This window comes from Pinus tabuliformis, chromosome 4_2, assembly GCF_031772625.1.
Source record: "Pinus tabuliformis cultivar Carrire ecotype Pingquan chromosome 4_2, CPIR1, whole genome shotgun sequence".
Lineage (NCBI taxonomy): Eukaryota > Viridiplantae > Streptophyta > Pinopsida > Pinales > Pinaceae > Pinus > Pinus tabuliformis.
This window is the reverse complement of record NC_142304.1, coordinates 732,880,571-732,952,659: the sequence shown is the minus strand read 5'-3', so window position 1 is coordinate 732,952,659 and position 72,089 is coordinate 732,880,571. Positions and strand designations below refer to the sequence as shown.

At 36.9% G+C, this 72,089-nt stretch overlaps 1 pseudogene; it reads left to right on the top strand.

Moving 5' to 3' along the window:
- Window positions 1-18,801: 18,801 nt before the first annotated feature.
- Window positions 18,802-56,738, top strand: LOC149171698 (uncharacterized; annotated as a pseudogene).
- Window positions 56,739-72,089: the final 15,351 nt, after the last annotated feature.

Below are 72,089 nucleotides of genomic sequence, written 5' to 3'. Positions count from 1 at the left end.
GTTAAAAGAACAAGTTTATTTGGTTCAGCCTGAAGAGTTTGTAAAACAGGGATAGGTGTAGCTGGTTTGTAAGTTAAAGAAAGCTTTATATGGTTTAAAACAAGCACCAAGATCTTGGTATGTGAAAATTGATTCTTTCTTTTATGAGAAAGGTTTTATGAGAAGCAAAAATGATCCTAACTTGTACATCAAGGAAGATGAAGGTGGGAATGTTGCTTTAATCTGTATATGTTGATGATCTTATCATAACAGGAAATGCAAGCAAGTTAATTGAAGAAATTGAAATTCAGTTGTCACATGTATTTGAGATGAAGGATCTTGGTGAATTGCATTATTGTTTAGGTCTTGAAGTTTGGAGGGAATCTGGTAAGACACTAATCACACAAAGCAAATATACAAGAGAAATTCTTGAAGGGATCAATATGATTGAGCACAAGGCAATAGCTACTCCTTTAGAACGGAATGTCAAATTGTACAGTGATGATGGAAACAAAGAGGTGAATGGAACCTTGTATCGTCAACTGGTGGGAAGTCTAAACTATCTCACCACTACGAGATATAGCATATTCTATCACATGCTTAATTAGTTCATGGCTAAGGCTTGTGAAAGCCACTGGAAAGCAGCGAAGAAATTCCTTCGACATCTGAAAGGAGCACTTAATTTTGGTATTATGTATATTGATGAATTTGATGTTGAGTTGGTAGGTTATTCTGATTATGACTGGGCTGGAAATCTAGATGATAGGAAATCTACTACTAGATACATGTTCAATACTGGTTCAGGACCATTTTCATGGAGCAATAAGAAACAACCAAATGTTTCCTTAGCATCCACTGAAGCTGAGTATAAAGCATTATACAGTGCTATCTGTGAAGCAATATGGCTTAGAAGGATAGTTGAAGATGTTGGACAAACACAACAAGCACCTACAGTAATCAGATGTGACAATCAAAGCACTATCAAATTGGCAAACAATCCTATATATCATGCAAGGACAAAACATTGACACACAACATGATTTTGTAAGAGAAAAAGTGAAATCAAAAGAAATTGACTTATCATATTGTAATACAAATGAAAATGTGGCTGAGATATTCACCAAGCCTCTTGGAAAGGCTAAATTTGAAATGTGTAGAACTAAGTTGTGTGTTGTAGAAAATCAAAATTATGTTGTAAGCCTAGCTGAGACTTGGACCAGCAGGCAAGTTAACATGTAGATTGTGATTAAGGGGAGGTGTCAAGTATTAATCACGAACGGCACTGCTCATTGTTGAGACGGCGCTGATCATTGTTCAACACTCAGCATAGTCAGCTAGTGTCAGTGTCATCCGGCGCAGTTATTGTTCATCTGTAGTTGGAAATGTGTATAAATTGCGATATTTAGTAATGAACGAAACAAGCTTCCAGTGTGAATCATGTTCTCTGATAAATTGGTTTTTTTGTTTTTTTTTTTTACATTGTAGAACATTCTCATTCTCAGTACATTTAAAAAAATAAATCTAACAGTTTCACTTCATTTATAGCCATCAGATTTCCAATTCCAAAATCTCCAATTAAATTATACTCTAATTTACAAAATACACAAAACGTTTTGTAGAAGTAACCTTACGCATCATATAATACAAATCGAAATGGATCTGAAAATTAAATTTAAGATCATGATAATGCAAAGATTTGATCTCAGGATAATGGAAAGATTTCTCTTTTATCGTATGTATTAGGAGCATTCACATGGGTGCAGAAAACGATCATATAGATATAATGCCAAAGATGTCCGGATTGTGAGGCTTAGTCCATTTTATGTGAGACACATGGGAGCATATGTTACAGACTACCGGAAGGAATCGGATCCGATTGAGTATCGTGGTCAGTTGGAATGAAACAAAATGAAGTGGGTATTTTTCGTTTTCTTAGATCGCTCAGCAATTGTGCAATGTGATTTCGACAGCAACATAAACTTTGGATTTGGGTTGGTTGGTAAGCTCTCAGCGCGTGCTGCAGGATCTCTTAAGATCGATCCACTGACAAGTTTTGTGGATGACGACGACCGGGTTACGTGGATTTTGAAAATACAAGAACCCAACTCTTTGAATTTAAGTATCTAACCCAGGTTCTCTGTGGTATGTATCGGGCTTTAATCACAGCACTGTTTTTTAGCATTTTGCAAGGGAGAGATGGACGCCTCCTCACAAGCTTTCCAGAATAAGCGACAGAGAGATGAGAATTGGAACGCCTGTTTTGGTTTACCAGAGGCGAAGCGAACGAATAGCGGATTCATGGCGTTCCTCGACAAGATCGACTATATGCATAATAACAACAGAAATGCAGAAGATGCCGATTCTGTAAATGGGGGCGAGGGCGAGATGGAGGTCAACAAGGTCATAAATACCCTGGAAGATGAAATTGGGTTGAAGGCCCTAACAGATCATAATATTGAGTCCACTGATGAGAAGGGCGGTGCTGATCATGATATGGGCTCACTTAAGCAAGGCGATCTAATTGCAGAGGGATCAAATTCTGAAGAGACCTCAGTGTGTGTTATAGGAGATCACTTGGCATATTATGAAGATGTTAGCGCGGAGCTTGGTTTCTTCGTAGACCATATTTCTCCCGACGAACTTGGAATCATCTTCCACTATATCTATGGAGATTCAATGGCCAATGTTATGTATTCCGAACCGGTGCATGCCAATGCTGAGTTTACAGAGGTTTTCTGTGGGTCTCTGTGGGACGGTGATATTTGACCTTTGCATGAGCAACCAATCTTTCAAAATGACTTTGAATAGCCTCAGCAAAAAGAAAGTGGATTGGTTGTCGGTGGATCCGAGCTGAGGACATTTGAAACCATAGTGGATCAATCCGCCGTATGAGCGACAATGAGGAACTGTAAAATGACATATTGAAAATGAGAAAAAATATTCCGTGGTTTTTAATATAAAAAACATACTCAGAGCCGAGCACTGGCTTTATTCTTATTTTAATGTTTTATTATTTAATTGATTTGGTGGAATGATCATTATTTTTCTTAATTTTGGGTTATTTTAAATGATTAGATAGAATGATTGTTATTTTTCTAAGTGAAATCCAAATCTTATAACCACTTGTGCCTAATACAAAGAGCTTCGCTCTAATCCCTAAACTGAAAAGAAGCTTAATTTTTTTCCTCAGAATACAAACACAATCCTTCGTTTTTTTCAACTAAAATCTTAATTTGGTTTTTTTAATGATTTCTATATTTTCAAAATTCTTTCTGGCAATTGGTACTGATTTGTCAAACTGTTATAGTTGAAAACAAGCTTATAGAGTCTGGTATATCATAGCGAAGTTATGGTTTGTTACCACTATTAGCATATCACAGTGGATCTATTTTAGCTACATAATTATCTGATGATGCATCGAATCAATTTCTGCGAATCAATTTTCAAATGGATAATATCGTCATACCATGAGTTTGGCACAAGACTTTGCGGTTATGATCAATCGAATCATTGGTATTTTCTGTCGTGGGACTTTGAAGATTAGCTGAGACAAAGACTCTGCATCATTCTGACGCGTTTTAATTTCAGTACAATCGATGAATTTTTCGAGTTGGAATAGCGAGTCTATAGCAATTTTTACCATTAGATGTGACATGGTTCTCACATATGGTCTTATCACCGGTATCTCCTATATATGGAATTATTTTTTATTTTGATGGGCAATTTTGGGAATATTCAAGAATTGGATAAAATAGTTAAAGTTAAAATTTGTTTATGCATAATGTAAAATTATCCCAATCTAAGGATCTAATTAGAGAATGATTGAATAAACTTGTAAGAATTGAAAAAAGAAAATTTGAGATAAAGATTCTGATATTTCAATATTGATGAGAGAATCAATACATAAAGCAATTAAGTTAAGCTTAATTGTATGCAAACATTAAGGTTAACTAAAGCGAAGTGTGGTGTATGCTATTCTAATGTGCATGTAGACCACATGCAAGTACTAAAGCTAACTAAAGCTAACTAATGTGCATGTACACCATCACCCCCGCTTTAAACATAAGTTAGATGAGTATGATGGAAGATCGATGAGTCCCGATAACAAGGACATTTTAGTTACCCATGTACACTACATGAAAGAGGAAAGAGGGTAAACCTTGAGACAATCCCCTAGAAAGTGAAACTTTTGCTCAGTGAAAGACTTGGTGAAGATATCAGCAGTGTGCTCAGAACTGGGACAATATTGTAGATTGGTGATCCCATCATGAATCAATTCCCTGATGTAGTGCATGATCAATATATTTTTGGTCCACTACTGCTGCACTAGATCATTGCAAAACTTTAGTGTACTCTTGTTGTCGCACCATATGATAGTTAGACGATGGATAATGATACCAAGCTTGGAAAGGAGATGTTGTAGCCAAATGGCTTGAATGGTGGCATTGACTACTCCTTTGTACTCGACCTCTGTAGATGATAAAGAAATGGTAGCCTTGTTCTTGCTTGACCAACAAATGGGGTTGGACCCCGAACTAATTACATAGTCGTAGGTGGACATATATCAAGGTTGTCTCAAGCCCAATCTAAATCTGCAAACCCAATGAAATCCAAAGAAAAATTCAGTACATAGTGAATCTAATAGGTGATTTCCCTTTCGATATATCGATTGACGCACTTTGTAGTTTTCCAGTGTATGTTATGTGGCTCCTACATGTATCTTGGAACTGCTCCTATGACATATCAGAGATCAGGATAGTAGTGAGTGACATAAAGAAGATTCCCTGAAAGTTGACAGTACAATATGCAATCAACCAATGGTGTGTCTTTTCCATCCTCAAGCTTTAGCCATGAAAAGGAAGGTGTGGTTGTTGGTTTGCAGTCATTCATGTAAAATCGTGCCAAAATATCTCTAACATTCTTTAGCTGAGAAATGGTAATCGTAGAACCATTCTGATTGATCTCTAGTCCAAGGAAGAAATTAAGAAGGGCCATGTTTGTCATAAAAAATTGGTTATGTAATACAATTATAATCTCAACAATGGCAGAAATTGACCAAGTTGTTATCGAAAGATCATCTACATAGCTTACTATGATCAACACAGAGTCAATTTTCTTCAACAAGTAAACATTGGATTCATACTTGTAGTGTACAAAATTTTGAGACAACAAGTAGGAATCCATCTTTGTATACTAGGCTCTAGGTTGTTGCTTGAGGCCATAGAGAGATTTCTTTAGCTTTCATACTAGAGATAAATTTTGCATGTAACCGTGTAGCTACTCCATGTAGATGTCCTCCTTGAGATCACCATGAATAAAGACATTTTTGACATCCATATGATGCACCTCCCATCGTCTTGTTTCCATAATGGAGAAGGATAGTCAAGTAGAATCCAATTTTTTCTATTAGAGTAAAAGTGGCATCATAGCCAACGCCATGTACCTACTCAAAACCTTTGGCCACCAACCATGCTTCATATCGACTAAATTTTCCATTTGCTGCTTTCTTCCTCAAGTAAACTCACTTGCACCTGATAAGTTTACGATTGGAAGGTCATGGAACCAGGTCCCAAGTCTGGTTCTCAATGAGAGAGTTGTATTCCTCTTCCATATATGCTTCCCATGTAGGATGCCTAACTTCTTCTGCATAAGTATGTGGCTCATATGCATTCATTATATAAGCATGCATGGGCTTGAATGTATCCATAGCTATGAGTACTCATGGAACTTCCTTGAATTGAGATCTAGTGGCGGGATCATCTAAGAGATCACTCATGTTGCACCATTTTTGTGCTAAGGGTGGTCGAGAATATTTTGAACTATATGAGGAAGTATCATCTTGATGTTCAATAATTAGTGGCCCAACAAGTGTTGCAAGAAAATATTCATCTACATTATAAATCTAATCCAAATTATCATTTGCATACTCATCATCTCATCATGAGGGTACCTTTGTAATAGGTTCGTCTGGCAGTGCATGCAAAGGGTCTTCTTCAAACTTTACACTCCTTTCGGTAAATATATTTTTAGTGTTATATCAAGAAATATGTACCCTTTGACATCATCTGAATAACCAACAAACATGCATTCCTTGCTATGAGGCTCCAAATCCTTTCCCTTCTCTATACGAATGCATGCCATGCTTGAGATCCAAAAATGTAGAAATGATTGAATTCAGGTTACGTGCCAGTGTAAGCCTCAAAAGATATTTTTCCAATAACATATTTATGAGGAGATCTATTCTATATGTATGAAGCCCAATTCATATCTTCAACACACAATTTTGATGGAAGAGATGCTGCACACAACTTGTAACTGGCCACCTTTCTCAAATATTTGTTCTTCCTCTTTGCGACCCTATTTTGTTGCGAAGTGTTTCTAACTGTGTTCTGAAACTATATGTCTACTTCATTAAAAATTCTCTAGATATATTTGATGGCACATTATTTACAATTATCCGTGTGAAGGATCTTGATATGTTTTCTAGAGTAACTTTCTACATAAGCTTTGAAAATGTTTAGTTGCTGAAAAACTTTAGACTTAAGTTTTAGCAAGTAAACCCAAGTGAATCTTGTGCAATCATCTATAAATGAAAACATATATATTTATTTGTTCATTGAAGGTTGTGGAACGGTCCCATGAGATTAGTGTATGTATGCTACAAAGGTGAAAAGGCTTTCAATGCATGCCCCTTCTCAAACTTATCTTGTGGATGCTTTCCAAGAGCACATCCATTTCAAACACCCTTTGAAAATTCAATGACTAATGATCCTTTACAGATCCCTTGCTTACTAGTTTGTTGAATATATAAAAAATTCAAGTGTCCAAATCTCTTGTGCCAAATCCTACTTTCTTCATTTCCATGCATCAGTAAAAAAATGGAATCTCAGTGTGGAACAAAATAAGAAGCGTTATACATATGAGACATATCATTTACCTTGCCAAATGCAATCTTTGAGTTGGCTTTCACGTAATAAATGCTTGAATCTAGGGTAGATTCCACTTTCCTTATGATGTTGATATTTTTCATTCGATACACTAAAATAATATTCATAGAAATTCTTGGAATATGCAAGACATATTCAAAAATTCCATTTTTGAACTACACTCTTCCTTGTCTAGTTGCTTCAATTATAGAACTATCTCCTGTGAGAATAAGAGGTCTCGAGTGTGCTTATAGAGAAGAAAGATATTCCTTTGAAGAATCCATATGATTTGAAGCTCCTAAATCAATGATTCATTCTTCCAATGTAGAATGAAGTAAAATCAAAGCATTTCCATTTCCCATTGTTTCTTCTCATTTTTCTTCCGTCTTGTTCTTGGCATTTTCTAGAATTTGATGAGCAAGATTATTTTGTTGAAGAGCCTTTCTTATCAGATCAATAGTCTTCTACATGCAAGAGATTCAAGATGATGTACATTGTTACAATAAGGACACCTCGAGTTTCCTTTCTTTCCTTTCTTACCCTTGGAGCTCGAAAAGTCATCTAGATGTTTTGGATTTCCTCCCTTTCTTGGATCTGCAGGAAATCCAAAAACTCTAGATGACTCTTTCAGCTCCAATCGTAAGAAGGGAAAAAAGAAGCTCGTGGTGTCCTTATTGTAACAATGAACAGATATACTACCTTTTAAGCTAGGTTTATTAAGCTAGGTTCTTTTTTCTCTTTCTGAGTCTGAACTCGCCCACGAGACAGCAAGAGGGAGGTTCAAGGTCCCGGAGGGGCTTGCGCTTCCTAGTGCAAGGAATGGAACAATGAATTAGTAGGGTAAAAGTGGCTTATCACCGAGGTTCTTGACTAGGGGAAAAGTACCTGATCCTTTGGGCATCGCCGAGTTGATTTATGAGTAAGTAATGGTTCTGCAGCTCCATTGATTAGGGAAGAACCCAAGTTGATGATCTTATCTTTCTCATGAATGAAAGACTCAAAAAATGCATCAAGTTCGGGAATTTTCCATTTATCTCTAGTTGCAAGTCTAACTGAATGAAATGTAGAAACAAAAATGGAAAGCATAAATTGGCTTTCCTGTTTGGAGTTATCAATTCAACAATCTTATAATTCACGAAGAAATAATTTGAATTTCGTAAAGAAATCCTAAATTCTCCCAAAGCTACCAAGATCTAAGGAATTTAGCTCATTCTTTAAATGATGTAACCACGTCTCCTCCTAATTTCCAAATAAATTCTCCAAGATTGTCCAAACTTTATTCAAATTGGTGCATGTGTCCACATGGAAACAAGATGTTGGAGATATTGTCAACAATATAAGGCCAAATGCCTCATCCATCTTGTTGAAGAATTTAGATTTTTCAACGGCAGAATTAGGTTCAGTTTTTGTATCAATAAGTAAATGATACAAATCTTTGCCTTTAAGTTGAAAAAAAATATTTGGTTTCCATTGGAGGTAGTTATATATGGATTGAGAATATTAATAGATGGAAACTCCATTCTTTCACCTTTCAGATGTTATGACAATTCTCTAATATTCTCATCTACAAATCAATCTCCCAACAATTTCCAATGCTTTGATCTTCAAACATGCAAAAGATATTTCATGTTCCTTCTCAAGTCCCATCGTACGATTGATACCATGTAAAATTAGAGCATAGGTAAGGACCTAGCTAGAGAATAATTGCATGAACTTCCAATAATTGAAAAACAAAATTAGACAAGAGAAATAATTTGATATCTCAATATTGACGAGAGAATCAAGCTTCAGTGCAAGCACTAATGCTAACTAAAAATAAATGTGCTTTATGTTATGTTAATGTACAAGTACACCACAAGCAAGCATTAAAGCCTAATGTGTATGTACACCAACAAATTTGATTTTCTCCTATTCCTCTCATACCAAAATAGTTCAAAAATCAATAGAGAGATTTGACTTTGCTTCTATCCATCAAATATCAAAATATTTCAAAAATGAATGGAGAAATTTAAAATTGCTCCTATCTATCCAATACCAAAATATTACGAAAATCGAAAATCAGACTATCGCATCTAACAAAAAATCACCATAAATGTTCACATTATATCTTTCAATACCCTCGAGCAAATTGATGGGCACACTATTTTTTTTAATACACTCAAGCAAATTCGTCAAACCTTGTGGCAGTATTTATTTTTAGAATCAAAAGCAATTCAACTTTACTATATCACAAATGACGAATGAGTAGAATAGTTGGTTGAAGCCTTAGCCAAGTCATTTAGCCTATATCATGAAACGCAGGTTCAATGTTCCTCGAATCCATCAGGTTAAAGTTAGCTTAATAGAGTAGATTAATGGCACTATGCTGGAGTTAAAAAAACAAAACAATCCAACTTTACTGGGAACGAATTAGTTTCTAGTTTCTATCTTTGTTCATCTCATCATAAAACTGAGTACCGGACAGGGGAAATCTAGAGGTTCTGGAGGGAACGGAGGCGGTGAGAATATCAGTGCTTATACGCAATTCAATAATAGTATATTTGGATTGCTTCGAGAATACGATATCCGTTTCCTCACTCTACATTTCAGCAACATGCAGTTAGGGGTCGACCAGATGTGGATTGAAAACAATGCTTGGTATCGCTCTTATGAAATTGAAGGTTATGCATAGACGTGTGTTTTTTAAGGATACGATAGCAGATTTGTGTGGATGGAATAACACATGGATGGATAGTTATGAATAGACGTGAGGTTTTTTAAGGATTCGGTAGCAGATTTGTATGGATGAAATAGCGCATGGATGGATGGATAAGATAAGATAGACACTACTGGTCCCTGTTACACGCCTACGACCCCACCCCAGACCCTTGAGCTTAAGTGGATTGTAGATTTTCTGAATATCAGACGGACGGATATGGGTGCGGTCAAAAAAATCGATCGCGCGAAATCAGTCTGATTCCCGAGAAATCTACAATACGACGATGACAGAATCGCAAGTGTTACTACAACAAACAACCTGGACGTTTCTGTCATCATGCCACTAAACTCTCACCTTGGGTTAACGTCCTAATCACCCCAAGTTAAGACGCTTTCCGAATCCAATCCATGTCAACTTATATATATATATACGGTGACACTTCCAAACTTGTCCAAGATCCTACGCTGAGTTGTTACGGATCATCCACTCCTTTCTTACCGCAATATAATTCACATTAATTGTAAAATCTGCTTATTTTGCACGATGAATAATTGGCTTATTGTTTTTCTATATTATTTTTATTTAATACATAGAACGGAAATGGAAATAGGTGTACTCTAATTCATAGAAGTTGTTTGCCGGTGTTTTATATATATATTTTTAATTTGATAAATAATTTTAAAAAGATAAGATTGAATGGTGTAATTTATAAAGGTAAAATGTTAATAAAAATTTCAAAATTTTGAATTCATTTGTGTATTTAAAAGTTTATTTTAAACAATAAAGAATCATGATCTCATATAAAATTGTATCATCTAATGCAAGACAAAATCCCAAAATATCTATCAGTTAGACTGCTCCGTAAAAACACAATAAACTAACCATTAATTTATTATTACATAATTACTTCTTACTTCACTTTAAAATCTTCTTTAATGTTCTTACTTTAAAATCTTCTTTAATGTTCTAATATTTCAATTTATTTAGTATATGAAAATAATTGAATTTTTGTATTATATTATATTACAGTAAAATTTGTTTTTCCCTGTAAATCAAACTTCTATTCATTCTTAAAAATGAGAGTACATAGATAGCGAAATGTAGGTAGTCTCACTCTCATCGGATTTGTTGACTAACACTAGCAGCGTATGACAAACAAACAGTAGCAAAACTAAAGGAACAATGCACAACTTGAAGGTCCAAAAGCACCAAAAGATAAACAAAACTAGAAGAACACCTGTGGCCATGCTCAATCGTGAGAAATAATAGATGCAAGGTTGTCAGGCCCAGTCCCTAGAGGGGTTAGGGGGCGATAAGTACATTGAACATGTTGCTCGAAGTGAGCCATCCACGTTTCCATCTTTTCCACCTTTTCAGATAATAGATTTTGGCTGTGCCGCACCACCACAATCCTCTCTCTCACATGACATTCAAAGTAATGGAGTTGGTGGAGCGTGGCAATAACAACCTCATGCTCTTCCTTCTGGACATTATTGTAAGCTTCCAGGCGATCCAGGACAAATTGAAGCAAGTCATGACAAGCCTCAGAGCATCACTACCACCCAATAGCCTCGGGACGCCCCCGACCTCTGATTCTAACCTCGTACACCTGCTCCAACGCCACACGTTGTGCCACCCTTCTTTCCATTCCCAGTTGCACGACCACCCTGAATGGCTCTCACACCACCCCTGCCACCACGGGCCTCCAACACCTCCAAAAACAAGTCTCCAACAGATCGACCACACTGCGATGACGGTCATAAACCTGGTCCGCCCACAACACCTTCGACTCGTTGTTGTCCCCACCCTAGCTGGAAGAAGCTCCCCTCCACTAGGGCAGGGAATGAGAATACTACGACATAGGTTGCATTATGAGGGCATAAGGATACACCTCTAAAATAGAGTCAAAAGTGAACAACGACCCCTCTCGATGCACCGTGAACTGCAGCAGAGCAACTACCAATCCTAAATTATCCAGCAAATTCCTACTTCCCAAAACCAGAAACCTTCTCTACCCAACTTGGGTAGTTGCAATTGGAACCATAGAAACGTAAGAAACAAACCAAACTAAGAACTTATCGCCGTGTCTACTACAGGAAGTGCCAACCAACAAAGTCACAGATAGAAATAATTTTCCCCTAGTGATGGGGCCAGCCCACGTGGTCCCACTGTCAATGTGTTGATGATGATATGTACCAACAATGAATATAATAACCAAAAGGATTTCGGATATATGTTAGTTGATTTTTAATCTGTGCTGAATTGATTAGAGTTACGTTGATTGTACCTTGGTTGCTTGCCTAATGGACATCTGTCCCTCCTCGGGATTCTACGAACCCACCTTGGTTTGTGGTTTTACACCTTCGCGCTCATTTGGTTTTCGTTGTTTCTCTCGGTCATTTGCTCTGTGAGCTCTCGGTGATCCCTTGCAGCTTCTGTGGTTTTCTTTGTATTTTCCTGAGGCTTGTCCGCCTGATTCACTGAGTTATGTGCTCCTGGTTGCCTTCTCGGTCTCCGTCGTTTGGAACTCGGCCTGGAATTCTTCTGTTCGCCCGGCGATTCGTTGAAACCCTGGTAAGGTTTGCGTTATTATATTTTTCTGTGTGTATGTTCTCTGTCACTGTGCGTTTTGGAATCTGCCCTAGTGGGTCTCTGCCTCTGTGCGTCTTTTATCGGTTGTTGTCTGTGTTTCACGAGGGTTTACAGTTAATTGATGGCTGCATGGTTCTTGGTGACATCCTCTTCAGCACTGGTTCGTTCCCTCACAAATTCGACAGGGTTATGGTGGCGTTCTCTGTTGGTTCCTCCGCCAACTCGCTTGGTAAGTCACTGTTCCATGCTAGACTTTTACGCCCCTCTTCTTCCTGAGTCTAATATCTTGGCTCCTTTGTGAGCAGGAGGGTCTTTCGAGGTGAAGATGCGACTATGGCTTGCCTGTCAGGTAACAATACACTATTTTTTTATTCAGTCATTCCACTTCAGTTCTCTGGATTTATCTCTTGGAACCTAATCTCGTTCTGTTTGTCTTCTTACAGGTGGAGCCGCTCGATGGTCTCGGTGCTTGGACTTTCAGCTGCCCCGAACAAAATACGGGTAGCATCGCTCTGTTGTTGTGGTTTGCTTGTCTTGGTTTTTTTACGACTTGTAGGGTTGGTCTGTTCTTGTTGGCCTTGAGCCGCTATCTGTTCTCAGTTCTCTGGTTATTAGGCTTTGTCGTTGATTATGGAAATGAGTTAGGGTCTTATGGGGTTGGTTTCTGTTTGTAGTTGGTTTATTTCCCACGTCTATGAATTGGGTTCGGTCTTTTATTTTTGAACAAAAATGTGAACATATAATGGACTTTGGATGACTCTATTTTGTAACCCTATGAATTCTGTGCTGGAATAAATTTGGATTGATTTCGTAAATTCACATACCTGTTATGGTTATGTAATGCCTGATTATTTTTTGTTGTGCTGCTTGTAACTGGACGCTGTTACTTTTCGTCCGACTTGACTATCTTCTTCTTCTGGTTCAGAACCTGTAGCAGTATATTGACAATATTCACATGATAAAATATTGACAAATGTTACACAGCATTGAGGACGTTGTAGGATTCTGTGTGCACAGAACAATGATTATATTTCTCTCTCTGTTTCTTTTCTTACACAGTCGAACCCTGTAATGTGCCTCTTTCCCCCCTTTAATAGCACTGTTTTCAAATGGTTTTAACTGTTGTTGGTTTGTTTGGTTGGTTACATTAGTTGTTCCTTATGTGGAACTTTTCATAGTTGGCTAGTACATTTTCTTTTCATGCTTTTACAATAGTAATGTAACTGTCTGGAAACAACGACTCTAACTAATTACTACTGCTCCTAATTAAAATTCATTACATTAATCTTAGGCAACTTTAATAAAAAAAAGTAAAATAAAAAAAACAAATATACTATCCATCCAGCAAACTTTTTTCTCCATCCTCTTCAGAAACCATGTCAACCTTGCTTCTGTCTTTGCCCTATTAGCCAAATTCTCCTGCATCAGGTTCCCGGGGTAAAAGAAATCATGGCTCCGTTCCATGAGTTCCTCCAACGAATAGCTAGTCTTCTGTATCTACGTCGTGTCGAGCCACGAGCTGTCCTCCATTGGATGGTCTCTACACTTGATGAGATATCGTAGATATTCTTTCCTACGTGTCTTCTTGGCTACCTGGGTACTGAGGATCCCTTCAATCTCATGGGACTGAGTTGAAGGCAAATGTTTCTTCCAAGAACTGTCTCCAATTTGGGTGTCCCGTTCTGGCCGTACCACACTGTCGTCCTCTGCTTGGGCATTATATGGGAACAGATCCGCCACATTGAAAATAGGTGATATGCCTATATCAGGTGGCAGCTGAATTTCGTAAGCATTGGCTAAAAATTTACGTAAGATCTTGCATGGACCAATTTTCTTATATTTTAGTTTATTATACGTGCCCTTAGGAAATCGTTCCTTGCGCAGGTGCGCGAGAACCTCATCTCCAACATTAAATTGCACTTCTCTTCGCTTTGAATCTGCTTGTTGCTTATACTTCTGTACGTTGTCCTGCAATTTTAATTTGACCTTTTCATGAAGTTCGCTCATTGCTTCGGCAAAATCTTCCCCATCCGCGCTTCTCCGTTCCAACTTTCCCAAATCTCGCAGTTCATGTATTCCCCGAGGATGCATGCCGTACAAAATCTGGAATGGGCTGTGTCCGGTGCTACGATTGGGCGAATCGTTATAAGCGAATTCTGCCTGAGCGAGAGCACGATCCCATAACCGTGAATTTTCTCCAGTTAGGCTTCGTAATAAATTCCTCAAGCTCCTGTTTACCACTTCCATTTGTCCATCAGTCTGCGGATGATAAGCAGAGATGAAATTCAATTGCGTGCCAAACTTTTTCCACAGGGTGCGCCAAAAGTGTCTTGTGAATTTTACATCCCTATCTGAAATGATAAATCTGGGTAGGCCATGTAGTCTAACAACCTCTGTGAAAAACAGGTGAGCCACGTATGTGGCATCATTAGTTTTCCGGCAAGGAATAAAATGAGCCATTTTCAAAAATCTATCTACCACCACCATTACTGAATCATATCCCTGCTGCGTTCTAGGCAGTCCTAAGACAAAGTCAATGCTGACTGAGTCCCATGGCCTGCTTGGAACAGATAGTGGTGTGTAAAGTCCGGTATTATGACTGTGTCCTTTCGCTAGTTGGTAGACTTTACACCTGTTCACATATCTTTGTACATCCCTACTCATTTTGGGCCAATAATAAAAATGTCCGAGTTGCTCCAAAGTTTTGTTAATGCCAAAATGTCCCACTAGTCCACCACTATGCTTCTCCCGTACAATATTTTCCCTCATCGAACAGTTCGGGACACATAACTGCCCACCTCTGAACAATAATCCTTCCTGCAAATTGTAGTCTAACCATGGACTTGCATTCCTCAACACGAGATTTTGGCAGGCTTCAGAAGCTTCTTTGAAATCTGTGTCGGTTTGGTACAAATCCTTCAGATGTTCGAATCCCATCACCTGTATGCTACTTTCCTGTAAGAGCAAACCTCTTCTGCTCAAGGTATCTGCCACTTTATTGGCTTGCCCACTTATGTGTTTTAACACAAAAGTGAAACTCTACAAGTATTCTACCCATTTGGCGTGCTTATGGTTTAACGTGTGCTGCTGCATTACATATTGTAACATCGAATTATCAGAAAATAATATGAACTCATTGCCCAGCAGGTAGTGCCTCCAATGTTTTAAAGCTTGGACCACGGCATAAAATTCCTTGTCATACGAGGAGTATTTCTACCGGCTCTCATTTAATTTTTCACTAAAGAATGCCACTGGTCTGTCTTCCTGACTGAGCACAGTGCCAATAGCTGTTCCACTTGCATCACACCGAACCTGAAAGAGTTTATTAAAATCGGGCAGCCTCAAGATTGGCCTCTCCGTAATCTTCCGCTTCAAAAGCTGAAAACTGTCTTCTGCCACCCTGGTCCAACAAAAAGGTTGACTGGCCTTTTTGATGGTCTCTAGCATCGGCGCACAGATTTCACTAAAATTCCTAATAAATTTCCGATAAAAACTTGCCAGTCCGTGAAAACTATGTACCTCAAATAAGCTCTTCGGTGATGGCCAATTCATGATTACTGCAATCTTTTCTGGGTCCATTTTCAATTCATTTTCTGGAACTACAAATCCCAGATAGACCAGCTCCTTCTGTAGGAAAGTGCATTTCTTTAAGTTTATCAGCAGTTTGTTCTGCTGTAACTTCTTTAACACCCTTCGAACATGTTGAAGATGTTCTCCTTTCGTTCTGCTGAAAATCAAGATATCATCAAGGTAAACTATCACAAAATTGTCAATAAATTCCTTTAACATCTCATTCATCAATCTCATAAAAGTACTAGGAGCGTTGCTTAATCCAAATGGCATGACCAGCCATTCGTACAGCCCTTCATTGGTCTTGAAAGCTATCTTCCACTCATCTCCTTCTCTAATCCTGATCTGATGATATCCACTCTTCAGATCAATCTTCGTGAAATAAGCTGCTCCGCTAAGACAATCCATCATGTCATCCATTCTGGGTAAGGGAAATCTATACCGAATAGTGATTATATTAATAGCTTGCGAATCTATACACATTCGCCATTCTCCACCCTTCTTGGGTGCGAGTACTATTGGTACCTCACAAGGGCTCAAACTTTCTCTGTTTAGTCCCTTATCCAGCAACTCCTGCACTTGTTTATGAATCTGTTCGTTGTCTTTCGAGCTCATTCTATATGCTGCCTTGTTCGGTAAGCTTGCTCCAGGTATAAAATCGATATGATGGCTGATGATCCTCTTGGGAGGCAATTTATCTAGTAGATCGTCAACTACAATGTCTTTAAATTCTTTCAACAGCTCCTAAATCTCTTTAGGCAATTCCAAGTTTTCTGTGTTCAGCAACATCGTTTTTGTCCTCCTGACAATCGCATAATTGACCTCATTTTCCTCAATCTGCTTCACAAACTGTTTTCCTCCTATTAACAATGCTTTTGTTCCACTTGGTTCTACTGCATCCTCCTCTTTGATGGGTACAAGCGTATGTTTGATCCCATCTTTCACAAATTTGTGACAATTCGTCTTCCCATCATGCGTCACCTTCCAATCATATTGCCACGGTCTCCCTAGCAGTATATGGCATACGTCCATTGGCATGATATTGTAGACCACCGTGTCTTGGTATTTGCCAATGTGAAATTCAACCTCGCATTGTTCATCAACTAATAGTTGGTGGCCTTTCTGTAGCCACGACACCTTGTAAGGTGTGGGATGCTTAAGCCGTTTCAATCCCAGCTTTTCCACCATCTCGGTGGCAACTAAATTTTTCGTACTTTCGCTGTCTATGATCAATTTACAGCACTTCCCGTGTGATTTGCAAACTGTTCGAAACAACGCCTTCCGCTGGGTCTGTTCAGCCATCTCCTTGGCTGGCTTCAACAATACTTTGTTCAAAACTAAAGCCCCTCCTATTTCTGCCACATTTTCTATCTCTCGGGGCTGTGCTTGAGCTTCCTCAGGCTGTGCAACAAATGCTCCCCTCTGCCCAGCGTGCTCAGCTTCCGGGCATTCAAAGGATCTGTGCCCCCACTTATGGCACCTATAGCACTGGACATTAGTCCCCCTTCTGCGACCATTTTATCTTCCCCGCTGCTATGGCCAACCTCCTCTGGTGCTATCTCCCTTCTCTGCTGTCCCTGAAGCTCTGGAATTGCTGCCTTCTTCGCTGTTAGTGGTAGTTCTCCCTCTGCCATAGGACTGTCCTCGTCCTCTGCCATTTCCTCGTCCTCTCCTGTTATTCTATTTCCTGTTAATTTTTTCTTCAGCCTTTACAGCACTCTGAAAGGCCTCTTCTATATTTCGTGGAGAGAGAATACTGATCTCATCTAGTATTTCCAGTCTCAAGCCATTCACGTACCTCGCTATTTTTTCTGGAGTATCATCCGTATAACCAGCCCGCAAATTTACACGATAAAACTCCTCTGTGTACTCCTTCACAGTCATACCTTTCTGCCTTAAATTCTGCACTCGTCGATAAAGTTCGACCTGATAGTCTTTAGGCAAAAATCTGCCCTTCAGTTTTGCCACCATCCTTGGCCACTTTCTTATTGGTAGCTTGTTCATTCATCTCCTGTCCGCTTGGACACTATCCCACCATAAGGCGGCGTGTCCTTTTAACTTAGTCGCAACAAATCTAACTCTTTTGTCCTCACTGATCTCTTCATTTTCAAAATACTTATCTAACTCACTTACCCAATCCAGCAAAACATCTGCGGACAGACTGCCATCATAGTTAGGGATCTCAGGTTTGGGTTTGCTGCTAGCTAACAGTACCGATCTCAATAGTCTTAACTCCGGGGCTTCTTCCTCTGATCCATCTGTAGTAGTTGCTACCTCTTCTTCACTATCATCCCCAAGTTCTGGGTCTCTTCTCCTACCCGCCTCTACTGCTTCCAAGCGAGTAGTAAGGATTCTCAACTGTTCTCTCAAGCCCTCGTCTGCTACTCTGTGTGCACCTCTTCCACGTCCTCGTCTTTGTACTTCCATCTTCCTCTGTTTCCTTAAAATTCTGCTCTGATACCACTTGATGGGGCCAGCCCACGTGGTCCCGCCGTCAATGCGCTGATGATGATATGTACCAACAATGAATATAATAATCAAAAGGATTTCGGATATATGTTAGTTGATTTTTAATCTATGTTGAATTGATTAGAGTTACGGTGATTGTACCCTGGTTGCTTGCCTGATGGACATCTGTCCCTCCTCGGGATTCTACGAACCCGCCTTGGTTTGGGGTTTTACACCTTCGCGCTCATTTGGTTCTCGTTGTTTCTCCCGGTCATTTGCTCTGCGAGCTCTCGGCGATCCCTTGCAGCTTCTGTGGTTTTCTTTGTATTTTCCTGAGGCTTGTCCGCCTGGTTTACTGAGTTATGTGCTCCTAGTTGCCTTCTCGGTCTCCGTCGTTTGGGACTCGGCCTGGAATTCTTTTGTTCACCCGGTGATTCGTTGAAACCCTGGTAAGGTTTGCGTTATTATATTTTTCTGTGTGTATGTTCTCTGTCACTGTGCGTTTTGGAATCTGCCCTAGTGGGTCTCTGCCTCTGTGCGTCTTTTATCGGTTGCTGTCTGTGTTTCACGAGGGTTTACAGTTAATTGATGGCTGCATGGTTCTTGGTGACATCCTCTTCAGCGCTGGTTCGTTCCCTCACAAATTCGACAGGGTTATGGTGGCGTTCTCTGTTGATTCCTTCGCCAACTCGCCTGGTAAGTCACTATTCCATGCTAGACATTTACACCCCTCTTCTTCCTGAGTCTAATATCTTGGCTCCTTTGTGAGCAGGAGGGTCTTTCGAGGTGAAGATGCGACTATGGCTTGCCTGTCAGGTAACAATACACTATTTTTATTCAGTCATTCCACTTCAGTTCTCTGGATTTATCTCTTGGAACCTAATCTCGTTCTGTTTGTCTTCTTACAGGTGGAGCCGCTCGATGGTCTCGGTGCTTGGACTTTCAGCTGTCCCGAACAAAATACGGGTAGCGTCGCTCTGTTCGTTGTGGTTTGCTTGTCTTGGTTTTTACGACTTGTAGGGTTGGTCTGTTCTTGTTGGCCTTGAGCCGCTATCTGTTCTCGGTTCTCTGGTTATTAGGCTTTGTCATTGATTATGGAAACGAGTTAGGGTCTTATGGGGTTGGCTTCTGTCTGTAGTTGGTTTAGTCCCCACGTCTGCGAACTGGGTTCGGTCTTTTACTTTTGAACAAAAATGTGAACATATAATGGACTTTGGATGACTGTATTTTGTAACCCTATGAATTCTGTGCTGGAATAAATTTGGATTGAGTAAATTCACATACCTGTTATGGTTATGTAATGCCTGATTATTTTGGTTGTGCTGCTTGTAACTGGACGCTGTTACCTTTCGTCCGACTTGACTATCTTCTTCTTCTGGTTCAGAACCTGTAGCAGTATATTGACAGTATTCACATGATAAAATAATGACAAATGTTACACAGCATTGAGGACGCTGTAGGATTGTGTGTGCACAGAACAATAATTATATTTCTTTCTCTGTTAATTTCTTACACAGTCGAACCCTGTAATGTGCCTGTTTCCCTCCTTTAATAGCACTATTTTCAAACGGTTTTAACTGCTGTTGGTTTGTTTGGTTGGTTACATCAGTTGTTCCTTATGTGGAACTTTTCATAGTTGGCTAGTACATTTTCTTTTCATGCTTTTACAACAGTAATATAACTGTCTGGAAACAACGACTTTAACTAATTACTACTGCTCCTAATTAAAAGTCATTACATTAATCTTAGGCAACTTTAATAAAAAAAAGTAAAATAAAAAAAACAAATATACTATCCATCCAGCGAACTGTTTTCTCCGTCCTCTTCAGAAACCATGTCAACCTTGCTTCTGTCTTTGCCCTGTCAGCCAGATGCTCCTGCATCACCTAGGCACAAACACAGGAGCTATAAACCCAACCTGATAATTAGTCTTCATAGACACCTTAAGAATGAATTTCCACCAGTGAACCCCAATTCTACTCACCCAGCAATGGATCTCAGGAATCCAAAGAAAACCCAGAGAGATAAGAGGACCCAAAAGATAGTCTTCTAATGGGAGACTCAAACACCTTCCTAAGCACAAAAAACAACTAGGAAGAGAGCTAACAAATAACACAAGAATGAGTCCTAAGGTCATCCCAATTACGATGTAGAAGTCACATGAGCCTCTGAAAAAATGAGAAAACATGCGAAGGGAGAGGAACTTAGAGATTTTGAGAGTCAGACTCAATGGAGGAGATGATGACAATAGAATCTCCACCATTCCAAAACTAGCAAAAAGTGAGAGAAACTCGTTCGACAACCAGAGCTTAGGCCACGAGGAGCTAGCCACCAAACTATCACATCATAATGGCACTCCTGAAACTAGATAGGCACCATAAACCTACCACCCTTTCCCACTCTCAATCGCAAAGACAAGAAATGAAACATCACATGCAACACCTTAATCTTCACCTTACAACATATATTATGGGAGGATAGGATGAATATCCTCCATATCATCCGCCAAATGTTATCCTTCATGGCACATGCATGAGACTTCCATCGATGTTCATCACCCCACACCTCACAACATACATTATGGGAGGACGGGATGAATATCCTCCATATTGTCCGCCGAATGTTATCCTTCATGGCACATGCATCAGACTTCCATCGATGTCATCACCTCATCCGGGATAATAATAATAAAATTTTAATATATAAAATTAATTAAATTTTTCTAACACATGGTATGGTATGTATTTTATAGAATGAATGGCAATATAATCCTACTTTAAGTTTTCTTCCACTTTCATAGTTGTGTTAAAATATTTCATTTTTTTATGGAAATATTTTTTATTTTATTAATTGAAAAAAATAATACCAAATAAATAACTCAAATAAAATATTAGTATTTCAATTTATATTTCCATTCATTTCTAAATTAAAAAGACAAAAAATTATATATATATTTTGTGTTTTGAAGTGCATTTTATAACCAAAAATAAAGAAAATGTGTAATTATTTGAATGCTTAATCTAGAGTTAACACATATTTTAAAATAAAAATAAAATATTTTTTCAAATAAAAAAATATTGATCATAATAAAATAAACAAAAATGAATATACATATTTGCCAATTTTAAGTATAAGCATTATACAATATCAATAATCCTAGTTTCAGAGTGGTGGTTATATTATAACAAATTTTAAAAAGAGATATACTCTCATTCACTCATAAATAAAATATTCTAATATCTATATTAAATAAAATATTTCAATATCATATATATATATATATCTATATATATATATATATATATATATATATATATATATATATATATATATATATAAAAGATGAGTTGAAAAGATAAATAAAAACATATATAAAGATACATTATGGTTGAAATATTTTAAATAGTCTCAATATTATATGTTTTGTTGTTTTTAGATATATTCAATTTTGTTTAAAATTAGTGAAGCCTCACGAGAATTACAAGTTTAAGTTGTCTAAGTTGTGCGATCTACACAATCCAAAAGTCACCAAAATTTTCAAAAAAAAAAATCATTTATACATTAAAAAAATACATTTTAAATAATGAAAAAATACATTTTAAATAATGAAACTATTAAATTTAGAAAAACATCAATTCTATTAAATTATATTTTCTTCAAATTTAACACTTAAAAAATTGTGCACCTCTGCATAAACATTTAATTACACTAAATTTATAATACTATTACATTATTTAAAGTACCAAATATTAAAATAAATAAAACATAACATCAATATCAATATCAAGTGAATGGACTTCAATTTATTAATATCAATATTAATTTATTAACATTAATTTTTTTAGACACCCCCAGAGAAATATCGCAACATCTTGAATAACCTGACTATCGACTTATCAAAATTTATAGAGATTACACAACCCTGGGCAGTCTCTCGGTCGACTCATCACCTCTTTTGGAATGTAAAGTTTAGTCTTGTGAGAGCTTGAGCTTTCACGGTAAAGAACATCGAATTACCTATAATTAACTCCTATATGTATAGGAGTTATTATTAAACAGTGATTATTAAACTTAGTATATGTTTATTTTAATTAGAGGCAAGTGTTAATAGGATTAAATTTTTAAGTGTAATTTTTTTCCCTCGAGTGTTAATTTTGAAAAAAAAATTATACTTTAAAATATGATTTTTTTTTAGAATCAAACTGCATTTTTGTATGTATAAATAGATTCAATGCTTTGAAAATCACATTGAACAGTGGGATTACGTAAACTGCACAAGTATAGTTGAAACCACTTTTTGCTATATAAAAAACAAAATTGATAAAAAAATAAATCTGAAAAAAGAAAAGACAAAAATATTTTAACCAAAAGAATTTATTTTTTCAATTACTTTATATAATATATACATAGTTTTTCTTAACCATATATAATATGTACATAGATTACATCTAGATATTTCTCTTAATGGGAATATTGAAATATATTATTGATGACCACTATTGTCCATATAAAAATAAACTTATTAATATATGTGATATTCCCTCGTAACTTTTATATATATATATGATAAATAAATATATATATATATATATATATATATACTACGATAATTTAGTATTTCTTAAGTTACGGGGGATATCACATATATTGATAAATGAACATTTTAATATGGACAAGAGTGGTTATGCATAGGAATATACATGTGGATATATATATTATGTTTAATTTATTTTATTTAAATACTTATGCATGGACCATTAAAAAATTTATGTGGGGAAGCAATGCTAGAGTAACACACATGCCAGGTAGTTCAGAAAATTATCTTCCAAAACTTCTCCTTGGAAATAAAATTTACAAAAAGCGAATAGGGTAGAGAAGTACTTGAGGTGGAGGAGATGAAAAGAGACTACAAGGTTTGTGTTAAGTATTGTTGCATTCAAACTCTAGAGATGGTTTGCCACCGGAGTCTATATGATATGGAATACTCATATTATAACCTTGGCTAACTCTGGTTGGGATTGGATAGTCACAGGGGAAAATATCAAATTGGTTATTGTTCAGAAAACTACTCTGGGAATGGAGTAAGCTCGGAGGGATATTTAGTTTTGAGGACTGAGCTCATTGGTTGGTAGGAGTGTTGTCTTTCTAGTGGCATTTGTGTGGTCCACATCCATAATTCAAAGGAAGAAAATAAGTACTACAGTGGTTTATCTATTTGGAATTTAAAAAAATGAATTAACTATTAAATTATGCATTTTGTAGAGTAAATATGTTGTTTCTGAATATGAATTATTCATACACTAAATATTTTGGTAATGTGTTATAGCATGTTGTTTATGAAATCAAATGAGAAAAAAAATGGAAGGGGTTATCTGAATGTACAGGTTTTGGAAATGAGGTGAAAATAATGAACGAAATTCGGGTTATATTTTAGGTCGCAATAAAAGGAGTCAACAACCAAGCTTCAGTCCCTAAAGTTAGAATAATATTAATATACATGCATAAAGAGTTAAAATGAAGACAACCTTGTTAAGAAACCATGAAAAGAAAATAAAGAAAGGACATTATTTTCCAACGAGTGTTGAACTGGAACTAATGTTCTTTTTCATATTTGGTCCTGAAAGGAACACAGAATTCGATTCTGAGGCCAAGATGAGTATCGGTATCCGGGGAATCGGTCCCTCAGTCTTGAGGATGATTTCACCATTACATAGAAAAATTAACAGATAAATACAACTATAAAACAACTATGTTCACCGGTAACCTAAGAATTATAAACATTATGAAACAATAGAAAATAGTTGTTATAAACTCAATCCACATATAAATTTCATAACCCAAAATGGAATAAAGAGAGAGCGGTACATGATATCAAATCATAAGTGCACTACGCCAAGAACTGAATAAGTATTAACTTATGATGTCGTAAACAAAAGAGTATATATGAAAAATATAAATAAGTTATTGGTCAAAGGTGAAAAACCAGTCACCATGTTGCAAGAAATAAAATTACAAACAATTATTTAGCCAAAAGGAGAGGGGTTGTATCACGACCTCTGCACTGACACTTATACAAAGTCTCTCAATAAAATCTCGGTAAATTATAATACACTCCATGTTCATAAAACCCTAGGAGAAATCTATTAAACCCTAGCTCGCACGAGATGCAAGAATAAAACTGCATTCTGTTAGGCATAATCAAGGAAATCTATATTAAAACAGAAGAGCCAAACGACACCAACAGCTAGTGGGAAAAGTAAAAAGAAATGGAAATCAATTCTAGAAGGAACATGTGGGGGTGAATATTGATTCTATAAGTGAAGATTAAGAACCCTCTCCCTTATCGTTACGTGTGTAGAGAAAAAGGGCTGGATTACCAGGTTGAAATAGAAACCAGGGTCACAATGGAAAACATGGAATAACATACGGTCATCGATAAGATGTTTACCTGAAGAAAGTTTCTCCTCCATATTAATGGTAACTATGAAAAAAAAGGGCGAAGGGCGGGGGCCGAAGGGCGGGGCCGGCGCTTCCACTTGTTAAATCATTGTTCAAACCCTAAATAAGTGTAAACGAATATATGTTTTGTAGTTTATTAGCTCCAAAAACACTCAGAACCAAGAGAGTTCACAGAGGCATGGATTTGGAAACCTTCGAAAAACCTCCCTTGTACCATAGCTAAAAATTAAATAGTCCAGAGGGTAACTCAACAGGCAATGCGTAGGGACGTGAAAAAATGAAAACTATCCCGCAACAAAAAGAAAATGAAATAATTCCATACCTTCTAGAACAAGGCAAGGTGATTAGTTGAGCGGTTTCGTGGAAATATTCTCCAGAGTTGAAGAGCTAGGTGCGACAAAGGGAAAGGTGAGAAGGATTGATTCACTAGTAGAAAATTTGAAATTATTGACTAGGTTACTAGAAATTTCCAAGTGAAATACTATCAAAAATAAGAAATGTTATGTGACATCCGTGGTGAAAATTCCATGTCATAAAAGTTAATGAAGGAAAAATAATAACCACAGTTGATGCAACACTTATCCCAAGCTAAATTTTGGGCAAGAAATCCTAGTGTGGGTGTTCATTGATTTATTATGGCTAAAGAAATTGGAAAATGCAATGGCCAAGGCTTCAAAAAGGAAAAATGGAATTTTTAGCACATTTATTTATGAAAATAATGGAAATTATGAGAAAAGGATGGTGAAAGGTCACATATTGCATGTGAGGAGGAAAATGAAGGAAAATAATGGAAAATGAAGAAAATATAAGCGTAATTGATAAAAAGTATTCTAAGGATCAGTTGGTACCTTTTGTTAGCTTAGTTTTGGAGCTCTTTCATTATTCTTTCCCTCTCTCACTCTCTCTCACTCTTTGACACTTAGATTTTTCGTGGAGCACTTTGGCATTGGATCAAGAAATGAAAAGAAGACAAGAGGAAGGAAGGAGCAAGTAAGGAAGAGCAGGATCAAGAAGTTACATCAAGATTATTTGGAGGTATCGATTTATATTTGTGTTTTCCTTGCTAGATTTTTCATGGATGGTATTGCATGTGGTTCTTTGTTGTCATGGCATGGGTTTTTCCACGTGTGACATTTTTTTCAGCCTAGCCTTCACTAGTCAAAATGAGATATTACTAACTATTCGACTAAGAAAATTAGTCACCACAATTATTTCGAGTGAATTACTACTAAATTTTACTAATTTTAAGTGACCGAACCAAAAATTACTAACCTAAACGAATAATTTATTGTAGGGATAAAATATATGACTAAATATTAAGTGGCTCAACTAAAAACAACTAACTTAAATGACTAATTTAGTCTAGGACTAAAATATATGAATAGATAATAAGTGACAAAATTAAAAATGATTAACATAAATTAAAAATGATTAACACTTTACTTGTAAGGACACAATATCATATTTTTACTTTTTCATGTTGGATTTCAGATATCTAGGTAACATATCTATGGCATAGTAAACATTCTTAAGCTTCATATGAGTACATGAATGCATGAAACAGCTTGGTATTTAAGCTCTTTAATTATAATTGTGAAAAGAGTTTAAAAATTTGCATCATTGTCAAATTTTGTTCTTGATACATTTATTTCTTACATTTTTTGAACACATTTGACATTTTAACCACACCCTTATGCAAATCAATGCATGGGAACGTGAAATGACTTGGTTCATAAGGCTAACAATTCATTATTTTTAAGATTGTCCTGATGGTTTAATTGCTTGCGTTTTTGTAGATGTATGATCACTTTCTAATTTGAAATGCCGCATCCTAACACACATGACAAGATAGTGATCAAAGCCCAATGGTGCCACTATTGGTGAACTTAGCACACAATTCTTAAATATTTAATGTTGACATATATAATTTCTTATTGTTTAGGGGTGCTTTAAAACTTACATTGGTCTCTAGTCTTAATGTAAGTTTGTTCTAAATACATAGTGGTTAATTTTCGCACATGCTAATGTTATCTCTCATGGTTCATTAGTTGTAATTACACACTTTGTAATGTTACAAATACATCGTTTGGGTCACAATTCTATGGTTAAAAACTACACAAATATAAATGGTGATAAATGGATGATATTTGAATGTTTCAAATGTGTAAGTGGTCCACATACAAATTTTTTGTCTTCATTGAAGTTATTAACAATGAAAAGTTTGAATATTTCCTTTATTTATCATCACAAACACGAAACCCTTTATCGTCCCAAACATAGTTAACACTAGTCTATGATCTGTTAATTATGAAATTTTATCTTGATGATGATAACAAAATCTCAATCTCCAATGCTCTTGAATATGATGAATGAATGATATAATGCCTTGTATGGAAACAATTTACGACTCGTTTTCTATTTGTATCGTTCCATCGCATATATGCTTCACTATCATATCATGTTATATGGTTGAGCAAGTTTTATCTTTCATTTTTCAGGTATAATTTCGTTGTATAAATAAGCATAGTTGTCAAATCAAAATCATTAAAAAAAAATCATAATTCATGGTTTGTTTGACTATTCACACACTAATCCCTAGCCTTTTACTTTGAGAGTGAGTAATGTCGGATCACTAGTCTTCGTTAAGGAACTTCCCTTCATACTCAACACCCTAGCTTAGCTTGATATTTTAGGATTCCCCCTTTGACAAGTATATCCTCCAGTGTAGTCTAAAGAGTGACATAAATCCACCAAGGCGACATTGGGTGGCTTGCTTGAGAGTTTCATTTTATGCATTCTAGGTGGGGTTAAGATTTTTTTTTTTCTATGAGAGTGTTTGAGTGGCGACGCAATTTAGAAAATGCTTACAAGAAAATTAGTTTCCCTTATTTTCATCACCTAAATTACCTCCAATAAAATAATATACTTTTAATAACATCTAATTTTGATAAATATTTAGTTTAATAAAATAAATAAAATAAGATTATTATTTTTATTGTTATTTTTTGTATATGGTAGAATAGGCAACTATATTGAGCTAGTACTTGCATGAGAAAGGATTGATTCTAGCCACTACCAGATTCACCTCCAAATGTACCCACATTGCCTCACACGTGGCACACTGAGCTAATTGAAGTTTAAACCAATAACATCATAACAAATTCCTTAACAACCCATTTTTTCATCAACTGATCTACACCTTGGAGCAAACTAAATATAACTTACTCATCTACACCATGGGGCAAATTAGAAAAAGTTTTTAATAATAAAAAGTATAGCCATTTTATTTTATTTGAAAATCAATTTTAATATTTAATTTGAGGAAAGTTTGTAAAATAAAGTTTAATGTGAAAAGTGTTAAGTAAAATAAAATTCAGTGTAAAATGTTATGAAAATCATTTATTATAATTCACATGGCCTAACAAAGGAAAACTATTTAGGGTCAGGATGTGCCAATGTTGGCTGAAATAAAATTATTTTGCAAGTGAGATGAGTATAAATAAATATTTCACTAAAGTGTGAATCTAGCGGTTGGTGTAACTCGCTAGTCTGGAAATGTACGAGAGCGAGAACATGAGAGAGAGGAAACAGGGAATGGTAAAGAAGGCCAAAAGCAGTCAAAAGGTGTATTTATAGTAGGAGCGTAGGGTTTGAAAGCACAATTTTTCCAGTAAGTGTGCACCTTAAAACCCTTGCATGAACTGAAAGAAAGAATTTAAAGGTCTATTGTACATGTCGCTAGTGACGTCGATATCAATAGCCATGGACGAGGTGCCATCTAAGAAGGAGTAGCTCTGTAAGGCATTCTTGGAGCTTCCATCCCATTCTTCGGCCCTGGTAAACTTTACTGGAAAAGCACATGCAGAAGCACTTCAAAAGGCTCAATGAAGAAGAGAAGAAAAATGAGAAGGAGAAAATACAGTAGAAAAGAGCACTAGAAATGCTAATAAGAGCTTGAAGAAAAAATATGTTAGTGAAAAGAGCATTGGAAACCCTAATGATACCTCGGAGAAAAATTATGTTGCAGGAAAGAGCACTAAAAGCTCTAATAAGACTTTGCCTAAATTGAAGGAGGACATGAAGTCGTTCCTTGAGCTGAAATCTCCATGCGAGAATAGGGACATCAAGTGCTTCAAGGAATTCTTGGTCAATATCTACACTGAGCTCACAACGATTCGTAAAGAAGCCCCTGCAATGTTGAGATGTGTCACGGACCTGACCAAGCTAGTTTTACAGACCTATTGAAGCCTCGAAAATCGGGTCGACAACAAGGGGGATACCCACCTGGTCCAGACCTTGGTTGCAAGCTCCTTATCCGTTTGGTATAGCGGGTCTGACTGGGGATAATGGGACCAGTTTCCCAATCTAAGGGTGTGTGTGTGTGCAGAGTTGGATGATGCTGATCTAAGAGTACTTAAAGCTAATTTAATTCAGACTTTTAAACTAACTCTATGCTATTGTAATCTAATGAGAAACAACACATCTAATCTATGTTAACCCGGGTGTATTTCTTCTATTATGCGATCTAAAGAGATTTCAAACAATAACTGGTAATAAAGATCATTCAGATATCATAAGAATAGAAATCAATTAAGATAAACCACTTTGCATAAAAAGTTAGGCAAAACAGTTGTGAAAAGCATATCGCATAATAAGTTATTCATATATCAAACATAAATGAATGACTCCACCGTACAAAAGTGCCAAATGGTAACTCACACATTCATGCAATAACATATAAACAACTAAAAACTGTATATCACTTTAAGAATATAAACAAAAATGGTCAACAGATAAAAGTACCATTTATGACTGGTTCCACTCATAAGCTTCAAGCAACAATGATTTATCTCTCCTTGCTCTAACATCTACTAAGAGTACAGAAGTGCAACATCAGTAGCAGATATCAAATGCAAACATTAATAAACCTTGATCCATCCATTCATCAAAACCCCCTCCGAGGGTGCAAAAGTGCATGTTCTGAGGACAAGTTTTTTGACAAATTTCTGGACCCTTCTCCTAATGCCTGAGAAGGGTTTAAATACTGCTAACTAATTAACTTAATTACATAAATTTAGGATACGGTTTTAAATGACCGCCCTTCTGCTAAAGAAAAACTATTTCTAAAAATTGAATCTAATTCCTAACCATTTCTGTATTTGCTCCTTAGTGTTGCAAGCATGCAACATTCGCCTGGGAAGAGTCGGCTGGTCGCCTTCTGCTTTCGTTTGAACTATGAAAATAGAAATAACAAGCGCTGCCACCACTTTCTGGTAAACTAGGAGATATTTTTGAGAATCTTCCTCTGGCTGGGTGTATTCACTGCGTGTATACTTGGTAATAACCCAAATTTCTCTCAAATTGATTCTGCTTTTGCTATTTCGGTTTCCGACCTTGTGAATGACTGAATAAGTTAGGGACTTTGCTCTCTGAACAATTTTCTGCATCGAAAACTGCCTCCGTTCTTTGTTCCGGGCTTTTCTGGTGCGTTTCCTTCTTTAGCGCCTTTTTTCTTTTTGCTTTACCGGGCATAAGCTTCAGGATCTTTTGTAAACATGCTGCTTTTGTACGCTTTTGACTCCGGGTGTTGGATGGCCTATTGACATCAGCATCTGTTGAGTGATACTCTGGAATCTGTGGTCCTGTTGCATGCGGCATCCGTTTATGAAGGGATCTCTTCTCTGTTCTCCGAGCATTGATGCTTTACCCTTTTCCTTAGATGTTTCCTGCACATTGGTTCATGTTATTTCCTGTCTTACAGTTTACGCAAAGTAAAAGAGTAATGATAATAAAGATTGACATGAAAGCTTTAAGCTCTTATGAATGTATAAAATCATGACACCCATAGCGAAATGACTCTTCGAAAAACACAAAATTGTCCTTCTTGAATACTTTGACGTACATTCATTAATTTCTTTTAAGGCACGTGCCCAATTTTGGTTTACGGACAGCTTTCCTTGAATACTGCACCGTGGAAAATTTGCGATGGGTGATTTCTGCGACTCGCATTGCAGCATCGCGGATCGCGTCGTCAAGGTGTGTCATCGCAGAAATTCATGATCGCATTTATCGCAAATCGCATTTATCGCAGATCGCAGCATCGCAGATCGCAGATCGCGGATCGTAGATCGCGCTTAGTCATTCAATCATTGTGTGCTGCTTACGCGATATTGCGATATGCGACGTCGCATATCGACCGTCGGAGATTTCTTAAGATTTTTCTTTTAAGAGTGCTTCATAATGTATGCGATGCGATGACTTTCGTGTCACTTCTTCACAGTTTATTATGCTCATAGGAAAACGTTTCATTCTCTTCTCGCGATGCGATACAGCTTTAAGGAGTTGAATACAAATATTTTCATAAAATGTTTTTTGGATTTTTTATTAAGGGTCTCCATTTGCTTGGTGTTATTGCTAATACCAAACAAAAAGGGGGGTTGTTGGTGGGCACAACAATGGCGATTCACTGGGAAGAACCAGTTATCTCTGCTTTTCTATTGAATTTTAACTTCCAAAGCAGAAAAATTTTCATAAGTCTAAATTTTGTTATGGACAGATAGAGTACATTATGCCTTATCCTATCAATGATATTTTGTTTCAACCTTTTTCTACTCCAATTGTTTGCTTCCTCAGGCTTTGTTCTTGTATTTACATCAGCCATTACTTGGTCTTTTAAAGGTAAAATAAGGTCTTCTCTGTGTGCTGGCTTTTAAAATATGCTCATTTGTCGTAGGTAGAGCCTCTGTTGCCAGCAGGCGTCCATAGCCTCGATAGGGTTACCTGTTACCCATCAATGATCCTTTATCCTGCTTAAGGCTATTTACAACATTTCAGAGAAAAACCCATTTTGACACTTTTTCCTTTTTTATTCTCTAAAGAACAATGTCTTCGTTTGGTGGCCAAATTATGACACAGTCATTCACTTGATTTACACTTTTATTGAACAAGCTGGCTCGTGATGAGACCCCTTGTCTTTTGATTGCAACAATCTTGAGTCGTTGCCCTGTTTTGGTGGACAGTATTGGAAAAGTCAACAAGTTATAATATCTGTGATCATGATAAGCCGACTCGTGATGAGACCTCTTACTCTTTGAGATATAGTGTTTTCTCAGATTGTTCCTCTGAATTCTGCGATTTCCTTTAGCAGGGAGGAAGTCATTGTTTTTCCTTAAGAAAGCTCTGGACGACAATAATAGAGTTTGAAAACAGCAGTTTTACAGAGAATCTTTATTTTACTATTGATACCTTTCATTGTGCTGATATAAAACAATTTTTTGCCAAAGGTTGCTTTCATCAATTTTTTTTGAACTTGAAACTAGTATCATATCTAGGCTAAAGTTAACTCTATCTGTCAATAATAAAGATTAGATTTTTCGAAGAATTTTACTATTTGTACAAGCGAAAAAAAATCAAAATCTGATAGAGAATTGGTGTATTTTTTCGTGAACCCCTGTAGTAACCATCTACAACTGGTTTTATTTACAAGAAAGAAAAAGAAAAAAAAAACTAAAACTATCCTACAAAATAGAAGAATAATCTTCTATGGAAAATATATTTTAAGGATCTGTCCATTAACAGGCAAAGAATCCCTTCTACCTGCTAAATCTTGCAACACAAACGTTGATGGGCTTATGACTTCTACGATCTGAAAAGGACCAAGCCACATCTTCTGAAATTTTGTATGTTTGCCCTTTTCTTCATGAGCCTTATCCCATTTCAAAACTAGATCTCCCATCTGAAAATTTCTTCTGGTCATTATGCTTGAATCAAAAGAGGATTTTATTAGCACTTGGTGATGAGCATGGGTTTTCTTAGCTTGTTCTCGTCGTTCTTATAACTTAATTATTTCCATTTGTCTTAATTGTAAGGAGGAAGTAGATACTTCATCGATGTATTGTACTAAAGACGAGGAGGGGATCACTAAGTGAGTTGGAAGAACCACTTCCTTCCCATAAACTAAATTAAAGGGAGAAGTGTTGATTGAAGCTTTCTTCGTTATTCTATCTGCCCATAAAGCATTTACCAAAGTTTTGTGCCAATTCTTTTGGTTCTGGTCAACTGTTCTTTTAATAATCCTGATTAGGTTTTTATTTGTTGACTCAGCCAATCCATTACCTTGCGGATAGTAGTTGGCTGAATATTTCAGTTTGAACCCTCTTTTAAGTGCAAACTCAGTCATTGCATTCCCAGAAAAGTATGAGGCATTATCAAACATTAAAGCCATTGGCAATCCAAACCTAGTGATTATAAATTGATCTATGAATTCAATGATGTTTTCAGAATTAGCTATCTTGAGAGGAACTGCTTCTACCCATTTAGTAAAATAATCTGTTGCCGTGAGGATGTATCTATGCTGCTTAGAAGAGTGAGGAACGATCTCACCTATTATGTCCAAGCCCCACTGACTAAATGTTTGCTCGATGTTTACCGACTGTAGTGGCATGGATGGTTTCTTTTGTCTCCCTACAGTAGTTTGGCAGACTTGGCATTTCCTCACGTAACTGTGTGAGTCTTTGAACAGCGTGGGCCAATAATATCTTGCACGTAAGATTTTATGTGCAGTAGCATCTCCAGCATAGTGTCCGCCTGCTGGTCCATCGTGGAGTTTCTGCAAAACCTTTTCGGCTTCAGTTTTCTCAAGACACCTAAGAAGAACAGAATCGTAATTCCTTTTAAACAGAACATCATTTATGAGCTGATATTGTTTAGCTTTCAATCTTAGAGCTCTTTTCTTGGTGTGATCCAGGTGTGATGGAGCATACCCGTTCTTAAGATAATAAATGGTGTCAGCATATAATGATTCTTCATCGTTTAGGCTTACCTCATACATTTGTACCTCTTCAGATGAATTTTCAGGAATTTGCGATGCTCCAGCCAACATTTTGCAGAAGCCTTGACCTCTCACAATGCTTGCTGGTTTGATCTCAAGGTCGTATTCTTGTAAAGCAGTGATCCAATTTGCTCTTTTTTCACCCACATCCTTCTGTATTAGAAGATTTCTTACCGCTGGGAACGGTACTATGACCTTAGTATGGGTTTTAAGTAAGAAAGGTCTGAAATATTTGACCACTTTGAAAATAGCATATGCCTGTTTCTCCATGTCTGAATAGTTGAGTTCAGCACCTTGTAAATTCGAGCTAAAAAATGCGATTGGAGCTTCCGCTTTCTCTTGATTTGCTTGAGTTAGAATCGCGACATATGATTTCTCTGAGGCAAATGTGTATAAGATAAAAGATTCTGAAAAATTTGGGGTTGCTAAAGATGGAGCGTTAATGATAGCTTGTTTGATCAGGTTGAATGCTTCATGCTCATCTTGACTCCATTTAAAATTTGAATTCTTTTTAATCATGGTTTGCAAAGGAGAAACAATTCATGAAAAATCTGGGACAAATCTCTTCAAAAAATTGATTTGACCAAGGAAAGATTGCATGGCTTTTTTATTATGAGGTAGGGATATTTCGGAAATTTCTTTGATTCTGTTAGGCTCAATGTGAATACCAAATTTTGACAGTACGAATCCTAGAATTTTTCCTTCACTTAATGCGAAAAAAGATTTCTTTGGGTTAAGTGAAATTCCATACCTTAAACATCGTTGAAAGATTTGTTTCAAGTTTTTGAGATGGTCGCTTCGCTTCTTGGAGTACACTGTTATATCATCCAAATAAATTACTACAGATTTATTGACTAAACCCTTGAATGCGATGTCCATGGCTCTCTGAAATGTAGCGCCGGCATTGATCAAACCAAATGGAATCTTCCGATATGCATATGTGCCCCATTTAGTTCGAAATGTGGTTTTTAACTGATCATCGGGATGTACCAACACTTGATTGTATCCTGAAAATCCATCCAAAAAAGACATTAGTTCTGAGCCTGTTACTGCCTATAATATCTACTCCATAGGCGGGAGGGGAAAATTGTCTTTTTGACAGGCTTTGTTGAGATTCCGAAAATCGATGCAGATTCTAATATCTCCGTTTTTTTTTCTAACGGGTACCATATTGGAGACCCATTTGGAATGTCTGACGGGGAAAATTATTCTGGCTTTTAATAACTTATTTAGCTCATTTTTTATCTGATTTTCTAAATTGGGGTGGATTTTTCTGAGTTCCTGTTGGACAGGTTTTTCGTTATCAATCATAGGGATAGTATGTTGAATGATAGAAGTGTCGTATGTCTTCAGCTCATCGTAATTCCAGGAAAAAACATTTTTGTATTGTCTCAAAAGACGAATATACGCTAGTTTTTCTTCAGGGGCTAGGTCGTGGCCTAGATTAACGTTTTGTGGTTTATCATCGGTTCCTAGGTTTACTAATTCGTAGTTCAAAGTTGAACTGTAGAGCTTAGAATTGGTAGACCTTTTAAACCAACTTTTCAAATCATATAAGTCTTCCAACTTAACCACCGATTTAGGAATAGCATTATCAGTGCTATCTTGTATTTTTTGATCGTGATGGTCTTCGTCAATTATCTGGTTGGAGTAGGATCCTTCAGAAGTGAGGAAATTTACAATATCAGGATCGTCATTGAATACTCTCTAGTTTGTAATGTTGTCAGGGATGGATGGTCTAAATATTAATTCAATTGAGAATCTATCTGGACTAAAATCTTCGGAGGGAATAAGTTTAGAGGCTATGTTAGCTAAAAGGTCTGCGCTCGCGTTTTGGAGTCTTGGGATTGACGAAATATTGAATGCTATGAAATGCTCAGTTAGATCTTGTACTAAAGATTGATAATGTTTCAAATGACCTGATAGGAAATGTATGGTGTTACGTACCTGTTTGACGACAATCTCAGAGTCTCCGAAGACTTGAAGATATTTTACGTTCAACCCGATTGCTTTGTATAGGCCTTGCACCAAGGCCTCATATTCCGTTGTATTGTTTGTGCAATCGAATTCAAGTCTGCACGTAAGCATGGTCTTATTTCCTTCTGGACTAATTAGAATGCATCCTGCTCCTGCTCCTTCGTTAGATTTAGAGCCATCAAAATATAATTTCCAAAACAAAGATGTATTTACAGGTTTGTCTACAAAATTAACACATTTTGAATTATCAGTTTGGGAAAAAATTTCGACTTGGGACAAAACTGAATTTTCTAAGTAAGGTGATGTATGAGCATTGAAATTGCCGAGGAAAGAATCTACCGAGTAATTGCCTATGATATTGTTGTTATATGCTATTGCTTCATTTTCTCCCTCCAATTCCATTACTATGTACTTCTAGTGTAACTCTCGTTCAACCTTTATTTGATTCGGTTTACCATTGTAGGGTAACCACATGTGCGACCAGTTGGTTGAGAAGTATCCATGGAGTTTCTCGGACCAATCCCTGCTAAGAATCAAGCCATAGAATTCTGGGATATCAGCTACTAGAATGTCAATAACCTGACATACCTTCGGGTTAGACGACAATCTTATGGTCACTTGATTAAGTTCACCAATCACTTCGACTTGAGATCGATCAAGCTGAACTATGCGCACTGTGGATTTTTGTGGTTGAACATTCAACTTGGCACATATTGATCTCGGTAAAATATTCGTTGAAGCACCAGAATCTACCAAACAATTGTGCACATTTTTATTGAAAATTTCATAAGTGAGAAGAAAAGGGGGAGTGTAAGACCTTGATCTTCCTCCAATCAAGGCGATGTCATTTGGATCAATCTTATTGGTCGTGTTGGTTGGAGGTCTTCTCATGTTGTGGGAAGCTACAGCTATAGGCAAAGATGTAGTAGGCACGGCATGTAATTCTTTCATCATTATCTTCTGTTGATGTTTCAATTTGCTCAATTCATAAAGAGTGATATTAGCCCTAGTCTTTTTCATGTCATCAATAATATTGTATTCCATTTCATCCGACATTATCAGTGTTCTTGATGGAGGTGTTTGATCTGGTTGGACTGGGCTAGATTGAGTTGCTTTAGCGGTCGTTTTCTTTGTTGCGACTTTATCTTTTGCTGCAGGGCTTGCGCCCTTCTGCTTAGGGGTAGTTTGGGGAGGATCAAGTTGATTTTTGGTTCGTGTGCTAACTGGAAATGCTTCTTGATCTTCTTCTTGTGGGAGGATGAAATCCCACATTCCTTGTAGTTCCACAACTTCTTCGTCATCAGTCTGCCCTTTAGTGGTACTCTCTTCTTCTTCCTCTTCTTCGGATTCGACATTTGAGATAGTGTTGGGTGGTTTCACATCTATTGAAGGGCCTCTTTTAAAAGCTCTGTAGGGCTTTTTTGAAGAAGTTTCTGCTACTTGTTTTTTTATGTCAATCATCTCATTGGACATGGTCTTTAATACTTTTTGCAATCCTTCCAAATTGAAAGGGTCTTTCGTTTGTTTCTTCTTGGAGTCTTCCTTGAAGGTGACTTTTTTAGATTTGCGTTCCTCTATCGAAGATCTCTTTTCCAGGGCTACTACGCGTTTCTCTACTGCTATCGCCTCTGTCAGGTTTTCAACTAAGGTTGTTTTATTTTCCCTATCCACGAAGATTGCTAAGTTTGATGGCAAGGCCGTAATATACCATTCACATCGTACTTCTTCGCTGGGTTGGGAAGCAATGGGAATTTTGTTGAGGATTTTATTGAACCGTAAATTGAAATCTTTGATGGGTTCTCTAGCCTCGGCTTTAAGATTGGATAGGTCATTGATTAACGTTGCCGTTGATCTGTCATCACCAAACTTGGTAAGGAATTGACTTTGAAAAATGTCCCAACTTGTGATAGACCCGGAAGGTAATGAAAAGTACCATGACCCGGCTGTTCCTTGCATTGTATAGGGAAAAAGCCGGACAACAACATCCTCGTTGGTAACTCCGTTGAGATTGACAGAAAGCATGAAATTGTTAATGTGCTCTTCAGCTAGCATGCTTGCTTCTGGATTGAATTTGGGTAGCCATTTCTCAGGACGGGCCGATATTTGGCTCAGGGGTGGAGGCATTAAAACTGCCCCAGGATTGTTCCATGGAGACTGGGCCATTGTTGAGCTGCTAGTAAATGAAAGTGCTGAGGATGATCCCTGAGGCTGGGAAGATGAAGATATTATGATCTTAGATGATTGAAGAAGAGGGGTTGTGGAAGATGGATGAGTGGTTTGGAATGAAGATGTGGGTGGCTGACTTCGCGGTGAGGGAGTTGAAATGGACGATGTAGATGAAAGAGTCTCACTGTCAGACTCTTGTGGTGTTTTCCTTGCTCTTTTCCTAGTGGGAAGAGGGAATTTAGTTGGTTGGATGCCAAATTTTTCACTCTTTAATCTGGTCAGGGGATGAGCAGGATTGTACTGTGAAGTCACGCTGATTTGAGATTTATCAGACCTCTGTGTAAAAATAGAAAATCCCTGGAGTTTGCGAATCAGAGTTTGAACTTCAGGGGGTTCAATGGTAGATTGGTCTGAAATATTAGGGTATGTAGCAGTGGTTAATACTCGAGCGACTTCTGACTCTAGATTTAAACGTACTGGGGAAGTCGGGGGAGTTGATGAGGGCGATTTACTCTCAGAATGGTATTTAGATTTTGATTTAGGTGCCATTCATAGTTCGGGCCCTCCTTCTAGCGCCAAATATGTTGAAGCCCCGAAAATCGGGTCGACAACAAGGGGGATACCCACCCGGTCCAGACCTTGGTTGGCAGCTCCTTATCCGTTTGGTATAGCGGGTCCGACTGGGGATAATGGGACCATTTTCCCAATCTAAGGGTGTGTGTGTGTGCAGAGTTGGATGATGCTGATCTAAGAGTACTTAAAGCTAATTTAATTCAGACTTTTAAACTAACTCTATGCTATTGTAATCTAATGAGAAAAAACACATCTAATCTATGCTAACCCAGGTGTATTTCTTCTATTATGCGATCTAAAGAGATTTCAAACAATAACTGGTAATAAAGATCATTTAGCTATCATAAGAATAGAAATCAATTAAGATAAACCACTTTGCATAAAAAGTTAGGCAAAACAGTTGTGAACAGCATATCGCATAATAAGTTATTCATATATCAAACATAAATGAATGACTCCATTGTACAAAAGTGCCAGATGGTAACTCACACATTCATGCAATAACATATAAACAACTAAAAACTGTATATCACTTTAGGAATATAAACAGAAACGATCAAGAGATAAAAGTACCATTTATGACTGGTTCCACTCATAAGCTTTGAGCAACAATGATTTATCTCTCCTTGCTCTAACATCTACTAAGAATACAGAAGTGAAACATCAGTAGCAGATATCAAATGCAAACATTAATAAACCTTGATCCATCCATTCATCAAAACCCCCTCCGAGGGTGCAAAAGTGCATGTTCTGAGGACAAGTTTTTTGACAAATTTCTGGACCCTTCTCCTAATGCCTGAGAAGGGCTTAAATACTACTAACTAATTAACTTAATTACATAAATTTAGGATACAGTTTTAAATGACTGCCCTTCTGCTAAGGCAAAACTATTTCTAAAAATTGAATCTAATTCCTAACCATTTCTGTATTTGCTCCTTAGTGCTGCAAGCATGCAACATTCGCTTGGGAAGAGTCGGTTGGTTGCCTACTGCTTTCGTTTGAACTATGAAAATAGAAATAACAAGTGCTGGCACCACTTTCTGGTAAACTAGGAGATATTTTCGAGAATCTTCCTCTGGTTGGGTGTATTCATTGCGTGTATACTTGGTAATAACACAAATTTCTCTCAAACTGATTCTGCTTTTGCTATTTCGGTTTTCGGCCTTGCGAATGACTGAATAAGTTAGGGACTTTGCTCTCTGAACAATTTTCTGCATCGAAAATTGCCTCCGTTCTTTGTTCCGGGCTTTTCTGGTGCGTTTTCCTTCTTTAGCGCCTTTTTTCTTTTTGCTTTACCGGGCATAAGCTTCAGGATCTTTTGTAAACATGCTGCTTTTGTGCGCTTTTGACTCTGGGCGTTGGATGGCCTATTGACATCAGCTTCTGTTGAGTGATACTTTGGAATCTGTGGTCCTGTTGCATGCGGCATCCGTTTATGAAGGGATCTCTTCTCTGTTCTTCGAGCATTGACGCTTTCCCCTTTTCCTTAGATGTTTCCTGTACATTGGTTCATGTTATTTCCTGTCTTACAGTTTACGCAAAGGAAAAGAGTAATGATAATAAAGATTGACATGAAAACTTTAAGCTCTTATGAATGCATAAAATCATGACACCCATAGCGAACTGACTCTTCGAAAAACACAAAAATGTCCTTCTTGAATACTTCGATGTACATTCATTAATTTCTTTTAAGGCACGCACCCAATTTTGGTTTACGGACAACTTTCCTTGAATATTGCGCTGAGGAAAATTTGCGATGCGTGATTTCTGCGACTCGCATCGCAGCATCGCGGATCGCGTCGTCAAGATGTGTCATCGCAGAAATTCATGATCGCATTTATCGCAAATCGCATTCATCGCAGATCACAACATCACAGATCGCAGATCACGGATCGCAGATCGCAAATCGCGCTTAGTCATTCAATCATTGTGTGCTGCTTACGTAATATTGCGATATGCGACATCGCATATCGGCCGTCGGAGATTTCTTAAGATTTTTCTTTTAAGAGCGCTTCATAATGTATGCGATGCGATGACTTTCGCATCGCTTCTTCACAGTTTATTATGCTCATAGGAAAACGTTTCATTCTCTTCTCGCGATGCGATACAGCTTTAAGGAGTTGAATACAAAAATTTTCATAAAATGTTTTTTGGATTTTTTATTAAGGGTCCCCATTTGCTTGGTGTTATTGCTAATACCAAACAAAGAGGGGGGGTTGTTGGTGGCCACAACAAGACCCTGAATGTGTTTTATTTGGACAATAAACATACTACGAACATTGATGCACAGAGACATCCCTGTGTTTTTCTCTTGGAGTCCCTTCATTTATTTTTTTCATCAAACGAGGTCTCATAGAAGGAAAAAAAATAGGCTCATAAAATTACTGCTAAATTAAAATTTAAGGTCACTGGAATGATAATCTCTAGATTTGTGATCACTAATGTGAGGATGGCCTATAAAGTTACTACCTTCTGTAGGTTTTAACCTTGTACAGAAATTACCTGTATACAAATCCTAAAACACAGAAAATAAATAATGCGAGAGCAGAACACATAAAACACATATACACAAAGATTTTCCCCTGGATCCCAAAATTGGGACTACCAGCTTGATTTTTCATTATGTTCCCTTCAATGTTATAATACATATTTATACATGCCGAAGCATCCAATACCATGGACTGAAAGCCATCGTGTCCAAAAAACATGTTCGAAAATCATGCACAAAACCATAGGTGGGTCTGCCCAACCTAACATAGGGGCCAAAACCAAAATTTTCCGGGGCCCTACCCTGAACCCCATAAAGTGCGGTCATGGGTGCCCCTCAAACCCCCTATTAACTATATGGAAATAATATAACACAACCCAACATTCTCCCACTTATTGTTTTCTTTCCACATGGGGCCACAAGAGAGCTTAGTCATTTTTCCAGCCCTGAAATGGCCATTGTCTCTCTACACTAAGAGAACTCAGAGCTCACATATTTTGTCAATGCATCTGCAGTATTCTTCAAAGTGTCCACCTTTACCAGCAACACCTTTTTGTCTTCTATCATATGTTGGAAATAATACTGAGAGGGGGGGGTGAATCAGTATTATCAAGCAATTTACCAAATCTTCCTTATTTGATCTTTTGAATTATTCTTGCATATCAGTACCATAAAATAATGAGCATGAATAAAGAAAATAGACAGTCACACCAAAGAACACAAGATGTAAGGTGGAAACCCAATGCGGGAGAAGACCACCTGCTGCAATATGTCTCTATCTTCTTTCAAGAAATTCTTTTTACAATGATTTTGTACTGGTGCAGTCCTTTACCAGCACGCAGGCTGCAACCTGCAGAGAGCTACAACTCTCTCTCGTTTTCCAGTCTCTCCTGGAAGGGAGCTACAACCCCCTACTTCTTTTCATGAACAATCAAATGATCAACAAGTATACAACAGATACAGTCCACTACAGATATCAGATCAGTGATTACAGAAATAACCCAGAACACCTTATGAACAGAAATATACAGTCAACAGATCATCTTAAGACAGGGACGCATATTTTCTTTCTGTGGCCTGCGACTGGACGCAGTCTACCTTCTTCTGTTCTGCGTGCAGACGCACTGTTCTTCTAAGCTTTTCTGCGACCGACGCACCCAGCAGCACTATCGCGCCGCGTCTTTCGCTTCGGAGACGCACCCAATAACACAGTCGCGCCGCGTCCCTTGCCTCAGAGACGCACCTGAGCTTTTACTTCACTGCGTCCCGGCGCACTTGCTCTTCACTGAACCTGCGTCCCTTCAGATATAAGAAATATGAGGACTTCAGAACCAACCCAAACACTCAGATCCACAGATCTGATCATGCGCCATAGAGATCATAGTCCATTAGAAGATTCGCCCTTATAGATCTAGACTAGATCTCACCAAGAGATGTTCAACCAAGATGATGCTCAATCCAAATGAACTCCTTTGCTTTATATAGGCAAGCTTCTCCCCAAAACATGGAACAATACCACGAGCCGACACCATAGAAACACAAAAACCGTCGGCTAGATACCACACAAGAAACCCCCACGTGCATTTCTCTGCCTTGAAATGTGTGCACTGGGTGGACACACCTCCTGAACGGCTGGCCTGCGTCCCTGGACGCGGGTTCTGTATGGTATACCTGCGGGGACGCACGTGCTGAACATATTTCCTGCGTCCTTCTTGATTTATCACCTGAATGGGTTTGCCATCAAGGACAACACCTGAATCATAATGCCAACAATCTCCCCCTTTGGATTTGATGGCAACCACATAATCTTCAGCTTCATTCTCCCCCTTTGACATCAAGGGCAAAGGGTATGCTCCCCCTATGCTCATGCATCTCCAGATTTGTAACCAGAAATCCATCATGAAGGAGATAGAGACATATTGCAGCTATTTCCAAGATCTCCTTCTCCATAATGCCAACAATGCATTATGTGCTCCCCCTGAGCCTATACCACCAATAGGAAGATGATCAACAGTAAGATGATGCATCAACAACCCCCAGCTTTTGCCTGAGGTATTCAAAAGTGTCCCTGGGCAACGGTTTGGTGAAAATATCAGCAACTTGTTCCTTAGAAGGAACATACTCCAACTTGACCTTCTGTTCAAGTACTTGTTCCCGGAGAAAATGGTACTTGATTGGTATGTGCTTGGTTTTTGAATGCATAACCGGATTCTTGGAGATGCTGATTGCACTTGTGTTGTCACATAAGATAGGAATAGGAGGTGTACAAGTGATGTGATAATCCTGCAAAGTCTGCATCATCCAAAGAAGTTGGGTGCAACAAGATGCAGCAGCAACATATTCCGCTTCAGCTGTAGACAAGGCAATTGAACTCTGTTTCTTGCTGAACCAAGATACCAGTCTGGAGCCCATAAAGAATGCACCGCCACTTGTGCTTTTCCTGTCATCCACGCTTCCGGCCCAATCTGCATCTGTGTAAGCATGAAGAGTGAGATCTGTATCTCTAGGATACCATAAGCCATAATTTTGAGTCCCTTGAAGATATTTGAAAATTCTCTTCACTGCTTGAAGATGAGTCTCCTTTGGATTTGCCTGAAATCTTCCAACTATTCCAACTGCATGCATGATGTCTGGTCGGGTACCTGTCAAATATAGTAAACTTCCAATCATAGATCTGTAGGTTGGTTGATGTACTGCTGCAGATTCATCATTTGCACTGAGACTACATCCTGTGACCATGGGTGTACATACTGGTTTTGCATCTTCCATGCCATATTTCTTCAAAATCTGCTTGAGATACTTGGTTTGAGATAAAAAGATTCCTCCTTCCTTCTGTTGGACTTGCAAACCAAGGAAATATGTCAGTTCTCCTAGTAAGGACATTTCAAATTCTTTCTGCATGACTGAGGCAAAGCTTTGACTCATAGCTTCTTCATTGCTGCCAAAAATAATGTCATCTACATACACAACAAGTATTAGCAATTTGTCATTTTCAACTTTTATATACAGATTGCTATCTGTTGAACCTTTTAAGAAACCTTGTTGATGAAGATATTTGTCCAACCGGTAGTACCAAGCCCTTGGAGCTTGTTTGAGACCATAGAGAGCCTTTTTCAATCGGCATACAAGATTTGGATCATTTCCAAGAATGAACCCATCTGGCTGTTCAATGTACACTTCTTCTTCCAAGTCTCCATTCAAAAAGGCTGATTTCACATCCATTTGAAATACTTTGAAGTTCTGAAAACTTGAGAGAGCAAGGAACATTCGGATGGCCTCAAGTCTTGCAACAGGAGCAAAAGTTTCTTCAAAGTCTATTCCTTCTTGCTGCGCATACCCTTTACAAACGAGTCTGGCTTTGTTTCTAATTACTTCTCCATTTTCATTCAATTTATTTTTGAAAACCCATTTTGTTCCAATAACATTCTTATCTTTTGGTCTAGGAACCAGCTCCCAAGTGTTGTTCTTTTCGATTTGCTCAAGTTCTTCATCCATTGCTTTCACCCAACATTCATCTTTGCATGCCTCTTTCACATTTTGTGGTTCGGTGGAGGAAAGTAATGCCAAATAGCTTGAATCTTCTGCAACTGTTCTTCTAGTTTGTATACCTGCTTCTTTTTGTCCCATGATCTAAGATTCTGGATGGTTCTTCTGAACATATCTGGATGGAGTCTTTTCTTCTATTCTTGTCCGTTCTTCTGCTTCTTCGTGAGGTTCTTCTTGAAATTCTTCTTGAGGTTCTTCTTCTTCATTATTCTGTCTTTGAGGGTAGCTCTTATCTTCTTCGATGTCTTCACGATGTATTTGCCTAGGAATATATCCCTTTTCATCAACCACTACATCAATGCTGTCAACAATTCTGCCAAGTCTTTTATTGTAGCATTTGTATGCTTTGCTATGTGGAGAATAGCCAAGAAGAATGCCTTCATCTGCTCTAGGATCAAGTTTGCCAAGCTGCTCCTCAGTATTCTTGATATAGCATTTGCTCCCAAATATTTTGAAGTGCTTTACCGAAGGAGTTTTACCACTCCAGAGCTCATGAGGGGTTTGAGTGCTGTTCACCCGGACATTTGTCTTGTTGAGAATAATAACCGCAGTATGTGCAGCCTCACCCCAGAAGGTTGCGGGGGTTCCTGATTCATCAAGAATAGCACGAGCCATTTGTTGGATTGTTCTGTTCATTCTTTCAACAACTCCATTTTGCTGAGGCGTTCTAACTGTAGAGAATTCTCTCCTTATCCCATGTTCATCACAGAAATCGAAAAATTCATTTGAAGTAAATTCCCCACCTCTGTCAGATCTGAGGCACTTAATTTTGTGACCTGATTCATTTTCAGCCAAGGCTTTGAAGGTTTTGAATTTTTCGAATGCTTCATCTTTGTGCTTCATAAGTCCTAACCAAACAAACCTGGAGAAATCATCAATAAATAATATCAAGTATTCCTCTCCTCTAGGTGTTCTTTTTCTGAATGGTCCACATACATCTGTATGTACTAGCTCAAGAGGCATGCTGGATGATCCTTCTTTCTCTGGAAAGTTAGTTCTGGTTTGTTTTCCAAACTGACATGATCTGCATATGGTGTTGTCAGGAATTTTGATATCTGGAAGATCGCGAACTGCCTGATATTTGCAAGCTTTCCTTATTTGTGAGAAGCTTAGATGTCCCAACCTTCGATGCCATAACCAGTGCTCTTCATTCTTGCTTAGATAGCATTGTTGTTGTCCTTCATCAAATATGTATAGATTATTTGGAGTTCTCTTTCCTTTGAGAACTGTTTTACCTGTATCAAGATCACGAACAAGGCATCCATTTGATCTGAATATAACCTCGGTTCTTTGATCACACATCTGGCTGACACTTAGTAGATTATGCTTCAATCCATCAACAAACAAAACATTTCCAGCCTTAACATCTTCTTTTAAAGGAGCAATACCTTTTCCTTTTATAGTTGCAGGAGTATCATTTCCAAAAGAGACTTTCTTTCCCTTTTCTAAATTAGAATAAGACTCAAGTTTTTCTTTATCACCTGTCATATGCTTCGAACATCCACTGTCAATGTACCATAGATTTTCTTGTCCTTCTGCATAAAATGCTATCCCACATCTTTCTGTTTGAGGTTCCTTTATTCTCCATGTTTTGGCGCCTGAGGCTTGTTCCTTTTTCTGCTCTTGTACCTTTCTTTCCGGAAACCTGCTTCTGCATTCAAAGTCTTTATGTCCAAAATTATTGCAAATAGAACATTCAACTTCATTTTCAAGAGCTGAAAAGTTGTTATAGGTCCTTTTTGTAATCCCTGTCATACTTCTTTGTTTTTGAGCTTCCGTAGTCATGATTGTTTTATACGCAACACATTGAGCTGCTTTGTGACCAAAGTTATGGCAAGAAAAGCATTGTCCATTGAAGAAGCTTCTGCGATTATTGGATCTACCAGCCAACTGATTGTAATTTCTATTTTCATCTATTCTTGAACCAAATTGAGAAGATTTTACCTGTGGCTGGTTGTGGCTTTTGTTCACCCTTAAGCTGGATTGCCCCTGATAGTTTCTGCTTGACATTTGTCCCTGCTTTACCTGATGATCTTCCTTGTGCTCTTGCTCATTTCTTCTTGCTGCATCAAGATAACTTTTTGAAGTGGATGCTTGAGAAGTTTCTCCATTATAGCCCAAACCTGTCTTATTTAGTGGAGACTGCTGCACACTGATAATCTCATCCAAAGTTTCAGATCCTTTGACAAACTTGAGATTAATAGTTTTTGTTTTCTCAATTTCTTTTCTAAGACCAACAATTTCACCTTCTAATTTTTCAAGATGTTTTTCCTTTTCATCAATTTGGAATTGTAGAGTATCAATAATCATGTTCTTTTCTTCTATGCATCTCTTGAGTCTAGTAATTTCATCATAAAGGTTATCCACATCTACAGCATCCTCATAATCATCATCTTCAAATGCCATTAACAACCTATATTTATTACCTTGTTCATCTTCATCACTGTTTGATAAGCCATCACTATCTTCATGGGTGTAGTAGCTTTTCTTATTTGCGCTTTGTTTCTTGTTCCATCTAACTGGTTCCTTTCCTTTATCCTTATAAGAGCATTTTGCAGCATAATGACCTACTCTTCCACAAGCAAAGCATTTGAAAGGTAGCTTACCTCTGAACCTTCCAGAACCTCTTTGAAGATTTCTGACAAAATTTGATTCTTCTTCCTCTTCTTCTGGATCATGGCTTGCTTCATAGTAATCTTCTTTGCCTGATGCTTTAAAAGCAGCCTCCCTTCTGTCTGATGGTCCTCCCTTTCTCATTTCATAAGCAGTTAGAATTCCATGTAGCTGAGACATAGTAAGAACACGGAGATTTTCTTTTTCTTCTATTGCAGATACTTTGGATTCAAACTTGTGGGATAATGATCTTAGAATCTTTTGAACTACTAGAGACTCCTTTACTTCTTCACCCAAATTTTTCATACAATTTACAATCTCATCTACCCGAAGAAAATAATTAGCCACACTTTCATCATTATACATCTTGAGAGTCTCATATTGAATTCTGAGAGTTTGAAGTTTGGCTTGTTTTACCTGTTCATCTCCTTCATAGCTTGTGATCATTTTGTCCCATATTTCTTTTGCTGATTTGAAGTGCATTACCTTCATGAATTCTGTTTGGGATATACTTCCTAATAGAGTACTGACTGCTTTTGCATTTGTTTCATACTTCTTTTTCTCAGCTGGATCTGTAGGAGTAGCTGAAGGAAAAGCATAGCCTGTTTCTACAATGTCCCAAACTTCAGTACCAAGAGATTGAAGATATGCAGTAACTCTTACGTTCCAATAATTGAAGTTTGTCCCATCAAAAACTGGTGGCCTGATTGATGCTTCTCTCTCGTAGTTGCTCATGATGAACGATCTACCTTCAAGCGATCAAGCTTTTCTGAAGGACCTGCTCTGATACCAATTGTTGGAAATAATACTGAGAGGGGGGGGTGAATCAGTATTATCAAGCAATTTACCAAATCTTCCTTATTTGATCTTTTGAATTATTCTTGCATATCAGTGCCATAAAATAATGAGCATGAATAAAGAAAATAGACAGTCACACCAAAGAACACAAGATGTAAGGTGGAAACCCAATGCGGGAGAAAACCACCTGCTGCAATATGTCTCTATCTTCTTTCAAGAAATTCTTTTTACAATGATTTTGTACTGGTGCAGTCCTTTACCAGCACGCAGGCTGCAACCTGCAGAGAGCTACAACTCTCTCTCGTTTTCCAGTCTCTCCTGGAAGGGAGCTACAACCCCCTACTTCTTTTCATGAACAATCAAATGATCAACAAGTATACAACAGATACAGTCCACTACATATATCAGATCAGTAATTACAGAAATAACCCAGAACACCTTATGAACAGAAATATACAGTCAACAGATCATCTTAAGACAGGGACGCATATTTTCTTTCTGTGGCCTGCGACTGGACGCAGTCTACCTTCTTCTGTTCTGCGTGCAGACGCACTGTTCTTCTAAGCTTTTCTGCGACCGACGCACCCAGCAGCACTATCGCGCCGTGTCTTTCGCTTCAGAGACGCACCCAATAACACAGTCGCGCCGCGTCCCTTGCCTCAGAGACGCACCTGAGCTTTTACTTCACTGCGTCCCGGCGCACTTGCTCTTCACTGAACCTGCGTCCCTTCAGATATAAGAAATATGAGGACTTCAGAACCAACCCAAACACTTAGATCCACAGATCTGATCATGCGCCATAGAGATCATAGTCCATTAGAAGATTCGCCCTTATAGATCTAGACTAGATCTCACCAAGAGATGTTCAACCAAGATGATGCTCAATCCAAATGAACTCCTTTGCTTTATATAGGCAAGCTTCTCCCCAAAACATGGAACAATACCACGAGCCGACACCATAGAAACACAAAAACCGTCGGCTAGATACCACACAAGAAACCCCCACGTGCATTTCTCTGCCTTGAAATGTGTGCACTGGGCGGACGCACCTCCTGAACGGCTGGCCTGCGTCCCTGGACGCGGGTTCTGTATGGTATACCTGCGGGGACGCACGTGCTGAACATATTTCCTGCGTCCTTCTTGATTTATCACCTGAATGGGTTTGCCATCAAGGACAACACCTGAATCATAATGCCAACATCATATCCCTCAGAAAGTGATACTGAACATCAATGTGCATTGTCTTTGAATGATATGGAGGGTTCTTTGCCAAGAAAATTGCACTTTGGCTGTCACAGTCTATCCTTATAGCTTCTTGTACTAACCGCATACTTGAACACAAACTCTAAAACCAAAGTGCTTCCTTGCTTGCATGAGTGACCGCCATGTATTCTGCATTTGTAGTTGACAGTGCCACTACAGAATGTTTCTTACTCATCCAGCTGACTGCACCTCCCAATAGGTTAAACACATACCCACTTGTAGATCTTCTCTGATCCAAATCTCCAGCCCAGTCTGCATCAACAAAGCCATGAATATCCAACACTCTTTCAAATCTTGGTCTTCCTTGGTAACACAAACCATAATCACTAGTGCCACGCAAATATCTGAAAACCCGCTTCACTACTGTCCAGTGCTCCTTCCCTGGTTTTGACATAAACCTGCTCAATACTCCCACTGCATGTGCAATGTCTGGTCTAGTACAGACCATTGTATACATCAGGCTACTGATTTCACTTGCATATGGAACATGAGACATGTCCTCTTCCTCTTCTTGTGTCTTGGGACACTGTTCAGTATATAACCTCACACCTATAGGAATAGGAACCTTCACTGGTTTACTATCCTGGATATTAAACCTCTGCAATATTGTCTCAACATACCTCCTTTGGTTTAACCAGAGCTTCCTATTTGCCCTATCTTTTTTAATTTCCATGCCCAAAATATAATTTGCAACACCAAGATCTTTCTTGTCAAATTTGGAGGACAATTGGGTCTTCAAATCCTGGATAACTTCTTTGTCATTTCTAACTAACAACATATCATCCACATATAAGACCAGATAAATAACACGGTCACCAATTAATTTAAAATACACACAGTGATCTACTTTGCTTCTGGTGAAGCCAAGTCCCCGTATACATGTATCAAATTTCTGATACCACATCCTTAGTTACTATTTTAACCCATATAGAGACTTCTTTAACTTACATACCAGTTCTTTCTTACCCTTCATTGCAAAGCCTTTAGGTTGCTTCATGTAGATCTCCTCTTCCAGATCTCCGTGAAGAAATGTTGTCTTCACATCCATCTGTTCTACCTCAAAATCAAAAGCAGCAATAGTAGATAAAAGTAATCTAATAGAAGTTACCTTGGCAACAGGAGAAAAAATATCACCAAAATCAATTCCCGACACCTAGGAATAACCTTTTTCTACCAACTGAGCTTTTCATTTCTCCACTTTTCCTTTTGCATTTTTCTTCTTTTTGAACACCCATTTGTGCCAATGGGTTTCCTTCCAGTCGGCAACTCCACCAGATCCCAAGCCTTGTTTTTGTGCAAAGATGCCATTTCATCAACCATGGCCTCTTTCCAAAGTTTTCCATCCTCTAAATCTATTGCTTCCTTCAAAGTTCTAGGATCATCATCAGTAATAGACAAAGCAAAATTTGAACAGAAAGCAGATGGACTATACCTTTCTGGATGCCTTCTTTCTCTCTGGATGCCTTCTTTCTCGGACTGATCTTCTCACAGTCGGAGTTTGTGCCTCTTCATTTTCTGATTCCTCCTCTACTGTAGAGTATGATTCTTCCTCCTTTAGCTCAAACTCTATCTTCTCAGGTTCCTTTGGTTGGACTTCATGTTTAATAACTTCTCTCACCTCTCTAAACACCACATCTCGGCTGTACATAACCTTCCTTGTTACTGGGTTCCAAAGCTTGTAACCCTTTAAACCATCCTTATACCCAATAAAGATGCACTTTTCAGATTTACTATCCAACTTTGTTATTTTCTCCTTTGGAACATGTACATATGCATCACATCCAAATACCCTCATACGTGAAAGATAGGGTTTCATACCAGTCCATACCTCTTGTGGAGTCTTATCCTGAAATGCTAATGAAGGTGACCTGTTGACCAGGTGACATGCAGTATCTATCGCCTCTGCCCAGCATTCTTGTCCTAACCCAGCACCACTGAGCATGCTTCTTGCCCTTTCCATCAACGTCTTGTTCATTCTTTTTGCAACTCCATTTTATTGAGGTGTATATGGAGTAGTCTTCTGCCATGCTATACCACACTTCTTGCAGAATTCTTCAAATTCCTTACTGCAAAAATCTCCACCATTATCTGTCCTCAGCACCTTTATCTTCTTCTCTGTCTAGATTTCCACTAGAGCCTTAAATTCTTTAAACCTATCAAAGACTTCAGATTTCTTCTTAAGGAAATATATCCATGTATTCCTTGAGAAGTCATCTATAAATGATGCATAGTACATAGACTTACCTATTGATGGAACCTTCACAGGTCCAAGCACATCACTGTGCACAAGCTCTATTATATGTTTCGACCTCTTACCACCAAAGGGGAAACTCACCTGATTCTACTTCCTGTATACACAATTTTCATAGAAATCAAAATCCAGAGAGCTATTACTCATACCTTCTAACATACCTTTACCATGAAGTATTCAAAGGCCCTTATCTCCAATATGTCCAAGCCTTTGATGCCACAACATGATCTTTTCTCCAAAGACCACTAGATTTTCTACTCCACTTTCAGGAACCATGGAACTATTACACCCATCAACAACAATGCTACCTTGCAGCTTGCACAAAGTTCCAATCCGAACTCCCCGCATCAATACCAGTGCTCCCCAAACCATCTTGCAGTTATCCTTCTTGAACATTGTTTTTACACCTGCAACATCTAGCTTACTAACAGAAATCAGATTTTTGGCTAATGCAAGAATATGTAGAACACTCAGAAGTGTTCTAACCCTTCCACCTTGTAGCTTCAACTTTACTTTTCCACGACCAATGATTTTAGCCTTCCTTTCATCCCCCAAGAAGACATCACCACCATCATATTTCTCATACTCATAGAACCACTCTCTATGGGGAGTGAAGTGAGAGGATGCACCTGAGTCAATCAACCATGCCTCATGATCTACATGTGTACTTGAAGAAGCCAATTACACATCCCCACCTTCATCTGAGGTGGCTTTCACCTTTGCAGAAGGAGCCTCATTAGATCCCTTTACTTTGTCAGAAGCTTTAGATTTACAGTCCCTTCTGAAGTGGCCTTCCTTTCCGCATTTCCAGCTCACAACCTTTACAGGTTTTCCTGGAGATTTAGATCTCCCTCTAGATTTAGATCTCCCACTCGATGACTTACTTTTGTTTCTGTTCTGGGATCGTCCTTGTACAGACAAGGCATCACCATTTTGGCTGTCCATATTTTTCCATCTCATCTCCTTCGTCAGTAAGGTTGAGACTCTTTCATCAAACTACAAGGCAGTTGCATTGCTACCTATTGCAATAACTAGACTATCCCACGAATCTGGTAGAGAACACAACAAACTAATGCACTCATCTTCATCTGTAATTGTAATATCAACAAATGCTAACTGACTTACCATAGTATTAAATGTATTCAGATGCTCTGTCACCGAGTCTCCATCTTTCATCCTTAGGTTATGCAGCTTTTTCCGGAGGAACAATTTATTCACCAGAGACTTAGATTGGTACAAAGTCCCTAACTTGTCCCACAAAGCCTTTGCTGTAGCTTCCCCTGATCCATTCAGCAATACTGAATCTGAGACACACAATCGTATTGTGCTCTTTGCCTTCTGATCCAATTTCTTCCATTCTTTGTCGGACACTCCTGTTCGTTTAGCACCCAGATCTACTGCGATCCACTGATCTTTATCCACCAACAGATCCTCCATCTTGAGTTTCCACAACTCAAAACTCTGACCATTAAATTTCTCGATCTCTATCTTTCCACTGCTCGCCATCTTCTTTCACCACTAGAATCGATCTCGTAGATCTCCCACTGAATAGGGTCTACCACAGGCCTGAGCGAAACCCCTCAGCAACAAAGGCATCCCATTGAAGCCAAATCTGCTCCCATACCAAATGTAGGTTTTAACCCCGTACAGAAATTACCTGCATGCGAATTCTAAAACACAAAAAAACAAATAATGCAAGAGAAAAACACATAAAACACATATACACAAAGATTTTTCCCTAGATCCCAAAACAGGGACTACCAGCTTGACTTTTCATTATCTTCCTTTCAATGTTATAATACATATTTATACATGCCGAAGCATCCAATACCATGGACCGAAAACCATTGCGTCCAAAAAACAAGTGCGAAAATCATGCCCAAAACCGTAGGTGGGTCCGCCCAACGTAACATAGGGTGCAAAACCAAAATTTTCTGGGGCCCTGCCCCAGACCCCATTAAGTGGGGTTATGGGTGCCCCTCAAACCGCCTGTTAACTACATGGAAAGAATATAACACAACCCAACAAATTCCTTAATTTGGTAGTTTGTTTACAACTTGTGTATAGAAAATCCCAACAACTGCGTATACGCACTTCATTGTCATTCCCTTAGTTTGCACAATGAGAAAAGGTAAAAGTCATTAGATTCAAGGAGATGATTTCCTAAAACTATGGCCTATGTAATCCCCTATTTGACAATGAACTGTGTAAATCCATCTCCAGTGCCCTCCCTCCAAGATAGGTTTTTATTTTTTGGTTTGTTAGTAAATGGAACCTCTAGCTTTGGCTTAGATTGCACAACTAGAGAGGTTATTCAGATATATTTTACCAGTAATTTCAATTGGCCTCATATGTTAAGATGCTTGATATTTTTTACTTGTGACAGATGCTAATAATTCCACCCAATATCAGATGTGCTAGTTAACTTTGTTGACCAAATCAACATAGTTATGTCTTTAGGGGGTTCTAACCTGGGTGTGAGTTGTTAAATAGCATTGTTTTAACCGCTTGTCTAAAATTCATCAGGCACCTTATAACCTGGTATATGTAAATTGTTGAAATGAGGTTGTTTTTGGGACAATTCTTATTTGGACTTTAAAATGGATAGAAATTGTTATTTTCACAATTTAAAATGTGTGTTGTTTGTGTGTGCATGTCTAGTTTAGAGTTAATTTAGAACATGGTTTAGAGATTTGTATGGAATTTAATATTAACTTCTGTTGTCTTGACTCTACACTTTGTCCCTTGTTTTATAGATTTTCAGGGCATAGAATTTCAATTTGGAACTCAATCCTGATAGATTTTTGGTATTGATTTTTCTTGATATAACCATGACTTTCCCTTGTCTATCCAAGAATTTTTGGTTTTGCTAAATGATTCTTATTGAGGTGAAATATCATAGGTCCAAAGTTACATTGACAATTTTTGCCTCCTAAATTTGATTTTGATAATTTCGTATGATATTAATGTTGAATTTCAAATTACAGATGTTTTAAAATCTGGAATTGGAAGGCAATTGGTCCAGGGCCAGGGTTAGTCTAGATTTGTGTCATAATTGCCTGATGACTAGGTTTATGAATTGGTTCATTGAAAATATGTGTTATTGGATCTACCATCTCAATGTATAAGATCCATGGATATTATTATGGTTTGTTAGGTTCCACCCATGAATTTGATATGGAAGCAGGTCTACAAGTGAAGGAAGCAGATCTGTAAGTGAAGGAAACAGATCCTGAGCCTATGAGATGGATGTTGAAACTTCCAGTGCTTTTTTTACCATTGATCCCCTGATTTTTTTTATATAATGAAAAACTCTTAATAGTAAAAGCATAGACCCCATAATGAATGAATAAAAGTTCAAAAATAAAGATGACACTGATTAACCAGTAAATCACGATAGTAACATAACATGTGGATTTCCTTTGAGAAAGACTTCTATGTTTTTATTCAAAGAAACAACTAGTCCCTTTAAAATTTCCACTTCAAAAACATTCTTCCTCATGATCATAGAATATCTGCATGTTATTTAAAATCCTTCAAAGTATATGAATGTTATACACTTCAATTTTCGTATTGAAAAATGGCCATATCATTGAGAGAATCACCAGGGCTATTTTCCCATACTTCCTTCTGAATTTAAAAAAATCGTGTTTCAGAGTCCAGACACTATTTTTTTAACTTCGTATACAACCAAACCAACATGGAATTATTCTTGTGCTCCATAATGAAACAAACTACGTCTAGCCTATCATACTTGCAATTACATTTATGGGCATCAAACCAGTGAGAAATAATATTTTTATTTGTTGTTGAATGCTTGGAAAGTATTTATGTTCTAAATGCACATAATGAAAAATTTATTGTAATTGAAGTGATGACAACAAATAAAACTCCTGAATTTAAAATTACATTTTTACAGGGAACTATGAAATGTCAAAATATGTTCTCGATGTCTGATCTATCAAGGTATGCTCTACCTACCTCTTCAGGCAATGGCCAAGGATCCATGAGTGCTTTTTTTCTGTCTTGTTTGTTGAGAAATACCATTGATGTGAATATGTCAATAATAGGTGCATTTATAGGTGAATTCTTGTGATTTTCTTAGATTAGTTTTCCAAATGCGTAAATTTTTTTTTTAAAAGTATGCATCTAATTCCTTAGATCAAATGAATGATAATTTACTTGAAACGGTTTTTGTCCTTATTCAATTGTTTACAAGTTGATGTGTATTTTTATGTATAAATACTACTTGGCTGATGATTTCATCCTTTAGAAAGATGACTATTATACTTAGCATGCCTTCATAAAAAATGTTTGTTTACTGGTTGGCTAATGATTTCATTCTTCAGACATAGATGATTATTATGCTTAATATGCCTTCAATAGAAAGATTTCTTGAACCTGTTGACTCTTGTGCTCTAAATTATTTTGAAATTGTTTACAAAGTTGTGGTTTATACAAGTTGTTTTCAAGACTTTATGGGCTTTGAATTCGTTAATTGTGGTCTTGCATGACATGTTTGGTCTTGTTTCTTGCAGATGTTGTGTAAACATTACGCACTCAAAGGGAAATGGATGATTTACAGTTTGTCTTTTCATTTTGACTTGTAGAAAAATTTCCACCTTTTCCCTTGTTGGAGGCATATCTCGAGCGTCAAAGGAAAGCATCAAAATAAATATAAAAGAAAGGAATAGATCATGTTGGGCCACTGGTATGTTTATTCTTATTAGTGTGGTTCGTGCTCCTTTGTCAGTATAAACTATCAAAATATTAACTTGTCATTAGACATATTCTTTGAACACTTCCATCTCTTATTATAGAATCCAACTTCCTCAAAATAAATTCATTCATTGAACAATGCAATAAAGTGCATTGAAGTGCACAAACTTGAATCACATATGCCTGCTGAAGACCTTGAAAAACGTGTGGCTCAATTACAAAAAGACATGGAAGAGGGGAAAATATCTACATAAGCCATTAGGACTGAGACTAAATGGGCTTGTCTTAACGATGATAATGGTGGTGGGGGTGTTGGTGGTGCTGGTGCTATTACTAGTTCATTGTTCCCTAAACATTTCCCTCCTAGTGCCTTTCCCCTTCCCAATTCTTCTTCGCAGCTCCCTAAAACTACCCCTCCTAGTACCTTTTCCTTTTCCAATTCTTCTTCACTACTCAATACTAAACCTACCCATCCTAGTGCCTTTGCCCCTTCCAACTTTTCTGAATTACAATTTCCTACTCCAATGGTAAGTATCCCATCTTAAAATTTACTTGGTCAGGGTGTATATGACAAGGGAATCCAAGACATATCTAGTATCATGTCTTACAATTTACATGTCTAGTGTGTATATCATAGGGGAAACCAAGACATATATCGATCGGCCTATGATGTTCGAAACAACCCATCATCTTTATCTAAATCTCATTTATATCCATCACAAAGTCTACAATCGTCTTTGTATGGGGGTTTTTCCTATCATGGATCAACTAGTTATGGAAATTATAATATTGGTAGTGGTGTGCCTCCAACCACTTCTTATCAGTCTTCATATTTACATTAGGTCTTGTTTATTTGGTATTATGGAAGCCATGTCCTGCACTGGTGATGCAGAATGAATTGCCTACTAAATGAACTTTGACGTAATCAATTTTTAAGTTACAAGTATAGGAAGCATAACATTTTCAACAAATCCAAATTTAATTTTTTATTTGGGTCATGGGATCGGCCAAATATTTTTGCTAAACTAGGTGCAAGTTACTCTTCTTTTCTTTATTTGGATGCAAGGATTTTCCTTTAAAAAAATAGCCAATTTATTTGTCCTAGTGAATTATGTAATTGCTAAATATGATTTGAATTTATTTTAAAATATTTCACTACATTGTCATAATTGCTAACATGCTACGGTTAAAAATAAGTGTTTCAACTATGGAAAGTAATGAATAGGGGGCTCATATGAAATAAACAAAGGCTTCAGGTTGGCTTGATTGCAACACATATATGTGAGATCAATAAGTGTCTCCCATTTACATAATTCCGCTAGCCATCCTTCGGCCATATTTCCATGCCTTCCCTATTGTTCTATTTCTACACTTCAAATTGTTGGGATTCAAAGGTATTTTTCACTCTCCTTGTTTTTCTCTTTTTCACAATTCAATTTTCTTTCTTTATTTTTGAGTTCTTCCTCTACTTTTATTTTCTCATTGAAATTTCATCTCTCATTGAGAAAGTTTTATCACCATGGTATAATTGTGTGGACTGGAATTGGATCAATTACCATGGAAAAAAAAGATTAAAATGTAGAGGCGGTAAAACTTGGGGTTTTGAGTGCTTTGGTGGTAAACCCTAGAGGTCATAGATCATAGATCCTTCCTTGATAATTGGCAGTGTTTTACAGCTCGGCATTATTTCTGCGATGGTAGCACCAATCCAGATCCTTGTGGTGATGCTATAATTTCGGTGGATATGCATGTTTGGTGCCCCTGAAATCCCAACATCTCAAACACCTGAGTAATTTCAGATTATATCAATGCTTGTAATGGAAATTAAACTAGTTATTTTCTTATTCTTGACCATACGATTTTGTTCTTCATCTCATAGTGGTTCTTGCCACGCGTCTCACAGTTGAAGAGACTGTATCTTTCATATTTATGTGTGGGAATCATTTATCCCACCCTAGATGTATCATTGTGGTTTCCCATTACACAGATATGAACTTTTCCATGTCGGAGTGGAAATAATTCATTTGTTACATGGCCTATTTTTCGCATCCCATGACAGAAAAGGATGCCATCAGAACATAAAAATTTCACTATGGGTAATGTGGATATTTCTTCTTCCCCACCCACTATCTCTTAGTTCTAAAGTCATTCTCGTCTCGATGTCAGTCTACACATATATTTGTTTTTATTTCTTCACTGGTTTACTTTACTTACTGATCATCCACTGCTTTATTATTTGCCTCAAAAACAATGTTTGTTATTTCTCGGATAAAATCAAATTTCGCAAAAATCGAATATGATATTGAGCATTTTCCATTAACATTTTTCTTATTCTTGGCGAATTTCTTGTACTAATTATAGGGTTTCCCTTTCTTTAGCGGAGATCCTAGAACAACATCGAATAAATTTGATTAGAAATAACTAGAACTCATGACACATGGCTGGATAGAGGGATGGAGGGACAAATGTTCCAGTAGCCTAGAGAGTTGGTTGGGTTGAGGCTTTCCTTCTCAAACATATTTCATTTCATTGCCAGATTTCTATAGCCTTGGGGTGACTGATTCTTGTTGGGAGATCAAAGATAAAGTATGGCTCGGATGGATGGCATATGGGATGGAGAAATGAATGGATGGAGGGATGAATATGACAATAGAGAAGAATGAAATGAGATGCTCTCTGTGAGTCGCTTTCCTAATGAAAAATGCGTGACAAATATGATTTCAGCAATTCATACTCGAACCATGTCAAACATGCCTTTGATAGCTCTCAAATCGCATTTAAGGCACTTTTCCTAATTATACTTCCAACCATCATGGTCAGGATTGCTTGATCAGACAATAGAGGGGGGCAGACAAACTTTGGAATTATCCTTCCCACACTATTACAAAGTACTTTGTTTCTTTTCATAAAGCAACAAGTGAATAGATGAAGGAAAGCTTTCGAATTTTACACTATCTAATGTGTAAAGGTCCTTTCATGGAAGACGATATTATGAAAATGTTTACATTATGGTTAGTATGTTGGTTTATAGGAAGTAATTGTGAGTGACTTAGTGAATTTTTTTATATGAAGCTTGAAATATTAAAGTGATTAATTCATGTTTTATATTTTATAAATATATAATGTTTTGGGTAACAAAAAAATGTATTTATGCAAACTTTTTAAATTTCAATTTTTATTATTTTTACTTATTTTTATCTTAAATTTTTAAATATGTTGTATAAATTACATACTTCACATTGATTACATCTTCAAACTTTTATGTGTGCTTCATAAATAGTATCTTTCAATTAGATTATAGTTTTCATTTAAAGCCATAACATACATGCCCTCATTTGAGACTAATGAGTGATGGTTGTAATTGACAACTTTGAAGGTTATGATTTTAATTTTAAAATTGGGTCATTAAATAAGGAGAATTATTTTTTTGATGCAAGATGTGAGGCTAGTCATATTTATTATAGTTCATGATAGTAGGATGTTAAAGTGGAAATTTACCATTAAAACATGGTAATATATTTATTTAATCATTGGATATGGTGAGAAATTCTTTAAAATGGATTATGTAAGATGAAACTAAATATTTGACTATAGGAGTTATGGTCAAATTTTGATCTCAATTTGACTTTACGAAATCAAGTTTTCAATGATGACCAATGCAGGAAATAGGCACCAAGAATGAGAACGAGAAATACCAGGTACCAAGAACATTGTTCAAGGAAAACAATGTTAGTCAAGAATGATAAATCCCAATGTCATTGAAAAAGAGCCCTGAAAAAAATCAATTTCTCAAATATCTGGGAAAAAATGCTTGCCAAGAACGATAAATCCCACTGTCATTACCATGCTCACTAGTTTGACCATGAATATAAACATGCACACATGCTTGCAGAACCTCAATTCTCATTGCCCTTGAGCTCTTGGATTGAGGTTCATGTCTAGTAAGAGGGGAGAAGATATGCAAGATTTCATGGAATAAGGAAATGCATGTACAAATGAGGAGCATATGTTGATACATGGCATCCTTCTAACTCTTGTGGTGAGAGAAAATTTTTGGTGGGAAACAATGCTCCATTATTCTTTTTTATCATCTCTTGTTTCTGAGTTAGAATGCTTATATTGTAGTAGTTCATTATGCCTATGTCATGTACATATCGAGTTGAGTGGGTTTTACATCTTATTTCGAATATAGTCAACAACTGAATATATTTTTTTCCCTGTGTAGCTTGGATGACGGGATGACACAATTAGAAATAGGGATAATACAAAACAACACTCCCAAGAGCAAGAGGCTGAAAATAACATTTTCTTGTTTTAATTCAATGGACCGAGATATAGGTAACTTTGTTACCCGATCTTTCGAATGCATCTTGAAAGATTCCACGAGAAAGAAGTATGGAAATCTTCAAAAAGCTCTTAAATCATACTTAGGTTCAAATTTTGTCCTCCTTTAAGTTATTGAAAACAATCTTCTTATTGGTAAAATATTGTGTATTGAATGGTATCCGTGTCTATATGCATTTCACTCTTAATTTTTCAGTCTGCTTGGTGAAATTGTGTCTGATTTTCCATTTAAAGAGTGTAATTGTTGTTGAAGTTTACCAAAGATAAGTGGCATATAGGATATAGTTCTGAAAGGAGTATACCAATTTATTCTAATCTCTAATATAGATATCGGGAGAGTTTGTGCCAATAAGGATTGTTTTTGTAAGTTTCTTGAGATAAATGTTATATATTGTTTCAATTAATTTTTAAGTGACAAAATCAAAAAATATTTGAGCATAGGTTTTCCATCGATGTTTTTAATGTTGTGATTCTTTCACCTCACGGTTTTTTTGGGCAAGCAAATGTTTTAGGAATGTCTAACAAGACATCAATGGACAAGTAATTTTTTTTTTATAATTGCAATGTTCTTTCCATGATATCCTCTCTTTATTTTTTGATTGTATTTTGAACGTTTCTTTTCATTTTTCTTTGTATTTTAACTATGAAATTGAAAATACTTGGTATCATGTCCATTTAAGCAACAACCAAAGCTTGAAGATGAAATTAGTATTACAAGATATTGATTGAATTCATTTTAACTATTTTGTGTTGAAATATTTTCATGGCTATTAGAAGAGCTTACTTTCATGTTGTTATTTGAACATAAGTTGTTTACATACTTTACCAAGTTCATGCGTTAGAGAATGAAATTTTGTTGCGAATAAAACGAAAAGGATTAGACATCACACCTTAGATTATTTGTTTTCACAAGTTATTTACATCTGGATCTTTTTAGCATGTAACTTAGTTGGCATGATTGTGCCTAAGCTTTTCGTGAAGGCTGAATAATAAGTTACTAAGGTGTTATTTTCTATGATGACGTTTTATTTTTTTGTTTATACAGGTCATCTGGCTGCATAGTGACCACTATTGCTCAACTGAAGAAAACCTGTTCGATTTTCATGCTTTTATGGGGAAAAATGGCTTTAGCATTTTTTATGTTGCGGTATATGTCATAGAAATCCTTTACAGTATACTTTAGCTTATATTCTAGTGTTCATCATCTTTCATATCTTACACTCTGAACTATGTTGTATTTTGTTTTCAAAAAAGAAACTCAGTATTGATGGTAAGAAGAATGATTTGAAGAAAGATGAGAACAATAACATTGGAGCGACAAATGCAAAAAGAGAGAGAAGATAACCGGTCTAGTGATACCCTTAAAGCCAATATTTCGCATAAGACAAACACATAGAGATTGATGATCAATTCTTCTGAGTTGGTGAATTTACCTGCAATGCCTTGGCAACACAATGATAATTTTTTGTAGTGATGAAACAACATTTCGTGTGTAAGTTTTAGTCCAACCAATATTAAGTTGGAAACTCATATTGTAATACTTGACATTTCATATAATATAATTTATGTGGTTGAAATTATTTATAGTTGCACTTGATATTGTTTAGTATTGTAATTAACATATGTAACTTTGCATTTTCATATTAGATGAACCAATGCACATTGTATGACATTTTTTTAATTTAGTCACAAAATCATACTAATTAATTTATATTGATTAATAATGAACACATAATTAAATATAAAACTACTAAATTAGTAATTTATATTGATTAATGATGAGCACAAATAAAATGGATATGCGACTAAATTATCCATTTATATAATGAATATGAAACTACCAAAAAAAAAAAAATGGCTACTGCAAATCATAAATTTGTGACAAATGAAAACTAAATTTTGCATATATATGACTATTAGTAGCTAATTTACAATATCTTATAACACGATCAAAATTGACTCATATTTCTTTGGTCATTAATTGGTCTCAAAAGATGACTAAGATTTGAATATATGTGACTATTAGTAGCTAATTTACATTATTTCATAACACGGCCAACATTTTAGTCATATTTATTTCATTATTAATTGGTTTTCTCAGATGATCATATAGTAATATATTTTATTTTATATATATTGTTCATTAATTGTGAAAATTAATGACTAAATCAACGACTAAATTAATGAGAAAATTTATGACTAAATATACTACTAGACGATAAATTGAGACAACCAATTAATGACTAAGCTAAAAACAACTAAAATTTGATCATGTTATAAGATACTGTAAATTAGCTACCACTGGTCACCCACTGAAAAGTGGTCATTTATATGGAAATTTTATTCATTGTTTTAGTAACTAATTAACCATTTCGTACTAGTACTTGCCATTTCTAGATAGCCATGGTGTGATGGGGTTCTCATGTTTTGTTGAGTTGGATTGCCAAAGGGATTCAAAGCTAAGTGAGGTGGATCTCTGAAAGAAAGAACACATGGCCTAGTGATCCCTAAATTGGACTGTGTATTGCGGTAAAGCCAATGGACTAGTGACCCCTAAACCACACTATAAGTTGTGGTAAAGTCATGTATTGTGTGCCTTAGTGGGCCTAAGAATATTAGACCATTAATGACAGGATATATCGTAAAGCCTAGAGGGTGGAGTCTCGGTTTAGGGCATAGTGATCCGATGTGGATTATGATAAAGCCTGAGAGACTAAGAAATATGAAAATTCCTCATGGTGTAGGTAGAGAAATCCTGTGGCATCATGCTTTTTTTGTCCTAGTGATGTGGTGGAGATCATGGTAAATTGTATTATTACATGTTTATGGTGTTGGCGTAGTGATATGATGTGGATTATGGTAAAGCATAGTTTCTATTGATGAGGGTGAGGTGGTGTAAACTCAGGATGCCCTCGTTGGTTCTTTTAGTTTGAGTCCCACATTCATGCTTGGAATATGGCATGGGGGTGATTGGCTGAAGAGATATTTGGCCTAGCCAATCAATTGTCGGGTGGAATGTGATAGTCCCATACCAGTTTGAATTTTGCATTCATTATTAAGAGGTTATTTCCTTGGTATCTTATGTGAAAATGTATTGGTTTATATGTGAATTCTATGGTTGACGTATCTGTGATATTTTTGTTTTTATTATGTTGTTTGTAATCATGTATTATGACGGTGATGATGTATGGATCTCCTCATGTTTTGATTTGTAAATGAATGAACAATGTAGCTATGGCCTAATAGATGATAATTCAACTAATGATATAAAGGAATAATTCTTCTTAGAGATTCTCAGATAAATATGAGACCCCTATAATTAGATTTGTTATTTAAACCTATGGTTTACATATTTGTGACATGTTCGATTAAATTTCTATCATGCTTAGTAGAGGTCCATTCTAGACCTTATCAATTTTCTACAAATGTATCATTCTTTTATTGTGTAAATTCATTTCTGAACCTCTCATTGAGTTGTGGGCAGTGACATAGGCTCTAGGCCTAAAAATGTGGCACAAATCCGGAGTAGCAGACATAAATCTAAGGAGAAGAGCACCTAAACACATGCATTCCCATGATATGGGAGCTTCTGAAGCCTCCCAGATGCACCCTTGCGCATGTTAAGGGAGTGTCTACATGTTTAGCGGTCTAAAATCTCACTGGGACACAGGAGTTGGTCACGGGAATTACTCCGATGCATCCTGGGAGTGTTGTAGGAGGTGCAAAATGTCTACTATGATGTGTTTCTGTTGATTCCACTTCCTTAAGGTCACCTAGGAGGTTGAATCCCATTATATTGGCCTCTAATCTTATATTTACCTCGGTTGGTCGATTACTTGGGTAGACGTGAGATGAGGGTGTTACACTTTAAGTGACCCAGCTAAAATCGACTACAGAAATGAGTAATTTAGTCCTTAGTTAAAAATATTCGTCTATCTCATAAGCAATAAAATAAAAAATGACTAACATAAATGACTAATTTAGTCTACGAACAAAAATACAACTACTTAACAAGTACTAAATTAATGCAATTTAGTCATTTATGTTAGTAATTTTAATTGTGTCACTTCAACAATCTAAACTTACAAGTGATAGAGGATTTAAAGGATTTTATAGGCTAGCTAAAGTATTATGCTTCCTTAAAAACTTTTTTTTCACAGGCTAACATTGTAGTTGAGATTCAATGCTCTGAAAACAAATATTGAGTTTAAAAGGTCATATGTTAAAATATTAAAAAATAAATAAAAATTCTAATAAACCAACATAGAAGTTTCCCATCTTTTTAATAAAATGATCAACCTCAACACATATTAACATAATGTTTATATATATACACACGGGCATGCACATGGTTCTTCTCAATGACTTCATCATGACCACATTTTCCCTTAATTTAGTTTTTAACAATTGAATATATACACATAATTAAAAGGGATGTGTATCAATATGGAGAAAATAATTGAACATAGGGAAGTGGTCCTTTTTTGCTATTAGCTTTCATTAGTCGAAAGGAACATAGTAAAATAAAATTCAATTAATCAAATAATTTTTTCTAGTAATATGAAATTAACAATTGACAAGGTGTAAGCGCTATAAATATTCCACCAAACATGCTATTATCTTAAGGTCCACTTGTCATGTTACACTCTCACTTGTGATATTTCCCTCCCCTTGTAATTTCCTAATAATTTATTTCCATGCCTCTACATCAATATCTATTAGTCTTTTGTTTTTTGGCTTCTTTAGCTTAGGGAGATTTTAGAATATTTGCCTAAATTTCCTAGCCACATAAAAAGTAAAGAGAAGTATAAAAATCAATTAAAAAACATAAATATATAGGGAAAATAAAAAAGACTACCAAAATGAATAAATAAAAGAAAGAATATTTAGAAGTAATGTAATGCGTGATCTCTTATTTCTTAAAACTTCTGCCACTCTCTTTAAGGAAAAGGGTTACAAAAGTGAAGAAAGAAATATATCTATATATATATATATATATATATATATATATATATATATATATATATATATATATATATATATGACTACACGAAAAAAAGATTACCTAGAAGCCATCTAATGTGTTACATTTTCCTTATTATAACCTATGTCACAGTTTTCACTTCCAATTTTTCATTTTTCAACAAATTAAGATGCAACAAATCCCTCTTGTTTCCGTCGTAGTGTTTTTAGTGATCACAACTTTCCTTCTTTTTATATTTCCCCTCTAATAATGTAGTAATTTTGTGGGGGCTTCAGCATCAAAGTTTAAAAGTTTATTTCGACTATTACTATTGCATCGAAGAACAATTAGTTACCTAAGTTTCATGTTGGGGGTGGGGGGGGGTGTGAATCAATATTTCATTTTCAACTATTATTTTACAAGTTAAAACATTTATATTCAGAACACAAGATGAACAACAAGTATCAATTCTTTTATTAATATAATCTTTGCAATAAAATAGATACAATATATAAGTGGTTGCAATCAGTTTCCAAGCACCAACTTGGACTTTTGTGAGGCTCCAACCTCCAGAGCTCCAACTCTGTTTCACCAAGGCAACAATCTTGGACTTAGGAGCACCAACTCCCAAGGACTTCAATCCTTCCAGTTCTTGAGACACCAGTCCCAAGGACTCCTATCCTTCCTACTTCTGAGGCACCAATCCCAAGGACTCCAATCCTTCTTACTTCGGAGGCATCAACCCCAAGACTCCAATCCTTCTTACTTCTGAGGCACCAACTCCAACAACTCCAACCCAATCTTGCCAAGCATGTTTGATAGTAATGTTCTGCTCTTAGAACTCTTCTCTATTATGTTCTGTCTGTTTACAACTACACTGTAGTCTCCATGCTACAGTATCAATGACAAACAACCTTCTTATGAAGGAGTCTTTACAACTCTTCATACTATCCACATAGAGTCTCCAATAGATGACCTCTGAGAATGTTTGTACACAGCTTTAGTGAGTCTACTATTTGCTGCTCGAAGCTCTGCATAAGAACCAACTTTTTGTTCGAGCATCTATTCTTAGTGTCACAGTAAATGCTTCAGCATGATTGCTTCTCTGCTGGCTACTTCTCCCTTAAAATAGTGTTAGATAAACCTTTATTCATTACATCATAGAATTATTCTTTAGACTACATTGTGTACCTGATTAACTCTTTCACGGGGTGACACGATTAGCTAAGAAGCTCACCCTTCGAATGCCTACTGTCCTATTGGTCCTTCAGCCCTTTTTTGTTCTGTTAGACCCTACTAGTTGCCTTTGTTTCCTCCAACTTTTACAACAACATTCAACCCTTCTTGTTCTCTAATTTTCCTTTTTTATACATTCCTGATGCCTTCTGACTGTCGGTTTCCTCTTTCTGTTGGCTCTTTGACTTCCTCCTTGGTCTCTGTAGTTTCCTCTACCTCACTTGATTCTTCGGCTTCCCTCCTTGGTTGATGTGGCTTCCTCTGTCTCTTCATGCCCACCAAAACTCCTAGGACACGCTGATTCTATGGCGAGGACCAAATACATAGAGAAAAATTGCTGCACATTAAAACTATAATACAAGCCCCTTTTTTTTATAATAGGCATACATAGAACTTTATTGTTTAATGGAGAGACTGTACCAATCAGGATGGACCCACATGCCAACAATCGCATTCAAAACCACCATGATTCAGCCCACTGAACTATTGGAACCGTTATTCATGCATTTTGGCCTTCAAACCCCGCACAATACAATTATTGGGAATACACAGGAATATATGAAAAAACTCGTCTGAATGCTTTAGGCCGGACTTTAAATTCCTTACGCCCGCATCTATAAACTTTATCGGGTCCACTGTGTAATCGCAATCAGCATTTGTAGCTTCTGGAGGTCCTGTATAAGTTAAGCCGATAACATCGTTGATGGCCGATGGCCGTGCTGGATGCGATATTGTATTGAGCTGTGTTACAATCGAACCATCGAGTCCGCAATGTATATCGCAATTGGTGCTTTCAAAGCAGCAAGGCCTTAAGCTCTTGCGATATGGCAGATGTGACATACAATAAAGTCATATTGTAATGTTTAAGTGGGCACACAATGTATCTCTATTATATATATATGTTGCAATTCACAAGTGTTAATGTAGCAAGGCTTAGAGCCCGATATATATATATATAATTCTCCTCTTTGATAGTGTATATCGATATACCTATGTTTTCTGCCTACGATAGTGTAAATTGCATATATATGCTATATACTGCTCCGCCTATATTTGCATGCATATATGGCCTCCGATAGTGTATTTGCATGCATATAACTCTTTTGTGGCATATATTGCTCCCGATAGTGTATTCTTTGACATACTTTTCTCCAATAGCTCCCAATAGTGTATTCTTTGGCATCCATTGCTCTGATATGCTCTCTGATAGCTCTGTTTTCTCCTATGTTTGCTCCTCCAATATGTTCTTCTTTGGCATATATATATGACATATATATATGGCTCCTCCTATAGCTCTGATAGCTCTGTTCTGCCTCATCTGGCATGTTAACTCCTCTTTTGATGACTTCTTCCTCTTGGTTCTTCTTGGGCATGTATTACATGCAATGCTCCTCCGATGTGGCTCCTCTTGCTCCAATGTGTTTCAAAGACCTCCCCTCATACCTTCATACCTTGATGGCTTCTGCCTTTTCTGATATGCCTCTCTTACTCAAACATTATGCAATACTTTTAAGCATAAGCGATAATAGCTATCTTGATGGCCTTGCCCCTGTCTCTTCATGGATCTGCTCTGCTTCCCCTTCTAGTATGTAGAATATTGACATATTGACATCAATGACAACCTAGGTCAACATTTCAAATTTTGTTTCAATTGTTTTTGTTACACCAGAGAACTAGTAGCCATGGATACTTTGTCCTTCCCAACCCTAGGGTGAAGCTTATCATCGCAAATTTTGACTGCATTTATTATATTACGATTTCAGGGTCTTTATTTTGAATGTGGTGGCAATCTTCATTTAGTTCCTGTTGTTCTGATAAATTTTGTCTGAGGTTCACTGATAATTTTATGTAATGTTGAGGTGAATTTCAGAGATGTTTGGAATAAAGTTATTAGTATATGATGTATGTTTAAATACCTAAATTTTATTATATCCTGGATTGGATTTCACTTGGATGGGATAAATTAAAGCCTATGATGGATTCAATTGATCATTGGTAATGGAGTTCATTAGGCTTACTGTATGTTTGGTTTTTTGAAATAATATTATAAACATGGGCATGCTTTTTCATTTTGGTGAAGTAGGCTTGTGAAATGGAGAAATATGGAAAACTGGTGGGGTTGAACAGTTGAATGTGTCCAGTTATGGCATGGAAAAAACCTCAAGTCACTCAATATCCTCAGTGTCAGATAATGCTCGAAGGGAATAGAGGAATGTTGTAGGTGACAATGAGCACTCAAATAGTCCATTCCCTTCAAATTATTATGGAGCAATGATTCATCGTGTATTCTCTTATGTTGGACAACAATCATTTGGAGGGTCTTGTTCCTAGTTTTAATTAGTTTAGCATGAAAGTATTCAATGTTTCTAATAACTGGTTCTATGGAAGAATACCAGCTACTAAAGTTATGGCTATGTTCAATGCTTCTTCATTTTCATGAAATCTTGGGTTCTGTGGGACCCCATTTCTTAGGACCTACGTTCTTAACACACTAGTGTCCCCTTCTCCAAGCCCTATTATCAAAAGCTTTCCAATGAAGCAATATTTTTGGTCATTTGTTTAGAGGCATGAAAGGCTAAATTAAGGAAAGATAGAAGGAATTGTTCTGAGATCCATTGTTGGGGTGATTTCCATGGTGTCCCTTTTTAGGTTTTATGGTAAGAGGTATAGATAGAGAAATCCTAGGGATGAGGCTGAAAATGATGCAGGTGAGAAGCTTTCAATTTAGGAGATTGGTTCTGAAATGTATTACATTAATACAAATGCTAAGAGTCTTCAATATGAGCAACAGAGGAGTCAAGTTCTTATGTTTTGTAGTGGAGAAGTTCATATGTACACTTTGGACAATTTTCTCTATGCATCTGCTGAAATTATTGGGACAGACATGCTAGGGACTACTAATAAGGCTTTGATGGAGAACAAAACGATTGTAATAATGAAGAGATTGAATAATTCTAACAAGATGACTAGGGATGAATTTGAGAGGCATATGGAGATGGTGCGGAGGCTTTGGCACCATAATATAGTTTCTCTAAGAGCTTAATTCTAGGCCAAGGAGATGATTTTTTTCTATTATCACTATCCCAATGGAAGCCTCTTTTCTCTCGTCCATGATATGTGCATTATTCCTTCTAAATTCTTCCTCTTCAAGGTGTAAAAATAGAATTAGAGCATTTTTTATTTGTTTGGCAGCTTTTGTTTCTCTCCCTAATAGCCACTCATGTCTTCCATGGGGTTTCAACATTTATCTCGTCTATTTGAACCCAAGATATTTACTATTTCTTGTAACCCATGTTGAAAAGCTACACTTGTGTTGAATATACAAGCTCGACATTGAATAGACCAGCCTAAAAATAGAATCTTGATAAAAATAAGTACAATCTCCCTTTGTGCTCTGAGAACCCCTAGATCATAATAAACTCAAGGTCACAATACACATCATAGATTTACCAGATTATTTGTCCTCGGGAGCTAGGTTTTGGACCTCTTCATTCTTCGCGCCCTTAAGCATTTGGAAATCTATGAGGCTATATTTTTCAGTTTCATTTAGACTTAAAGGGTTCTCTGCGGCTTTCTTTCTGGGCATCATTTAGGCTTGCTTGTTTATTTTCTTTTCTTTTCCACTTGAATTCTACCCGATATATTTCAGTCCCATTAAATTAGTTTCATTACTATGGGACATCGATATCAAAACTCCAATTTCATATTTTATCACTCAAAATTTTCCCTAGAAGTTATTAGAAGAAGGAAAATACCAAGGTAACCACAAACCAATCTTTTTAGTATAGGCTCTAGCCAACCTATGACTCAGAGAGGGCTCTCTCTATATCTTTTAGATTTGTTTGCTGGGATTTTAGGCTAGTTCTTAAAGTTCAGGGGGTTTTGGATTTTTATTGAAAGTTGCATGGTGGAATCCTTAAACAAATGGGTAGAATGGTGTCTCTGGCTATTAGGCTATGGAGTCAAAGAAGGGTAGCAGAGCTGGGATTAAATCATTAAAGGGAGTATTCAATGGGAAATCTAGCAGAGTGAAACATAGGTTTTTAGGTCGAATGGGTGAAACGATCTTAACCAGTGTGAGAGGGCACTTAAGAATCCTAAAACTAGGACTAAAAGGAGGAAAAGAGGATTATCATGAGCAAAGGGAAGTTAAGAATCATTTACTATAGACCAGAGGGAAACTACCTAAACTAGGGAGCAATGAAGAATTCCTTAACTTAAATAATTTTAGCAGAAAACATAAAAAATGCCTAATAGTCAAAACAGAGTGCAGTGAAGCAAGTTCTGAGATATCATTCCATATTAAAGCATTTAGATTTTAGATACATTTAGGGTTATGGAAAAACCTTTTAAAGAAAAATGACAACACAAAGAAGGTTATTGTCTATATTTTGCACTACACGTGAATCCAGTGAAATGTCTTTGCTTTATTCAATAATCCAGCTTGCTGGTGCAATAATGATACAATAGCTTACAGTCTTTGATAAAGAGAACTATAGAAATGTCTATGAATCCACCCTACATACTTCGAATTGTGAAGTATATATACAAAAAAATTATTACAAAATATGTCAAAACAACTTGAGATTTATTTTAAGAAATACAAATATCTTCTTGCAAGAAGATAGAGACAACTAATGAACTATTTCTTGTTGTCCCTTTTATTATGGCTATGTTGGCCTTTATGGTTGAGGTGTAGCCCTCTATGTTGGCGTACAGTTGTGGAATTTCACGCTAGATTCTTCTTTACTTTCATCTTTCAACTGATACTCTTTAACCCCGATACTCTTTGACCCTGTTGTGCTGCTTTTACCTGTTTCACCCTGCTGCCTTCAGTTTTATTGTGCAATAACTTTCAGTTGTTCATTTATTATAGTAAATCTGTCACTTTCTTCCTCCATTCTGCATCTGGTAATTTCACATTCACTATTCTCATGGAGATTTCATCAGCCTTAGTATATTTTGCAAAATTGGGCTTGGTGAGGAATAAATGTTTTACCTCATGCTCAAGGAAAAACAAGTTCTCAAATCTGTCATAGAATACTTTGCCTATTGGCAAGGCTTTAATGGATGAAGAACTGGCTTGTTCCTTAGCCAATTTTCTAAGTCTATCACCATAGTCCAACTGTGTCATGAGTTTGTCATTGATGACCATAGGACTGGGAAGACCTTTCTCCCTCAAAATATAAAACTTAGCCATGAACCTATCAATGGCTACCTACATATTGTGGCACTTTTCTTCCAAATTAAGCATAAGGTTCCTTTTGGAAAGGACCTTCCTTATTTCTAAAATGGCAGCAGTCCTGTCTGCTATGTTTAGCTCTTGGAGCTCATATATATTCTTGTTGTGGAGGAAGTGGATGAGTCTATTTACATCCTTTGGCTTATTTCCCAACTCCTCCTTTACTTTCTAGATAGCTTCAGTAACTACCTTTACTAGCTCTGTTTTCTCAAAAATTACTCTGATTGATGGCCAAATATCATTGACAGAGTCAATGATATTGGCCCACAGCATTTCCTTGGCTTGTCCAAGTGGTTTTTCCAGTGTTAAATCCTTCTCTAGGATTTTTATTCTCTCATCCATTCTCTGTGCCTTTTGTGTTTCTTCTTTTTGCTTGAGTTGGGCTAGTTTGCAATCAGTTTCCAAATT